The 69,765-nt window shown below is 44.1% G+C and overlaps 2 protein-coding genes across 4 annotated transcripts; both read right to left on the reverse strand.

Moving 5' to 3' along the window:
* Positions 1 to 23,625: 23,625 nt before the first annotated feature.
* LOC107384666 (major facilitator superfamily domain-containing protein 6-A) lies at positions 23,626 to 54,480 on the reverse strand. Of its 3 annotated transcripts, XM_015958030.3 has the most exons (8): positions 54,251 to 54,480; positions 51,707 to 53,207; positions 48,325 to 48,422; positions 46,132 to 46,293; positions 34,751 to 34,849; positions 33,493 to 33,779; positions 31,627 to 31,712; positions 24,430 to 24,542 (listed from the first exon to the last, which is right to left on the reverse strand). In XM_015958030.3, the coding sequence occupies exons 2-7, from the start codon at positions 53,203 to 53,205 to the stop codon at positions 31,674 to 31,676; spliced, it is 2,184 nt and encodes a 727-aa protein (XP_015813516.3). In that variant the 5' UTR covers positions 53,206 to 53,207; positions 54,251 to 54,480; the 3' UTR covers positions 24,430 to 24,542; positions 31,627 to 31,673. The 3 variants fall into 3 exon arrangements, with proteins under 3 accessions (XP_015813513.3, XP_015813516.3, XP_070405755.1); XM_015958027.3 differs by lacking the exon at positions 31,627 to 31,712 and having other exon boundaries at positions 23,626 to 24,542; XM_070549654.1 differs by lacking the exons at positions 24,430 to 24,542; positions 31,627 to 31,712; positions 33,493 to 33,779; positions 34,751 to 34,849 and adding an exon at positions 42,510 to 42,885.
* Positions 54,481 to 55,944: 1,464 nt separating this feature from the next.
* Positions 55,945 to 59,910, reverse strand: LOC107384667 (leucine-rich repeat-containing protein 4C). The gene is made up of 2 exons (XM_054734592.2): positions 59,806 to 59,910; positions 55,945 to 57,656 (listed from the first exon to the last, which is right to left on the reverse strand). The coding sequence occupies exon 2, from the start codon at positions 57,640 to 57,642 to the stop codon at positions 56,578 to 56,580; it is 1,065 nt and encodes a 354-aa protein (XP_054590567.2). The 5' UTR covers positions 57,643 to 57,656; positions 59,806 to 59,910; the 3' UTR covers positions 55,945 to 56,577.
* Between the last annotated feature and the right edge of the window lie 9,855 nt (positions 59,911 to 69,765).

Below are 69,765 nucleotides of genomic sequence, written 5' to 3' on the forward strand. Positions count from 1 at the left end.
ATGCTGTTGGAGTGACACAAATGAGCTCTACTGATCTAATCATGAAAGAAATAAATGATGTTTGTCGAGCAGAAGCTTGTGTTGATGCAGGGTCCTCTCCCCTCTGCCTGGATCACACACGGCTCACACCGCTTTGTTCCTGCAGGGGAAACAAATCTCTAGAAGGAATAAAAAATCTCAAACTCTCCATGCAGTCAGTATAAAGTTCAGCTTACATCTAGAGAAGTTAGTTTAAGCTAACAACCATTTGTCAAGTACAAGTTTAAAAAAACAACAACAGACCTAATGAAAGTAAAAAGCTATTATACAAAACATAGAAGGGGACCTAATATGCAAGTCTGACTGCATCCTTTTGTGCTGCCATGTGGGTCTCTTCCGCTTCTATAATCGTTCTAGATATAAATAAAAAAATGTCTGTTTTTGAGTGTTTGGTTTTGAGAAATGAGTGCCAAAATGAGCCTTTTTAAAACTTTCCTTATTGTGACATCACAATAAGGGAAGTTAGCATAGAGCCCCTTTCCTCTGTCGACTCTCCAGCCGCCAAAATTGTTGAGGATCTGAAATGTTTGTTTACTGAGATGCGGAGTGAGGATACGCTGGATGGGAACGCCGGGTTCCCTCCAGTGAAGTTGTCCAAAGTGGCTGGGAAGAGGGAAGTTTAAGGTTCTCTGGTTACACTGCTGCCCCTGCGGCTAAGATTACTGATTCGTGTTTGATGGCCATGTTCCTGCAACAATCAGCAGCCGTCCTTTGGAGCGCGTTCTGCATCAACCATAGATCTATTACAACATAAACATCCCCCTTTTAAAGAAAATACTTTTTAAATTGTTTTCACTATTAAAGCCTTGATTTATTGCGTAAAGGCAGACTAGAAGGCACGACCAGAACCAGAGTACCTTTCCATGTGTAAGAGAAGAAGACTTGGCTCTGACCAGGTCCAGCAGAACCAGTAGCAGAATTAAAAACCAGTTCCAGAGTGAAACACCATTTCATCCTGGGGCTGGTTCTAACTGGTGCTGTTATTAGTGTTTCCTCTGCCCAAGTCACAGGAGTCAAAACAGACCTGAGGGTAGCTCACTTTAGTTGTTTTGACTTATTAAACAGAGTTTTCTGGGTTTTTCAGCTTTACAATTGTTAGGATGAATGAATAAGAGCTTGGGCTGCGCAGTGGCGCAGTGGTTAGAGCTGTTGCAGCAAGAAGGTCCTGGGTTCGCTTCCCGGCCTGGGACCTTTCTGCATGGAGTTTGCATGTTCTCCCTGTGCATGCGTGGGTTCTCTCCGGGTTCTCCGGCTTCCTCCCACAGTCCAAAGACATGACTGTTAGGTTGGTTGGCCTGTCCAAATTGTCCTTAGGTGTGTGTGTGTGTGCATGATTGTTTGTCCTGTGTGTCTCTGTGTGCCCTGCGATGGACTGGCTCTCTGTCCAGGGTGTTCTCCGCCTGACTGACCATTGACCCCTGGAGATAGACACCAGCCCCCCGCGACCCTACGTGGACTAAGCGGGTTCAGAAGATGGATGGATGGAATAAGAGCTCATTTATTTATGTCTAAGCTATAGTGAACTTCTCAATTACCCAGTTAGTCTAACTATTCTCGACTACTTGCAGTAATAACACATTTAATTCACTTTTAGGTCAGCAGACATGTTTCTCTCCTGTAATTCCAGCGGCATCACACCCTACACACCGCCGAGCTGAACGTTGACACATTTAACTTTAAATAACAGTTTTAAATCTAAATATTTAGAATATGTAAAACAAAGCTGCATAATTAAACCTACATGTTCAAATCTTAGGTTATCAGGTAAGTTCAGACTTCAAGAAAAGAAAATAGTCTACCAAAATAAAAGCCATGGATTTTTCCTGCATGCCAATATATTTCATGGTAAATGACCAATATTTATATAGGGTCCTACAGCCCCTCTTGGTGCTTTAAAACTAACCAGTAAGTCACACACCGGTGGTGGTGAGCTACAGTGTGGTCACAGCTAACCAACGACTGCGATAAATGGGATGCAAACCTGCAACCTTCCAGTTAGGGCAGGCACTTAACTCCTCTGAGACCTTAGATAGGCGATCGCTGAACGCTGCTTTTATTTTGTGTAATGGATTAGAATTACATTTAATTAAGGACCATAAGACATTAAAGATTCATATCTAGTATGAATCCCATCTCATGGACACCGGGTTATTTAAATCAGAAGATTGGGTCTTTTTATTACAGGGACTTTCTAAGATAACACTTTGTATTAACTGAGAGACAAGAGAAGAGAGAGAGACTTTCAAACGTTTAAGGAAATTTATTTACTAAATAATTTTAAACAATTTAACAAGACTAACTCTCTAATGATGGATGCTCTGTTGGAATGAAGTGTGAGGTGGATGGTGTGTGTGAATGAGTGTCATTCAGAACCCTCGTATCCGGAGAAACAAAGTCTGAGTGGGAGATGATGTTTTGCTCCTAACTGATCAGAGTTTGAGACCCGTAATCATAAACACGAGACGCCATTCATGTCGCATCCACATACCCTCAGTGAGACCTCCGTACAGATCTGGATGCCAGGTCCACGGACCCTCCTTTCGGTACTGGAGCCAATGGTACAGCGTCGACAGCATGACAAACCAGTGTTTGGATTGTCTCCAGGTAAACAGCGACAGGTGTTTCACAGCATCAAAAAGAGGACCCTCCTTGGGTCAGCGAGTTCAGCTTTTATTCTGAAGGAACCGTTGCTGGTTGGTAACAACAGAATTTTCCCAGCTTGATGGTTCTCAGCTTAAAAAGAGAAGTATAGATGGCCTGTCCGTACTTCACTTAACATGTGGTGAACTCCATGAGATCTTGAGAAGAGATCTTGAATACTGAACTTAAAGATGCCGTTGGAACTGTTTTATTAATCTGGATGTTTTTGATTCTGGACGAATCAAAGCTGACAGATTTAATAAACACCACAGAGACTCTGCCACGCTTCAGACGGGGAAGGTTCTGACTGGATCAGCAACAGCAACGTGTCATGTGATTATTTTGTGTCTAGTGAACTAGAATAAGTCATTTACTTATTAAAACATATTAATCATAATATTGTGATTTCACAGATCGGTCACATTGTATTATTGACTAACAGTTGTTTTGATTAGCTTTATTAAAAATAGAGTTCTTTGATCTAATGAAAGAAAAGAAAAGAGTCTTCATCTTCTGTCTTCATTGCTGGAAAGTAAACAGTTTAGAAGCGAATGCATGACCTTGAGGCTGTTTCATGCACTCGGTCGCTGTGTCTAAGGCTACTGTGGATAGAGGATAAATAACCTCGAGGAATGGCTCCTTCATCACGTTACATTTGGTAGGATACTTCCAGAAGAATGGAAGTTAAACACTAATTAAAAAACTCTTAATATTAAGATCTGAACTTTTGGATTGCATTTTATTTTTAGATTTGATTATAAATATTTATTTTAAACATCAATATTAATAAAAATATTAATGAACGTGAATTAATATGACCAAATGTAGCTTTTATCTTCCGCTTCTTTCCAGTTGGCGCCGTAGCTGTAATACATCAAATGGTTAAAAAAGACGTGTTTAACTAAGCTGCACAAGTCAAAGCGGTTGTCTCATCTTAGCTGTGATGTTTTTAATTAAAGAGTCACTTTCCTCAGACATTAGCTGCTGTCGGCTCCTTTGATCGGGTTTTAAATCGTTTCCACAACTCGATTCATCCTGCAGTTTGGTCCTAAAACCGTTAAAATCTCTGGGAGCAGGAGTTACAAGGTTCCTATATGACAGCAGCAATCTGCTTTCATGTCGTCCTGTCAATCTTTCCTGAAGAGTAGGCGTCAGGTTTTTATTTTTTCTGTCCTCCCCCTCCAACAGTGGATGTATCTCATTTGGCAGGGAGCCTCTTCATATTTCACTTTTCACGAGACGCCTGTTCGTTTCATTTCTGTAGCCTTCTTTTTCTCTTTCCCTGTAACTTTTTTTCCCTTTCCGTTCCTTCTTCTTCTCCTTCTTCCTCTTCTCCCCCCCGGAGTAGAAACACATTTCAATGACACGCCCACGCCGGGCCTGTCAGCCCCTCACCCTGTCAGAGCGCCCACGCCGCTCTGCTCCCCTTCTCCCTCCCCTCGGTCTAACTCCCCTCTCCAACAACTCACATCCTCAACACTTTGCGCTCTGAAAAAGCAGCTCTTTTCATCCAAGTTCCTCTTTAGGAGGACAGATTTTTTAAAAAAAAAAGAGCGAGAGGAGTAACAACAGAGCGGTGTGATTCAGTCTCCAGGCAGCGGAGGAGCCTGTCATGGACTGTCCCTTTCATTTCAAAGGAATCAGGGTTACTGTGATGACAAAAGCAGCGAATAATTAAACCGGCGAGCGATTCTCTAGTCTGGAGTTTGTTGTGTCCTGTTGTCGTCTCCACCCTGAGTTGTGTTGTTGTTTCTGGGCGGCAGACGCATCTTAGACGGGCGTGGATGTGACCTCATGGAGAAGAGAAGAAGTTGTGAAATCAGAAATGTTTGAGCAGTGGAGCAGGTTCTGTCTACTGTAATCAGAACGTGTGTGTGTGTGTGTGTGTGTGTGTGTGTGTGTTTGCACAGGCTTCCTGGTTAGCAGAGTCTTACTTTGTGTCTGTTGAGAAAGTGTGGGATGGTATGAGCAGCTTATGTCTGACTGAACACGTGTGTGCCTGCGTGGGCAGGGAGTGTGTATAGGGGCGATGTGTGTGTGTGTGTGTGTGTGTGTGTGTGTGTGTGTGTGTGTGTGTGTGTGTGTGTGTGTGTGTGTGTGTGTGTCTGCACACATTACGCTTGCGTGGGCGTTTTGGGCAAGGATGTGTGTGGGTGTAGTGAGCGTAGGCGGAGGTTATGTGACATACAGATAGAGACTGCAGTGTTCCTACAGTGTGTGTTTGTGTGTGTGTGAAACTTTGCTGCAGAGTGTGAAGAGCAGAAACGGCTATAAGGGCCCTCCTGCCTACAAATGTGCCAGCGTGGAAATCTGCTGCCTTCACTCGCTCCTCTTACTACTTAAAGTTGAAATCACCTCCGTGGAGAAACACTCTGAAAACGTGTCACGCCAAAGTGCTGAAAAGGACACAAAAACAACAACAACCGCTTGTTTTACACTTTAGGTAGAGAAACTTTTCTTTTACAGACAGAAGAACCAGTTTACTGATAAAACTTCTCTTTTCTGAGTACTACGGTGACTCTCAGACTTTAAAAGCATTCATTTTCTGCTCAAACAAGACCATTTCTGAGGGTCAGTGCACACGTTTCCTGAACTTTAGTCCCGTTCACAACCACAAACAACTACGAGTCTGGAACAGTACTTATTATGGGAAGTTGTAGATTTGTGTCACAAGTTAATCACTGTAACTTAAATATCATTTGATCTGTTTGCACTCAGAGTGTTGGATGGGAGTAACACTCTCAGCTCCCAACACATCAACATTTGATCATTTCAGCTGTAGCTGAGTTTGTCACGCCCTGCTGTGAGACCTGTTCGTCCGTCCCACTTCCTGTTTTATTTTGATGTCACCTCTCTTGTTTCTGTTCTGCTTCCTGTTCCTCACCGCTCTGATTTCTCCCAGCTGTTCTTGTGTGTATTTAACCAGCTTCTGTTCTCTTTCAGTTGCCAGTTCGTTAGTTTTCATTCTCTTGCTCCAGCCGGGCATTCAGCCACTGATCTCTGGTTCCTTTGACTCAGTTCTGTTTTTGATCCTTAGTTAACTAAGTCTTTGCCTGAATGAAATCCTTGTTTTTGCCATACTCTGCCCTTGGGTCCAGTCCTCGTGCAAGCCCTGACAGAGTTAATAAAACATATTTTACGTGGAGGTTTTTGAACATGTCCTCCCTGCAGAACATCAAAATTGAAATTAAAGTTGGTAACACGTTACAATAAGGGCCCCGTTATCAACGTTACTTAGTGCATTATTAAGCATTAATAAACAAAGGGTCCCTATTTAAATTTTCCATTTTTATTAACTATTACACACTAAAAAATATTGGGTTGGGAAAACAACCCAATGTTTTTTAGAGAGTAGGGTGTCTTTAAAGATAAGTCAAAGGGCAAAGGGGGTGTGTGCTTACCGGGATGCATTACAAATATGGTTAAGCAGTTGTTAATACTTATTACTACATAATTTATTATTGCTTAATAATGCACTAAGCAACGTTAGTAAAAGGACACTTATTGTAAAAGTGTTTTTCCCTGCAGATTAATTTGTGATTAAAGGCACTCTTGGCAGTTTTGCTTACTTTTAGCACCCCCTAGTGTCTGTTATAAATGATCCGTGATTAAGAAAAGGAAACATATCTCCTTGCTCTGCGATTGTCTGTTTAACACCTTAATCTAACAGCTGAAATGTCTCCCAGCCTTCATTAGTGTCTACAGGAGGGATTCATCACTAAATCAAACGAATCAGCTGCGTTCATGATCTAAAACATGCAGGAAACGTGCTGGAAGCAGACTGCAGCACCAGGTATGACAGCTCTACTTTTTCTAAGTCCAGCAGAAACCTTGACTGCCACTCTGAAGTTGCAAGTGCAATATTCTGGCCACAGGGGGAGAAAGAGGCTTTCATTAACCCTGTCTCCGTGTCTGGTCAGAATTATAAAGCATCCAAAAAACAATAGCAATAAAGTTTTAAGTATCGGGCACGACATTAAAGCAGAAGCTTTGATGCTCCACCTGAGAGTAAATCTTTAAGGCTTGTCACCAGCATTCAGACATCAAATTTGCTTCAGAGCCAGACAGGACACCTGTAAAGGCTCATTTTAGCGCATACTGGCTCAATAAAATAATTTAAAAAAATGTAAAAATTGCAAAGTATAACTTTAAGTAGTCAAACTCAGTTCCTTCATAACAAAAAGAGACTTTTGGGCAGCAGTGAGAGCTTCAGTGAATCAAACTACACTCTAAGAAATAAAATGTTGAATTAAATTAACCAAATTGTGTCAACTGGTTTCACTAACGCCAGTCCTCGAAGGCTACCATCCTGTTAGCTTTCTGTGTTTCCTGCTCCACCACACCTGAATGAAGCAGAGATGGAGACTCGTGGCATCAACAAGTCATCTCCATGCCGTGTTTTTCTTCAGCTCAAAGCTAAAGCATGCATGGTGATTTCAACCATCACAGTGAATGAACCAGGTTCAGCTGCTGAACTGCAGAAAAAACGGCATGGAGATGACTTGTTGATGCCACAAGTCTCATCTCTGGAATGAAGTAATTGAATTCTCTCCTTACCACATTCAACTCTGCACAACCAGGTGTGTAGGAGCCAAGAAACTGCTAAAGCTTGGTTTATGCTTGACGCATTCACTTTCCGCTTGGTGATGCGGCTCGCGGATGGAACGCGCTTCACAACTTGCAGCGTTTATGGTTCATGCTGCTTGTCTCTGCGGTGAGCCAATATTCTCCCAAACTGTAGGGGGCAGCATGGAGCTCTACGGCATGCATCCAACACTACACCATAGTAGAAGTAAAAATGACTGTTTACAACATGGTGTGATGGACAGAAGATGGAAGCTGCCGGGCTCTGAGGGTGTGGTGATTGGACACCGGCTGGTCCTCGTTACGGATAACGAGGCCGGGGAGGATAAAAGGTCTACCAAGATGTGTGCGTGGTCGACCTGTCATTGTGGCATCGGACTTTGGGGGGTGGGGTCGTTCGCAGTCGGTTAGGGCTGCCGGCGACAGGCGTACAGCGTTCCAGCGCTAGGAGGGAAGGCTTGTCGCCTTCTTTAGGTAGCGAGGGCTGGGCATAGTGGATGCCAAGACCACGCCGATATCTGCCGCTACTGACTCTGGCAGTGGACTTACGTTGTGGATTTACCCGCCGTCCTCGCAAGCTGCACCCCGCGGCGTTGGACGGCGTTGGAAGCTCAGACCCTGGGGACGGGGGTCACAACATCTGGGACAGCTAAGTACCGCTGCTTGTTTTATTCATGCTGGACAGCTGTTTTTATCATGGGGGACTTTGGCCATAGTTTTTATTGTTGTGTTTTATGATTGAGTGTGTAATAAAGTATATCGTTTTATAAGTCGTTGTCTACTGGTGGTGTTTTTGGGTTCTGACTGGAGGGCAAGATATTCTGCCTGTGCGCCCACTGAAACTTACATTACAATGGCATTTCAGCAGTTTTAACAGCGTCCTCGTCTTTTCCGACAGTGCGAGCTATTTCTCCAAGAATTATTAACAACATGTTGATCATGGTGATCTTTGAGAGCTGAATCATACAAATGTCTGTATTTACGAACCTCTGCCATACTAGTTCTTGCCAGTCCGCCATGTTTTTCCGAGTCCGACCGTCCGCGTGGTTAGAAAATTTCGTAGGTGCGCGATGCGGAAATTTTGGGCCGTGCGGAGGTGCGGTGGAGGGGCGTGGCTGTTAACATGATGCAATTTCACCGCGCGGAGCCGCGCAAACCTCGCGGACGCGTCAAGCATAAACCAACCTTTACACGTGCAGAATGGTAGCCCTCAAGGACCGGAGCTGGGGACCCCTGCACTAAACGTATTTGCTTAAAAGTAAAGAGTAGTACACATTTACTTTTAACATAACAACAGTGTATACACTTTATATTTAAGCTAGGTTTAGTGGAGCCATGGCTTGTTAAATTTATTCAACCTTTTATTTCTTAGAGTGTAATTCAGAACCCTCCCTGCGGGGTCATGAGCGTGTTTGACTCCTTGTGGGATGATATGAAGGAATAATCTCACTCAGACCAAAGCTTTAGATGTTTAATTGTCCCGCTGACTCGTTATAAACGAGTCACGTCGCCCTGAAGCAGGACCCGTTTGTGTGTTTGTTGTGACTCCTCAGCTGAAAGGTTAAACCACCGCAGAATCCAACCTGTGAAATGAGACACGTGCTTCTGGCGACGTGCCTCTGAGCAAGCGACAGGTATTAAAATCTGTGCTCCTTTGTGGGTTTTTTCTAATTAAATGAAAGGTAGCAGCCAACCTGAATACACAAGCTTTCGGGTTTTCTGATATTGTTTGAAAAATAATTTCATCCTATTGAAGCAATAAAACTTTCAGTCATGTTTTTTCCACGTTAAACCACATAAACGTTTTCTTTTCACACACAGCTTTGACCTCAGCGTGACTCACAGCCAAAATGAAAATCTGTAAACACGATTCAACTTTAGTTTTGTTGTTGTGGATTAAAACTTCAACCACAAAGAGACTTTCTGGTGAATTTTAGTTTCAGCTGTGTTTTTAGAGGCTCGAGCAGCAGATTGAATTCTTGTTTTTGTGCAAAAAAGCAAAAGGAGCCAATGTTTAAGAGCAGTGTTTGAGCGGAAAAAAATCTTAGTGTTTCTGGAGTTAATTAGAAAAATCAAGTGCAAAATAATCTTGATTACTATTGTCTTTATGAACAAAGTGTGAATCGTAGATGATGCTCAGAGCTCAGAGTTGCGTCTGTGAGGCTCCTGCGGAAAATCCCTGCTGCTGCGTCCTGACACAGAGGGGACTTGCCCGTTCAGGCCACGCTGCGACCCTCACCGCCCACAGCGCCTCCACCCTGAGAGCTGCTGACTTGCCGAGCGTCGGAGGCGGAGGCTGACGCTCCCTCCACCATGACCGCACTCTGCAGTCAGAGAAACCAGCGGCCCTCTGCGGTGTGTGGAAACACCTCAGCTCTGAGCTTATCTCAAGGTGCGATTAATCTGTTGCGTGCATTAATTTGCGCGGCCGCGTAAAGGTTACGACTCCATATCAGATTGCCTTCAAAAGATGAAAAGCCAAGGGGGGAAAGATCCATTGCAGAAGAGAAGGAGAACTAGTAGAAATGATGAAACAATGCGTGCTACAAGGGTGTGAACAAAGTTGAGGCAGGCTTTGAAGTGCAGCCACACATTTTTGCATGATTATTGCTGTTAAGTTTTTGATCTCGAGCCAGCAGGCACGAAAAACAACAGCAGTTTGGGATTAGTCTCCCCCCCACTCACACGCCTACCTTGCCAGCATAAGTCCCTGACTCAATTAGAAAAAAAAAAACCTCTGCAACTTAGGGCTCCTCACGCACAAGTACCCACACCATCCTGCCCACGTCCCTGCAGCACATCAGAACCGGCATCTGCACAAAGGACGCTCAGGAATTTTTAGTGACATAAATGCATAGATGAGCTGACAGCGAGTGTGTACATGTGCGCGCACACACACATACATATCGACGAGACGGTTTTGAGACAACAGGGCAGAGTGTGCTGAGGAAGTTAATCTTCATCCACCTTTTGTTCGGTATCAGATCTCCTCCAGAGGGACGAAACAGAATCATTCAGTGTTTACCTGGTCAGAAGCTTCACTCTGATGTCAGAGTTTGATACACGAGAGTAAACGGAAACATGCAGATGATCAAACCTGACTGGAACATAAACTGACAACCAGATCGCTGGTGGATAAAACATCGTTTTCCTTCTGATCTTTTCAAACTGCGGTTGAGGAAGATGTGCGTTAAAAACAAAAGCCTTTGACAAGTTGACCTCTCACTGGAAAGGAACCTTCTCGGATCAGTCGGTGAAGGTTCTAACCATCAAAGGAGTTGAATTTGCAGTGGTCTCTAGTAGGAATGAATGCTTTGTAAGTTGTACTCTGGGGAACAAAATTTACCGGTGCACCCTTTTCTGGAACTAGAAATGACCCAGGGGTGTTTCTCAACGTCAAGGCGCCTGGCCTTGCGAGGTGGTGTCTTGCGAGCCCAGGCGCCTTGCTTACGAGGACACTTACGGGCCAGAAGTCTCTACTCCAGAGATGTTCCAAAAATCCCGAAGAAGGTGTGAGCACAAAAATCCACAAAGATCAATAAGCCAAAAACACAAGAGGCACAAAATCACTGCAACACTAGAAGGCTGGAAACTACCGAGCTGTAGTAATCATCCCGCGTCGAAGGTGTGTTCTCCAACTCCTTAAGTAGCCGGTCCCGCTGATTGCTAACCTGACGCAGCTGGAAGCCTCCCTCTCCTGAAACACAACTCAAAGGTGGAATGTGTGAGATGAGGACTCACCCCGACTCATAACAAAACAAACCGTTTTTGGAGAAAATATTTTTATATTGCCATAGAAAACTGATTCTGATGAAATAGGGCAAAAAAATAAACAAATAAACGTTGTTGAACAAATAGCAAGCAACACTTTTAATGATTCTCTGGAGGTTTCTTCCTGTTAAAAGGGAGTTTTCCTCTCCACTGTCGCTTTATGCTTGCTTGGTATGAGGATTGCAATTTGATGCAATTTGCTGGGTTCCTTATATAGGAAACATTATTTCTGATTGGCTTAATGAACTGACCTGAATTGGAATTTTTATTATGTTAAGTGCCTTGAGATGACTCTTGTCGTGATTTGGCGCTATATAAATAAACTTGAATTGAATTGAATTGAATTTATTTACACAAGAACTTATGAAATATACAGAGGAATCCCAAATGTATGCAAACCGATATGGCTGCTAATTATGCAAATTCATTAAAAAAATGTCATGTTTAAGACCTGTTGTGCTTTTTGACAGTCTGATGTTGGTTTTATGTAGTTTAACATTCTTTTGTAATGGGGCGAGGTTCCAGCGTGCATGCGCCAGTTAGCGTAGGTCTATGGCAAAGATTGCTGTGCTTAAAATAACAGGAAATACATCGCAAGACGATCCAGTAGCGTTAAAAGTGTAAACAACATTTTAAAACTACATTTAAATGCGGATTAAACGCAGCACTTATAGTCTGTATGATGTATAGATAATTTTGTTTAATTTTGATGTTGTTTTAGAAAATATTTTGTGATTCCTATGTTGTCCTTTTTCTTGTGAGGCTGGTGGGGTGGCGCTCTAGCGCCCCCTATGGACGAGCCACCACTGCTCATAAGGCATTGATTTCCACTAGAGATAACTGCAAATGTATTGTGTATATGAGTAAACTACGCCTTTAATACCTAATTGTAGTTTCTTTGGCACTGGGTATTCTATTATCAGATCTGATTTTATTTAGGAAATTTTGGCTTTTACCTGCCAGAGATCAACATTTTCTTTGTGAACCAGCAATTAGTTTGAAATTTGAAACAGTCCAATCAAACTGAGTTTCTTCTACTAGCTGATATCCCATTGGCTGTAAAAGATCCACCCTTGTACAGGAAGTGGATTCTGCCTTCTCTCCTCATTGGTGTTTCAGTTCTTCGGAGAGTCAGCCGGAAGCTTCAGGATGCCGTTCACAGTTCTCCTGATGGTTCTAGGGGCTGCGGGGGCCAGAGGAGGGCCGGGGTGGGGCTGGATCAGGCTGGCCTGCTGGGTCACCAGCCACCCACGGAGAGGCTTGGTCGAGTGGGCGTCTTCTATGGAGTGATTGATCCAGACTGACACAAAGTCCCACTGTTGTTCAGCTCCAGTAGATAAATTCTGATTCGGAAGACTTTATTAAAAAGACATGTAAATAATAAATGACGGTTTAAACACAGTTCTCAGTTATATTAGCGTTATAGCAGCTGTGAACCATGTTTTAGACCTGAGACTAGGACTCAAGGACTTTCAAAGACTTGAGAGCTGACATGGACATAGTAACATGACTTGTGAACATCCAGGTTGAGTAACAGAAGTTTTGATTTTCAGTATTTTCAAAGAAAAAAAAAGTCACCAGTTTTGTTTGATGTACAACTAAATCTGCTCATAACTGCCTGTTTTCCCTTTTTGTTCCGAAGCAATTTGTGACTAAAACATCGTAGAACTGTTGGTGCTACATCCTGAAGTTACAAATGTACATATGCAGGTTTGCAGCTTTCATATGACCTGAAAACATGAGTAGTTTCCATTAATTACAGCTGTTGGGTGAGAGAGAGAGTGGAAAAAGTGAAGAGAAGAAAGAAGAGGTGCTAAACTTTATGCTTTGGTGTCTTGGCAGCATTTTGTTTGAGGTCCAGACAGCGGTGCCGGTGGCAGTGGCTGATCTGGGTTCAGTGTGGAGGTGTTCACATGGAGAAAAGAGAAGGTCACGACTACGGAGGCACATCCTTTACTCTTTATGAACCAGAGCTAGTTCTCAGATGCTCAAGAGGAAAGTAAAACACCTGTAGAGGGTTTTTTTTTGTTCACCGTGTGGGTTTGATGTTGATGTTAACTCACTGAAGGAGTTTTGGAATCTTTAAACAAAGACAGTTTCCTCAGAAGGTTCCAGTTTTCATCTCTCAGCAGAGCTGAATAATTTAATTTCTCAGTTAAAATTCTGTTACACGACAATACATGTTTCCACTCCCAAAGACCCCAACAGCCTGTGTGTTGGGGTTTACCCCGGGGGACAAGAGGGTAGCTTCCTTGCGCCTTCGGGTCGGGGAACGGGTCCTGACTGTTGTTTGTGCTTATGGGCCAAATATCAGTTCAGAGTACCCACCCTTTTTGGAGTCCCTGGGACGAGTGCTAGATAGTGCTCCATCAGGGGACTCCATTGTCCTGCTGGGGGACTTCAATGCTCACGTGGGCAATGACAGCTTGACCTGGAGGGGTGTGATTGGGAGGAACGGCCCACCTAATCTGAACTCGAGCGGTGTTTTGTTATTGGACTTCTGTGCAAGCCGCAGTTTGGCCATAACGAACACCATGTTCGAACATAAGGATGCCCACCGGTACACTTGGTACCAGGGCAGCCTAGGTCACAGGTCGATGATAGATTTTGTAGTCGTATCATCTGACCTGCGGCCGTATGTTTTGGACACCCGAGTGAAGAGAGGGGCGGAGCTGTCAACTGATCACCACCTGGTGGTGAGTTGGATCAGATGGCAAGGGAACATGCCGCGTAGACCTGGCAGACCCAAACGCATAGTGAGGGTCTGCTGGGAACGCCTGGCAGAAGAACCTGTCAAGACGGTCTTCAACTCCCACCTCCGGCAGAGCTTTGACCACGTCCCGAGAGCAGTGGGGGACATTGAGTCCGAGTGGGCCTTGTTCCACTCTGCGATTGCCGAGGCGGCTGTTGCTAGCTGTGGTCGTAAGGTGGCCGGTGCCAGTCGTGGTGGCAACCCCCGTACCCGCTGGTGGACACCAGAGGTTCGGGGAGCCGTCAGGCTGAAGAAGGAGGCCTACAGGGCGTGGCTGGTCTGTGGGTCTCCGGAGGCAGCAGACAGGTACCGGATAGCCAAGCGGGGTGCAGCAGTGGCAGTTGCCGAGGCAAAATCTCGGGCGTGGGAGGAGTTTGGTGAGGCCATGGAGAAAGACTATCGATCGGCTCCAAAGAGGTTCTGGCAAACTGTCCGGCGCCTCAGGAGAGGAAGGCAGCAACTCGCTCACACTGTTTACAGTGGGGATGGGGAGCTGCTGACGTCAACTGGGGCTATAGTCGGACGGTGGAAGGAATACTTTGAGGAGCTCCTCAATCCCACCAATGCACATTCCGAGGAGGAACCAGAGCTGGGAGGCCTGGGGATGGACTGTCCGATCTCGGGGGCAGAAGTTGCTGAGGTAGTCAAACAACTACACAGCGGCGGAGCCCCGGGGGCGGATGAGGTTCGTCCTGGGTATCTCAAGGCTATGGATGTTGTAGGGCTGTCATGGTTGACACGTCTCTACAACATTGCGTGGTCATCGGGGGCAGTTCCTAGGGAGTGGCAGACCGGGGTGGTGGTCCCCATCTTTAAGAAGGGTGACCTGAGGGTGTGTTCCAACTATAGGGGGATCACACTCCTCAGCCTCCCTGGAAAGGTCTACTCCAAGGTACTGGAGAGGAGGGTCCGATCGATAGTTGAATCTCAGATAGAGGAGGAGCAATGTGGTTTTCGTCCTGGCCGTGGAACTGTGGACCAGCTCTATACCCTTGCAAGGGTGATGGAGGGGGCATGGGAGTTTGCCCAACCAATCCACATGTGCTTTGTGGATTTGGAGAAGGCTTATGACCGTGTCCCCAGGGGCACCCTGTGGGGGACGCTCCAGGAGTATGGGGTGGGTGGCTTTCTGTTAAGGGCCATTCAGTCCCTTTACCAGAGGAGCGTGAGTTTGGTCCGCATAGCCGGTAGTAAGTCGGACCTGTTCCCAGTGAGGGTTGGACTCCGCCAGGGCTGCCCTTTGTCACCGGTTCTGTTCATCACTTTTATGGACAGAATTTCTAGGCGCAGCCGTGGTGTGGAATCTCGTCTCTGCTTTTTGCGGATGATGTGGCCCTCCTAGCTTCATCCAGCTCTGACCTTCAGCTCTTGCTGGGTAGGTTCGCGGCCGAATGTGAAGCGGCTGGGATGAGGATCAGCACCTCCAAATCTGAGACCATGGTTCTCGACCGGAAAAGGGTGGCTTGCCACCTCCGGGTCGGGGGAGAGGTCCTACCTCAAGTGGAGGAGTTTAAGTATCTCGGGGTCTTGTTCACGAGTGAGGGTAGGAGGGATCGGGAGATCGACAGGCGGATTGGTTCGGCGTCTGCAGTGATGCGGACGCTGAGCCGATCTGTCGTGGGGAAGAGGGAGCTGAGCCAGAAAGCCAGGCTCTCGATTTACCGGTCGATCTACGTCCCAATCCTCACCTATGGTCATGAGCTTTGGGTAATGACCGAAAGAACGAGATTGCGGATACAAGCGGCCGAAATGAGTTTCCTCCGTAGGGTGGCCGGGCTCAGCCTTAGAGATAGGGTGAGGAGCTCGGACATTCGGGAGGGACTCGGAGTAGAACCGCTGCTCCTCCGGATCGAAAGGAGCCAGTTGAGGTGGTTTGGGCATCTGGTCAGGATGCCTCCTGGACGCCTCCCCGGGGAGGTGTTTCGGGCATGTCCTGCCGGCAGAAGGCCCCCGGGTCGACCCAGGACACGTTGGAGAGGTTACATCTCCAATCTGGTCCGGGAACGCCTTGGGGTCCTGCCGGAGGAGCTGGTGGACAAGGCCGGGGAGAGGACGGCCTGGAGCTCCCTAGTTGGGATGCTGCCCCCGCGACCCGGACCCGGATAAGCGGAGGAAGACGAGACGAGACGAGACACTCCCAAAGACCTTCTAAAAATTCTTACCGCTGTGAGTTTCCAGTTTTTCATTATTGTGGAAAACTGAAAAAAAAAAATGTAACAGTCGCTTTTAGAAAATAATGCCGCCAATTTGCCACAACACTGGGCTGGCATCAGGGAGTCTTAGGTTAACTACAAGTGGTCAGACCGTGGCGTTAATGTGGCGCAATTGTGTCCTTTTTACAGTCGGGGGCGGTCTCTGTTCTGCTGCAGACTTCCGTTTATCTTGGATATAACTTGTTTTTATTGTAATCAAAGCCGTGCTTGTTAAGCTTTTTTAACAAGTTGTTCCTAAAGGTGTCTGTCCTCCACAGCCCCCGTGTAGTTTCTGGTTATCTGATCTCCAGCTCTAATGAAGAGAAGGTCATGGAGCTCTGCATCGCTCTAGTTTTTCATCTCAGCTGATGGGTTAGGTAACCCCAACCCTAACCCTAACGCTCTGTTTAAAAAGTGAAACTTACGGCCCATTTTACTTTCATTTACAATATAGTTGCCAGTCGGATCTCGGCAATGACTTCCCACATGATCATGACACCTCCCTCTGTTGCGCTAAGGTGTAAAATTAATTCATAAGTCCAGTGTTGCGGTAATGTTACTACCAAGCGTGGCGGCACAAATGCCACAAAATTCCTCTAACACCATGCTGCCACGGTGTGTCTAATGAACGCGCTGTGGCGACAGTCCCGGCTCTGGTAGTGTCCACGTGGCTCCTGATCGATACAGCGCCAGTAGCCGAGTCCACACTCCCATCTCTGACTGGGAGCACCGACAACAACCGCAGACCTGCAGATCTTTGACTGTGGTGGACCAGTGAAGCCTGATATCCTCGGGCAGCTTACCGAGTTATGATTTCGTTACTAAGCAAGTCGGAGGAGCCTTCACTTTGGAGTCACTCTACCTCTTTTTTCTAGCTAAAAACACCCAGAAAAACTCCATTAGCTTCGGGTTAGCATGTAGCTAAAATCCTGCTGATCTCTGACCGTGGAGCATGAGCTAATAAAATCCTCTGGCCATTATTTGTCCAGTATATGTCAATGGGACTCACCCATATTCACTCACACTGGTGAGGTCTGTTGTTGGTTTAGAGTCCAGGAAACAGCAAACAATGTCTGGGCTAGTAGCAGCTAACTGTTAGCGTTAGCAACTCCACCACTACAGCAGAACTTCTCCAGGCTTGTGTTATTTGTGGAACTAAAACATCCATGTTGCAAAGCAAACACAGTCAGTGGCAGAGTCATGTTTCTATTAGCCAATCTGAGGTGAGATGTCCAGTAATCAGGAAATGAGAGTCCAAATCCTGCCGTGTTCAGCTGATGTGGTATTCTGCTAGTTCCTGAAACAGGCATATCTGAACCCCCCAGAGTACGACTTGCAAGACATTCATTCCTACTAAAGACCATTGCAAATGTATTAAGAGTTTCCCACACCTTTAACTTTCAGGATCAGTTTATAAACCAACAGACACAGATAAAGGAGGAGAGTGAGAACTGTAATATTAAAAAATATCCAGCAGGAGAAACTTTATTTTGCCGATTACAAAGACTCTTAGTTTTAGTATTTATCTGCATGGATCTCTTCAGAGACAAGAATAAACTCATGAGGTGTTGGTGCTGACCCACAACACAAGTCTCGTTTGTCGTGACTCGTCTGGCACGGTGAGGTGTTCTGGAAGCCTGGTGTTGCTGAACATGTGGAATCTACCAGCTTAGAGGCTAAAGGAGCTCATCCTTTTCTCTTAAAACTTCATTTTCTGAAACCTTTGCAATCCGACATTTGCAGCATCTGGTTCCAGCTTTATTTTTCTGAAATTCCATTCACTAAATCCCCAAAACATCTAAACCACGTCTTGAGAAGGGACCATCAGCAGCTTTAAACTGTAATCCTAACTTGAAAGGACGAGTTTGCATTAAGGTGATGTCGGAGTACGCCTACCTCTCTCTAATGCAGATGTGCTTCCTCCAGCTGACAGCAACATCTGCTGGAGGCTGCAGATGTTGAAGCATCTGGGGGAATACGAGGTTTTGATGTAATTAGTCCAGTTAGTGACACTTCACTCTGCAGCTCCTCTCAAGGTAATTACTATCATAATCCATCATTAACTGCACTGCATAGTCAGCCAGCTCTTCTTCATTTATAATGATTAATAATTCATGTCTAGGATAAGCACTCAATCTGCTCTCTGATCCACATCATCAGGGCTCAGAGGCATTACAGGATGAATCAATGCTATATGATCCTCAGCTACATCTTCTTTTGGTAACCAATAAGCTACACAAGAAAGCAGCTCCAGCTCCAACTCCAAAGACAAATCCATAAAAGCTGAATGTGAAACGGCAAAATCTAAAAAGGCACCAACTATTGTGACCAGTAGATGAAAGTGTTAATCTGCTTCTTTGATAATGACGCGTGTCATTTCCAAATGTGAATACACAAACAGAATGGTGCGCTTTTAATGTGCTTAAGACGTTTTAAAAACCAAAACGGAGCCGGCACAGTTGGACATATAAAAACTCCCCCTTGCCAAAGGGAAAGCCGTGGGATTAAAACCGGAGGGCGGCCGACAGCAGCTCCCTGAGGAATGCCAAGAATAAACGTTCTTCAAACAGGAAGATATGCAGAGGTTTTTGAAGCACAGACATGATGTACAGAATTAACTTCACACCCACCATGAATGAATTCTCTATCCTAATTTCAGTTCTAAACAATTACAAAAAAAATTCTACCAAGAAAGAAAACATTATTACAGCATTTCATCACATTCTACTCCTGTATCATCATCTTACTTAATCTACCCTTTAAAGGTAAAATTCATGAGTACCTTTGTGGAATTTCAAAAACCAGAAAGGGAGCAAAACACACTGGCAACCTTTACAAAATGCAACACCATTGTTTTGAATTAACATTAATTACATTTGATCCATGCTGGCTGTTTAGTGAGGAAGCAACAATGACAACATTAGCAGAGTGTTATATCAGAAACAAAAAAAAAAAGACTCATAATGTTAACCTAACTCTCTGATAACATTGTTAGCGATGCTTCAACACTGTGCTAACTATGGCTGATGAAGAGCTATAGTGTATCATAATTTAGTATCCCAAAGCAGACACTTGTTAATTCACCTTCATAATGAATGTGGATGGACACATAGTATTTAAAACATTTGTCGTTGTTTGAATGTGGCATCTTAAATGTGGCAGGTCCTACAACCGTCACTTAAAAATCACAGCAGAGAGCACAAACGGTGCTGTGACCCAGAAGAGATTCAGCTGCCTAAACAACCAGGAAGCACCAAACCGTGGGTTTGTGGCATAAACCCCATTGGGTTTTCTTCCAAGCATCAAAAAACTACCACTGACTTCTTTTTGGACCGCCAGGCACTCGTAGCAGCTCTTCTCTGCTTTTATAGCAGCACTGCCTTTTTGTGTTAAAGGCACACTTGGTAGTTTTGGTTTGCTTTTGGCACCCTCTAGTGTCTATTTAGTGAAATCAAAAGGTAAACTCATCTCCTCCCTGTGCGTTTCTCTTTTTAACACCTTAATCTAACTGCTAAAAGGTCCCCCCAGCCTTCCTTAGTGTCTACAGGAGTGATTCATCCCTGATGAAACAAATCAGATGTGTTCACGACTTAAAACACATAGGAAACAAACTGGAAGCAGACTGCAGCTCCAGTCATGTCAGTCCAACAGGTGTCGGCCTGCCATTCGGAAGTTGCAAGTGCGGTATTCTGGCTACAGAGAATGATAGGGGTCTGAGTGACATTTCATTGCCCTATAGTGTCATTTTAGCACATAGTGGCTCAAAATGAAAATGACTACAAAAGGTACATTGTATGCCTTTAAATAGATTATCTGGTGTTTAAACTTGACATTAAGTTTAGTTCTGGGACTCTTCATGACTCTAGAAGGTAATGAATGTAATTATGGGCTCATCATTTATCCACTCACATATTTGAATCACCTCTAAACAGCTCAAATCCCCCATCTGTTGACAAAACTTATTGTTTGAAGTCTCCTTAAAATGCGACCTCTGGATATTTTAGGCTGTGCAGAATCTAAAAACAAATCAGTACAGGGTTTTTCCAACTCAGTAAAATAATAACTATGAATTTCTCTATAATCGCGCAGCACTACACCCAACTGAATTTCGTTATACTATGAAAATTGAAAACCTTTGAGAACAGGTGTGATTGCAGAGTTTGGATCGTCCAGCATAAACACAAACAAGGTCTACAAACGCTGCAGGTCTGGTGATGGCAGAGTGGCCATGGCAGCTGTCTGCTCCAATACATGTTACATGTTAGATGCACACACACGCGCACACACACACACACACACACACACACACACACACACACACACACACACACACACACACACACACACACACAGGATCACTCCACAGAAACAATTGTGTAAATAAACACAGAAGCGAGCTGCATTCCATTCAGGAAAACCAGTTCCCAGTGCCACAGAAAACCCAACATGCACAGCTGCAGAAATGGAATGCGGCCCTCATCAATACAACTGTGCTTTCCCTCCTTCTCCTAAAGATTTAATTTATTGTGAAAAGGTGATGAGCACATAAACCAATCCCCGAAAGCCTTGGTTTTTCTAATCCCTGATGAGGAGAATCACAGAAACACAAACATAGAGAGGTTGTCTTTCCTGGTTAAGAGCTGTGATAGAAACACTGAACCACATGGGAAATGCACGGATTCTAAAACCGGAACGTCCGCTCTAAAAAAAGCACATATTTCACAATCTGAGTTGAGAACGAGAAGCGTGCAGCCATGTGAGTTTCAGTCTGAAGCTTCCTGCCAACAACATGACTCGCCGTGGTCTTCAGGCTGACTCAGACCTGACTCTGCAGGGGGTCTGAACTGGGTCGTCTGGGAACAGGGGCCTTGAGGGAGAGCAGAGGCTAATGCTTAACCCACAACCTGATCAGATAGTTTTTTATGTCTCATCCTCAGAAAGAATTTAGTCAGTCAAATGAATCAACTTGATTCGGAAAAGGGTAGAATGCCTTCTCCGGGTCAGGGATGAGGTCCTGCCCCAAGTGGAGGAGTTTAAGTATCTCGGGGTCTTGTTCACGAGTGAGGGAAAACTGGAGCATGAGATCGATAGGCGGATTGGTGCTGCATCTGCAGTGATGTGGGCGTTGTACCGATCTGTCGTGGTGAAGAGAGAGCTGAGTCAGAATGAAAGCTCTTGATTTACCGGTCGATCTACGTTCCTACCCTCACCTATGGTCATGAGCTTTGGGTAGTGACCGAAAGAACGAGATCGAGGACACAAGCGGCCGAAATGAGTTTTCTCCGAAGAGTGGTTGGGCTGTCCCTTAGAGATAGGGTGAGAAGCTCATTCATCCGGGAGGGGCTCAGAGTAGACCCGCTGCTCCTCCACATCGAGAGGAGCCAGTTGAGGTGGCTCGGGCATCTCATCAGGATGCCTCCTGGACGCCTCCCTGGTGAGGTTTTCCGGGCACGTCCAACCGGGAGGAGACCTAAAAGGGAGACGCAGGACACGTTGGAGGGACTATGTCTCTCACCTGGCCAGGGAACGCCTTGGGGTTCCCCTGGAAGAGCTGGTCCAAGTGGCTGGGGGGAGGGAAGTCTGGGCCTCTCGCCTTAGGCTACTGCCCCTGTGACCCAACTACAGATGAGCGGATGAAAATGGATGGATGATGGAAGACGTAACAATCAACAGAAAGGATCTAAGTTAGTATATTCTTCTAAGCGATGATTCTTTTTCAGATTTTGAGTAAACAATGACTGGTTCAAACCCCTGAAAATGTTCCAATTACACCAAAATTTGGCGATAATTAGTAGTTCCAATAAATATTTCATTAATTCAGCCACACAAAGGCTGAAACGGTCACACACGCCAACATTAGATTGTAAAATCTGAATTCCACACATAAATAAAGGAAACCCTGCAGATTCAAATAAAGGTTTAAGGTTGTAGAGCACCAAGTCTTCGTGTTTTATTCTCATCCAGCAGTGAGTAGCGGAGCTCGTGACAGCTCTATTTTAAAGTGAGTCTTTAATTTTTTAGCACCTTTTCTGGAGCGTGAACCACATTCAGCATCAGAAACAGGAATATGAACCAGGTTTTGGTCCGGGAGCCTTTTAGAGAGGGCACCAGGAGCTGTCATCACCTCGGCTGAGCACTTGCTCCTTGGGGTGTCTGAACCCTCTCCCTCCCTCGTGGTGAGGAGACGACTCTAAAAATAACCTCAGGTTGTTTCTGGGCAGCAGCGGCTGATAAAGCATCATATTCCTCCTTTATGGCTAAATGGGTCCAGTTACATGAATTAGGTCTTGTTTAACAAAGAGACAAAACCAGTTGTGAGATCTTCACCAACGAAAAGGAGACTCATGCAGACGGAAATGTTTCTTTTCAACTGGATTCTGCTTAAAGAAGAATTAGGTTGTTGTTTTTTTTGAGTCTGAAATGAAACTAAAGAACGAAAGCCACTGTTGACCTCTGACGGTCAAGGAGGAAAAGGTCACACAGACACAGCCAAGTCCTCCCAAGCGCTGCTGTGACACCCTGGGACCCGCGAGGGACCTGTTGGAGACTAGGAGCCCGTCTCGGAAGAACAGCAGCACCCTAATCCTGTTGGTTATTAACAAAGCACACCGGCAGGCAGCAGAGGGACTGAGGACATCTCCACAGATATCAGACAGCCTGAGCGTGCCAAGGTTTGATTTCATTATTTTATATTTTCTTTTTTATGACAGCACCGTCTGGTTTTTGAGGAAGCCTATTACTGTCCTCCCACACACCCCCATCAGTAAGTAGCAGGCGCACCACGACCTCAGTAACCCCCCCACACACTCACACACACTTCGCATCCATTTCATTTGATGCTGCTGGAGCGCTACTGCCCCCATGTGGCTCCTACATCTACAGGAGCCACCAGTATCTTGCACCTGCTCCATCCCAGAAGGCCTAGTGGTTCCCACTGACCCAGTTCCTGGGAGGATTTCACATCGCTGCAGCACTAAAGTGTAGGTGAGATGTTTGATGTTGCTCCTCCTTGTTTTTCTGCTCTCAGCTACTTTTGGCTTAATTCTCATTTCTACTGAAAACCTTCAAAAAATTTATTAAACCTTAAATTTCCTCTAAATGTTTTTTTCCCAAGTTTGTGTGAAAATTTGCCGTTTCAACTAGTTAAGAATAAAATGTATGAGGTTAACAATAGTGTGTGCGTGCGTGAGTAAAAAAAAAGATGAGAGAAGTACAATTTCAAAATGTCCTTTATTCATCGGAACACCATCAAAGAAAAGTTTTATTTTAAGGCTTTTCTCCACAGAAAAACACGGAATACTGGGAATTATTTGGCATGAAAATCACAAAGAAGCAGCGGCTGCCGCACGTTTCTGCTGTTGGCAGTTTGAGTATGAAAATATTGGAATGCAGCCGCGTTAAAGAAGGCGGGTGTCTCCGCGGGGGTGCAGCAGCACAGTGAAAAGGGTCTTTAAGACGCGTAGAAAAGAGGCACTTCTTCATCACGAGTCGCGGCCAAATAAAACTAAATTATCAGATTATTACAGAGCTGCCAGCCTCACACACAGATTAATCCTTAATTAGGAAATTTAGCTAAATAATTTAAAGTTTACAGTTTTTTTTCTTGGAAAGAGAGAATTATAAATGTTGTTTAAAAACTGAACTAAAGAAATGAGTCTTAGATGCTAATTTTGTTTAAATGATCCTTTATCGCCGTGAAAAAAAACACATTTGTTAGCGAGTTCGTTTGTGATGGTTCCTCTTTGTTTTTGGGCTAAATTAAATACAGTAAAGAACGTATTACCAATTGGTTCAGTTAATTCAATCCCTGATATTAGGATTTACCGTTGCTGTCATTTAACAGAAACATGATTAATTTAAATGAGAAACGGGTTTAATGAAGAGTTGGAGGACTGATAATGAGCTGCGTCTCTTTAACAGATAAATAAAAGTCAGATGCAGAAGAGATGTTGGTTTAAAACACAGAAAAGGCCAGATAAAGTTTGGTTTTGAACAAAACAAAACAAAACCTGTTGAGAAAAAAACTTTTCTGTCGTCTGAGAATCTGTACGTGAAACATTAGTGCTGCTAACTTAAATAAAAAGCTGTTTTTATAGATTTCACTGACATTTCTACACTTTTCAGGTTAATTAAATAACTTAGAAAGATGTACATTTACATAGGAAATAACGTCCTGCAGCGCCCGACAGCAATTAGTGCACACAGGTAAAGGTGCGTTAGATTTCTTCACCCTGAGGAGTGATCCATCATCTTGGATGATTTTTTTTCTCAGTTCTGTGTATTTTCTGGACATTTTGTCCATCTTATAAATAAACAGGTGGAAGGAGATCTGAATACTTCCTTCAGGACTTTTGGAGAAATAAAACACACCAAGTTTGAAGCCAAGTGCATCAGTTTTCTTTAGACTCTCCTCCGTCTGAGTCAGGTCGCGTTTGGTCCCTGTTAGCGTCTGGGTGGGTGGTGTCAGGTGGGGTTTCAGAGGCGGATGCCTGCTTGTCATTATTCTGGTTTCCGTGCAACGCCACGACTGCCTCATACGAAGCTGGCGCCTGATCATTAGGAGCCTAGCAACACACAGAACAAAGAAAAACGAGGTTATCCTGAAGGCGGATTAAAGGTTAGAACATAATCCGGCATTAAAAAAAATAAACTAACTTCCAACTAGCAGGACGGTTCTAGTAACTATCATCCTCTCTACCTACAGAGATTTTAAAAACAGATCAACTTCCCTGCTCTGGACTTCAGACCTCAGCACTGCTTCCTCTTTCGACTGTCCTGGTAAACTGTCCAGTTCAGAGACAAACGGCCATGTTCTGCTCCCTAAATGTGGCCAGATGGAGATGAGAAGCTACTTCTAACACAATCCTGGCTTTAAAAGGGATGTCACCTCCTTCTAAACAAGTTCTATGATACTAAACATGTTCATGAATTTCTTTGTACAGAGTCCTTCTCACATAAAGCTATTTCTGCAGTTTGATTCGTGACATTTTTTGTACCGTTTCCGGGCTCTGCCACTTTATGAAAACAAGCTGGAGCTGGCCACAACCACCCGTCTCCTGAGAGGCTGTTATTGACCCTTTGCACGTGACGTCACGCCACTCATGGGACCGCCCCGTTCGCCATGATGGACGGCAAAAAGACCGTTTACACACGTTGAAACTCCGGTGAAGCTAGTCAAAACAAGCCAGTTTGTAGCCTTTTATTTAGTTGGTTTCACAGTAAAATGGTAACAACTTGCTACGTGGCTGGCTGCACTAACAGACAAGGATGTAAAGTCACCTCGTTGTTGTTTTTTTTTTTTTTTCAAATAACGTTGATCGAGACTGAGGACGGAGATGAACAGCAGCGACCAATCAAACGGACTAGCAGCCGTCAGGTTTACAGCGAACGTGTTTTTACTGGGTAAGATTAACGTTTATTTCATGACGAAGACCGGGACAAATGTGATGCGTTCTTCTGATGGATGGATATTCCACCATAGAGGACGCACGGTACCGTCCACTGTAGGGAAATGCGAGATAATTAGTTACAATATTGCTCCAATGTATGATTACGTGCGTTAAAATCACGTTATTTAGTATGAGCGTCGCCGTTAAGAGAATCTTGTCTCATCCCAGTGTGAGAGCAGCAGCTGAACACGCGGTGACACCACCAGCAACAAAAACTAGTAGGGATCCGGGCATTTTTTAAATCAGCTTTGGTGTAAAGTGAAACGCTGTTTATAACATAATGTTGTAAATCCTGTCGGGTGAATTTAGGCAAAGTAGGCAGCATGTTTACATTGGTGAACAGCTGCAGAGAGAACTTAAGCTGACGTTCGTAAGCTAGATAATAACACTTAACTTTTGTAAATAGCGCTCTCTATGAGCCCTATCTAGGTGCGCTACTTCATCTGATAACTGAACATGGGCTTGAACTAGTAGAGGGAATGCTAAAGATCGCAAAAACAATTTCAGGCTCTACTTTTCCCTTTGTTTAGTACTTGTGTCGTTCAATGTTTACATGCTTTTGCTGTCCAGTATGGCGGACCCACGTGATTAGGTGACGTAGGTGCAAAGGGTCAATAGGAAGCCAAAGTCACACCCATCTACTTCTGGACCATGGGTCCCTGGAAGAACGAAAAAATGAACGCAAGTCAATGAGGCTAAAAGCGCTATTTTCTAATCATGCCATGGATTTCACATGTGATGTCCGTGAATTTCAACGATGCAGTTTGCTACCAAGAATGTGCTTATTTTCGAACGGGGAGAACGATATTTTAAGTTTTGTGTGAAAATAAGGCCAAGACTACAAATGCGCTTCACGAAAGTGACGTCATCGAACCAGACGCAGAGAAAACTACCAAGAAAGTACTCATTTTCAAACGGGGAGAGGAGATTATGTGGTGACGATATGCAAGTTGCCGACTTCCGATTTGTAGTCATGCTAATTACAAACTTTTACAAGCTGATAAATCTCAAAGTACGTGACTGGTATGGTCGAAACACCCATCAATAGTTTTCATTCAAACTGAAGTACAGCATATGTGCGATCCAGGGTCTAAGGCAAAAATAACTCTTAACCCCGCTGACTTGCATTCATTATTTCGTTCTTCGAGGGACCCATGAGCCGACCGGAAAGGGAGATTTAGGCTCTCTATAAGCTGAGAAGCCTCGATGTCCAGGGGGGAATTAGAGCCACTGTTCCTTCAGCGTTGACAGGTGGGGGGTGTTCTATGTAGAGATGTTTCCATCCAATCATGTTATTTTCTTTTTTTTTGTGTGTGTCCTGTCTGGCTGTGAAGCAAACAGAATTAATGTCTGAATGCTGGTGACAAGCCTTACAGATTTACTCTCAGGTGGAGCATCAAAGCTTCTGCTTTTAATGTCACGCCTGATACTTAAAACTTTATTGTTATTGTTTTTGAATGCTTTATAATTCTGACCAGACACGGAGACAGAGGTGAAAGAGAAAGGAAAAGACAAAAGGTGGGGAGAAGGGGGGGGGGGGGGGGGGGGGGGTCCACAAAAGTAAACAATACTGAACAAGAATCTGCTTCTAGACCTGCAGAAAGAGAAGAAAAAAAAGCGAACAAAAAAATAAATAAAAAATAAAAGGACACAACAACAATGCAACAAGATCAAGCTATCACTGTGTCAACTTGATGAAGAACTATATAATCAACATTGTTTCACTGAAGAATCACGATAATAAATCACAGTGCATTAAGTGCCAACCACAGCCTTAAGACCCGTGTTTAACCTGCCCAAGCCCATACTTATGAGAGCACCATGTGAGCACCTGTGTGTGTACATGCGCTTGTATATGTAAGGTTTCTCTATAGGTGCGTCCAATAGAGAGTGTGAGGGGCCACAGATCCACCCCCTAAATATGTGTAGGAGACGGAGGGAGCTCCAAGTCCCAGAGATCCAGGAGTTGCCCCAGAGCACAGGAACTCCAGGGAGACTGCGACCAGAAAGGCCCCCGCCCCCCTCGAGAGGCGCAGAGGACGTCCCCCGGGGGCTACAACCAGCAGCCGGCAGAGTCCCGGGAGATATCGGCGGCAAGCCCACAGGCCCGCCCGCAGCCTCCCACCCCCTAGCCGGCCGAGCCCGGGACCCGATGACCTGGGACCCAGGGGCGACCACCCCCGCCTGGGACCCAGCAGAGCCCAATCATGTTGTTTTCAAAAGATCTGAATCAGGTGAAAATGTCTGAATTTAACATTATAAAACAACAAGCAGGACACTGCATATTCATCCTGAGATAAAAATGTTCTAATTGAATAACAATGACTTAGTTTTAATTTGATCAAGTTCCTCTATATGAATTTTTTTTATGGACGACACTTTAACCTATGGCAAGCAGGGAATTCAGACAGCATAACCTGTACCGGTAGGTGATGGCTAGCAGGCTAATGCAGAGCTAACTCGCCTCATGGAACAAAAAATGATTGGCATATTTAAAGCCAGACTGTGAATGGCCTGTATTTGATATAGCGCCTTCTAGAGTCCTAGAACCCCTCAAGGTGCTTTACAACACAATCAGTCATTCACCCATTCACACACACACATTCACACACTGGTGGGGATGAGCTACACTGTAGCCACAGCTGCCCTGGGGCGCACTGACAAAGGCGAGGCTGCCGAGCACTGGCGCCACCGGTCCCTCCGACCACCACCAGCAGGCAACGTGGGTCAAGTGTCTTGCCCAAGGACACAACGACAGCGACAGACTGAGCGGGGCTCAAACCTGCAACCTTCAGATTACGGGGCGAGCACTTGACTCCTGTGCCACCGTCGCCCCTGAATGCAGTGCAAGAGTCACTTGTAATGTGTGCATACTTGGCATTTCATTTGGTGGAAACGACAGAGCTGCACTGACCACTAACCTGACGCGTCACCTTAAAAACAAACGTCTTTGTCTTTTGGCGTCTCACGTAAGAGGCTGCCACTGCAAATCACCTGTCTGCATTTAGTTCTAGTCTGCTAGCTTAAAAACAAACACCCTGCTTATTACTCACAGTTCAGAGCAGCAACTTGGACAAAAACACAGCGCCAGCCAACACAAAGGTATGCTAAAAACAAAGGAATCGTCATAGGACAGCAGAGAAAGCAGTATTCATCACACTAAATGACCATCTGCGGTTGTGTTTCATTTGGAACAAATACCACTCTAGACCATACAATTGAAAAAAAGTCTAATTCAACTCCTTTTTAGTGTTTAGTTCATTTCACACCAAATAGTTGCAATGCCATTTTCCACTCTTTCCACCGAGCTGAACTAAAAATACGAATTTATTTTGAACTAAATATCCAATTCAACTGGATTTTTTTCATTTACACAAAGAGTCATCTGAGTGTGTTATACAAGAAAAGCTAATAGGCCAATTCAAATTAATTCTAGTAAAACTACAATTACCTTGGGTTGCTATGGAGAAAATCACATGCACCTAATTCATGTGAAATTTTCATTGATTCAATTCTATTGAAATATATTCTATTTATGACTACAGTTCTAAGTGTGTCATAAAGAAACAGATCTGATTCAAATTGTCTACCGGTGCTCCCGTGCAATTCAATTCAGTTCCAACCTATTCAATTAAATGTACAAATGAGTTCTTTATGGAAAAGCAAACTGGGAAAATTCAAACCCAATTTGATGCAATGCAATTCATTACAGTTTATTCCATTACAGTAAAATACATTCCATCCAATCAAATGCATACCAGTACATTCTCATTACAACTTCATTCATTACAGTCCTTCACATGCAAATACAGTCCAATTCAATCCAATTGTGATACAATTTGGCACAGTCAGTTTCTGTTTAACATACTTATGTAACTGTTGTTCTTAAAGTGCAAGACACCCCCAAATTAACTATTTTTTTTTTTTGCTGATAAAATATATAAATGAGTGTCTAATCGTGCTGTGGACACGTGTAGTCAATAATTTGGCACTTTAGTGCATCTTAGTTAAAATTTAAATATTCCGCCTAAAACTGTCAGTGCTGCGCCCTCTTCAGGTAAAAACTCCACACTACATTTTAATTTTAATCTGTCACTGCTATTGGCTAATGGGCTCGACACACGGGAGGCCACATCGCCTGTCCTCCATTCATTTTCAATGAGACATGCGCGATAATCGCGGGTCTCCCTCCTACCAAGCGAAACGCGAAAAACGTGCGTGTGAAATTTTGCGCTCGTGCACGTGTCGTGCACAGGCGACCTAGCGACGCGATCCCAGAAAGTTGAAACATTTTCAACTTTTCATCGCTGTCGCTCGGACGAGGACCAATCAACGGAGGTTTAATTCACTGACCAATGAGCGGACAGGATGCTCCGTACATCTCCAAGCAAACATGGAGGAGAAGTTGATTATTATTGTTTTATTTAGTAAAATCAGAAGTAAGATTTCACATAACTCTAACAGCACCTTGTGAAATATCATATCTACCGCTTTTTTAAACTCTGAACCGCTTAAATAACCTTAATTCCCTCCAACCTGACACAGCCAAACAAAACAACAGAAGTTTTGATTTCGCCATGAAACAGAACGCGTAGACGGCTTTGCCGCTGGCCGCGGATCGCCTCCCGTGTGTCAGGTAATAAAAGCGACGGCGACAAATTTCGCGGATCGCGGTCGTTTGTCGCCTCCCGAGTGTCGAGCCCATAAGAGGTATCCTATGACATTAGCTGGTACCATATGCTGTTGTGAGCCTGTTTGTGTGTATTTGTTAGAAGCTCCTCCCTCTCGATCTGCCAGGCAACACCATTTGTTGCATTTTTCAAACAGGAAGTGGGAACGCAGCAATACTCTGGTAGGGGGTGACTTGCTCTTTAAGGCTCATCGGCAAGGGGGAAGTACAGAGATAGTTTATTTTTAAATATCTGAGTTCCAAAGTTGACCTGTTTCTATTTAGATTTCAACAAACATAAAAAAGAATTTTCTGTTTCCATGTGGTTTTACTTTAGTGTTATTAAAAATGTATATGTAAAACATTTAGCATGAAACCTAGCTTTTAAATCATAGTACATAAATATAGGTTTAGTTCAGTGGGAAGAGCAGTGGTTTATGGTTTACACATCTATAAGCTGTGTTAGAATAGATAAAATAAAATAAAGCATCTATAAATATTCATACTGGTCCTGAGATCCAAAATACAACAAAATAAGAAAACAGCAACATGAAGACAAACAAAATGACAAAAGTAGCCATTTAAGAAAAAATATTTTACAAAAGCAGAAAAAAAGTTGGCACAAAAACATAAAAACTCAACAACATACAACAAAAAGATTATCTTATCTTCTGTTATCACATTATCTATTATATTTTGGTAAATAAATAAGTATTTTGTTGCTTATTTATTGTTTTGTGAGATATATTTTCCCAAAAGTCTGGCTTAACGTAAACCTTGTTTTATTTTGTTAAATGTTTAGGATGAATTTACTTTGACTGTCAAACCCAATGCTTTTCTTAGTGTAGGGTTTCAGTTTTTTTTTCCTGTTTATGTTTTGTTTGTACTTTTGAAAATGTTGGTCTTCAGATTTTTTTAAAACAGCTGTTAGGTGCTTCATTTATTTTCTTTCTCAGTTTTATTTTGACGTAATTTTTTACTTTTGTGTGTATAAAATGAGTTTTCGGTCATTAGTACTGTTTGTGCTCTATTTGGTTGTATTTTGGACCACGGTGACATCAGAAACCAGCTGACTGCTGCAGAGTTTCCCTCTCACACAAGGAATTTACGACTTGAGGTTTAAAAATGTTTCACTGAACCAAAAGTAGTTGTCCATAGGGGCAAATACCTGTATACCTGAGGTGTGACGCAGTTTTTACTTAATCGGGTGGCAATCTAAAAATATGATCATCCGACTGATCAGCACGCACACAAAAAAGGCAGCCAAGGGGCGGCTCCAGCAGTGACATCACCAGGAAGCAGCTCATGCAGGCGTGCAGCTCGACAAGCCGTCAGCAGACGGGCGTGGGAAGCTTTCAGGCACACTAGCAGGTGTAAACATGCACGGACACACCCACAAGCCAAGCACACAGGTAGAGATTAGTCATCATCACACACACCGCCCACCACCACCCTGAACACACACACACACACACACACACACACAAACATGGTGGTTTTCCATTAACCTTCACACGCTACTTATCTCACCTTTCTTCAGTGTGAGCAGGCGGTTGATGAAAAGAGGAAGCATCTGATTAGTGAAAGTTAGACCATGAAGAACAAACATCAGACTCCTGGAGACAGATGAAAACCACGGAAACACTAAAACAAAATACCCAGGCACAAACGTCCCTCAACATTTTGAAGATTTATAATAAAATTTTCTCAAACACTTGGACGAAATTTCTAAAATAAACACATAAAAAATCTATAGTTTCAGACAAACAAAAAATGAGACATTTCATTCCAGAAAAAAAGGAACTAGCTTAGATATTATCATCGTTGTCTTCCTCCGCTTATCCGGGTCACGGGGGCAGCATCCCAACTAGGGAGCTCCAGACCGTCCTCTCCCCGGCCACCTCCACCAGCTCCTCCGGCAGGACCCCAAGGCGTTCCCGGACCAGATTGGAGATGTAACCTCTCCAACGTGTCCTGAGTCGACCCGGGGACCTCCTGCCGGCAGGACATGCCCGAAACACCTCCCCAGGGAGGCGTCCAGGAGGCATCCTGACCAGATGCCCAAACCACCTCAACTGACTCCTTTCAATCCGGAGGAGCAGCAGTTCTACTCCGAGTCCCTCCCGAGTGTCTGAGCTCCTCACCCTGTCTCTAAGGCTGAGCCCGGCCACCCTACGGAGGAAACTCATTTCGGCCGCTTGTATCCGCGATCTCGTTCTTTCAGTCATCACCCAAAGCTCAGGACCATAGGTGAGGATTGGGACGTAGATCGACCGGTAAATTGAGAGCCTGGCTTTCTGGCTCAGCTCCCTCTTCACCACGACAGATTGGCTCAGCGTCCGCATCGCTGCAGACGCCGAACCAATCCGCCTGTCGATCTCCCGATCCCTCCTACCCTCACTCGTGAACAAGATACCAAGATACTTAAACTCCTCCACTTGAGGTAGGACCTCTCCCCCGACCCGGAGTTGGCAAGCCACCCTTTCCCGGTCAAGAACATCTGAGACTTAGATATTATTATTATTATCTGTTTGATTGTTTTTCGGTGATGCTTTAAGATTTAACAGAAACAGCGAATGTGTAAAAAAAAAAAAAAGGAGAAAGCGAGGAACCAAGTAAATAATAACTTATGTCATCATGTATAGTGAGCTTCATCACTAGAGCCAGTAGTGCATTTAGGGTTCAGGAGCTCTAGAACAAGTCCCCGTTTCAGATCCTTTAAGGGACATTAATGAATGAAATTCCACAGTAAAGCTAAAGCCAGCCTGTTTACTTTTTACAGATTTAAACTGTGATTGTAAATTTATAATCTTATAGAGGGAAGTCAGGTGAGTTTCTTTAAACCACTTCTGGTTTCTCAGAACATCAGAGGAATAATTCCTGGGAGAAACGAGGTTTGAACTGTAAACACTGACACATCACGACTACATGTTGCTTTAACGGAGGGTGCTGTAGTGCTTTATTATGCTGGACGGATCCTTTATTACTTGTTTATTACCATTTTATCTCCTTTGTTCTCCTCTTGTTCTAAAACCTCCTGACTGACAGAAACTACACTCCCGCCCGAGAGAGAATGGCTGCCTCGGCTGAACAATTATCGACTGCAGCAGTCATTTATTCATTTATTTACAAATGGATGAATAAATCACCAGGTAAAGCTGTACATGTAAATCATCTGACTGCACAATGCGGCCCAGAGGAATACTATTACGACAGACGTGTTTAAACGCCACCCTGACTACCCGTTGCTACGGTCTGTTGTGTTTCTCTGCTTGAAGACCAACTGGTGTGTTTGTTGTTTTCTGGGGGAAGTTTGATAGAGAACACACTCTCTCTGTGAGCTGAGGAGGAACCCTGGTGTCTGACTGATGTGCTGAACACTGTGTTTGTGTTCACCTGCAGCTGCTGACTCTCTGCAGGAAGATCCTTCTTCATCTTCATCATCTCTCTGATCTGGACAACGGCGAAGGCGATGGAGACCCAGGGGGCGCCGGCCAGGACCCAGGCCGGCCTCGTCACATCCTCCTGGTCCTCTTGGTGCTTGGTCTTCCTGACCAGTAAGACAGCAGCCGGATGAGGCGGGGTTGGGCTATCGAGAGCGCCGTGGCTCTGGACAAGGTCGATGGTGGCGATGGGAACCGGGCTTGAAGGAACTGGGATGTTCTCCGCTAAGATCTGATCCTCTGTGAAACAGTAGGGAAAGGTTTTGATGTTGATAACTAATATGTATAATGTTTTACGATCTGTAGCTCTAGTTCCTATTTTTATGTTTCAAATATGATCACGCTAATTAATGGGGGCTTGTCCGGATCTTTCAAACTTTGTAGTAGGACTAGAACATCAGATTATATCAACATGTCTGTGCTGCATAACATAATGTGACACTAGCCATCTGCCAAAACATTATATATTATTATCATTATTAGAACTTTGTGGGCTAAGGATATCACATAGCATAAAAAGGTTGCTCAACTGTGGTGATGTAGATCTGAGCTGTTCTCAGTTTGAACATTTCAGCCTGTCATTAGATTTCTAATTTACACTTTAGGTCAAGGAAAACACAATTTCCATACATCTCAAGATCAGATTTTAATGTTGCCCAAAAAGGGGGGCTTGTCTGGGATCTTTAAAGTGAAAACTACGTTCATGGGCTGCAAGGACAAAATGGTGAAAAGGATTCTAGTAGTGTGATGAAATAAAAGGGTTGAAAAGGACTAATTATCTTAAAGATAAAAATGTCTCAAACCAGAAATATAACTTTTTTCTTGATCCCGTACAAGTGTACAAGCTCAATTACTGCTCTATGTAGAAGACCACATGGTAAGACGGTTACTGCCCGCCACCTCGTTATTCCATGTACAGGGAATGTTTTTCAGCAAACAAAAAACCTACAGCCTAGAATGATTGTCCTTCACAATGCACTGGATTTTTTTTTTTTAGCTGAAAACGAGGTGGGGTGGACCCATTTTATTTTTCTTAGGTGAGTGGGGAGGAGGAAAGCCTGGCTTAGTGTGTACATGGCCTTAAACTCAGACAATGTTTTAACAGATGAAATGTTTTAATTAACTTTAGTGTTACTGGCCTGTTATAAACAGGCAAAGAGGCCCTTAGTGGGTTTTAAAACAATTTTTTATAAAAAGATTGTTTTCCTCACCTTTTCCTTCAGTGTCTCCACTCAGACACTGGATCAAAGAGAAGATGAGGAGGATGACGAGGGAGGCCATGCCAATCCCTCTAAATGTCTCTGCAGCACCTAGAACAAGAACAGCGTTTTAAAATAGCTTCCAAACATGTTTACAAACCCAAAAATGACCCGCAAATCTCGACATCAGTGTTCTAAATGTCGGCCGAATAGCTGGTAGGATGTGTAATGTCCACAAATGGTCAGTTTTTCATGTACAGTTTGACCCCTTCAGTATCTGGTCATATGGAGACAGGAGTCTATATTTGTTGCCTTTAATCTACCGGATCCTGCCATTGCATCAGCTGGAGTCCGAGCCTCTCTGCAGCTCAGAACACATGATAACATACTGTCAACAAACTGTTCCCGTTTCAAGGCCTAAGCTCCCCTTATCACCTACAGGATTCCTCATGCCTCTGAATAAAGTGACTATTTTCAGCTCATATGAGTTAATCATTCGTGAAATGGAATAATAATAATGTCTTCATTAATCTGTGCTTAAATCAATAAGGTTGATTGATCTGTGTTTGAATTACTGAAGACATTATTATCACCGTACGTGACGGAGTGACGTCACTCCGTCACGCACTGTTTGCTTAGCGCTCTAACGCCATCTCGTGGCATCTCTTGTACATTACACTTAATCTGTTGAGTGAGGATGTCTGATGAGGAAGAGCTTGGTTTTCCCACTGTGAGGAAAAGAATCATCGACTCTGTTTGATGTGTGTAGGCTCTGCAGCTCTGGATGCCTGTGGCTACGATGAGTCAATCAAGGACCTTACGCTAGATGACCTATTGATGCTCTGTTTCTGGTCGGCAAGATGGCGCCTGTGTTTGGCTTCGCCGCAGTCACCGGCAAACTTTTCTCCACTAACCTCCTCTTTTCCACCTTGCTCCTGTCTGCGATCCTCTTCAGTAGTGTCCCTGCTACCATCTCCTATGATCGCCAGACTCTTTTGTCCTTCCGTTCGTTCACAATCGCCCAAGATGCACCGAGGATTTACCATCCTGTTTGTTTACCTGAGCGGCGCGCTGGCCCGGAAGCAATCGACGATCCAGAGCTGCGCACCTCTAGCGATGTTTGTCCGGTCCCGGGAAAACGTCGGAGGAAAAGAGGTAAACGAGCAGGAATCCAGGTGAGAATAAGACTTCTCTTAAAGCGTGGTTTATCTGGTAAACATCTGCGCGATGTTCCAGCTTCTTGTCCTTTGTTTGGTGACCTGAGTGCCACTTCCGCATTCCCGCTAGGCCGCGTTGGGACGCGGTTCATCCGTCCAAGTTTTTTAAGGTCGGTTTATCCTCATTGCTCAATGGTTTCTCCTCCTGTTCCCTCCATAAGTGGTTTTTATAAACACCGTGGATCTAACCATGCTAAATTACGTCCACTAATTCCAGCTGTTTATGTAGTTTCTGATTCCTCCACCACACTCAGTATGGCTCCGTTAAATTCCTGCTCTGTTAACAATAAGACCTTCCTGCTCAATGATCTAATTCTCTCTAAAAACCTGGATTTTCTGTTTCTGACTGAAGTTTGGCAGCAAACATCTGATTATTCTGCTCTGATTGAACTTTGCCCGAGTGGTTATTCTTTTCTTAGCCAGCCCCGGGGTTCTGGTCGTGGTGGAGGCCTAGCTGTTGTTTTCAGAGACTATCTTCCATGTAGCTCTACAACCTCTGGTCACTTTGCTTCCTTTGAACTGCAACTGATTAAAGTCGGGCGTAAAGACCCGTTCTACTGTGCTGTGGTCTATCGTCCACCTGGTCCAAACAGTTCTTTCCTTCAGGAGTTTAGTGACTTTCTATCCTCCACTGTGAAGCTGTCCAGACTGGTGATTGTTGGTGACTTTAACATCCACGTTGATGATGCCTCCGATCTCTTTGCCATGAATTTCTCCAGCCTCATGGACACCTTCGGCTTTACCCAGCATGTTTCTGGCCCCACACACACCAGGGGGCACACTCTAGACCTTGTTTTTACCCTGAGTCTAAATGCTGACAGTGTTTGTCCTGAGGATGTTTATATTTCAGATCACCATTGCATTTTCTTTAACTTGTCAGTTTCTGCGTCCCCACCTCCTGCTCGTCGTATGGTTAGTTCTCGTTTTCTTAATGAGAGTACAGCTAGCAATTTTTCTGCTGCTTTTGATCCACCCTGTTCTTCTGATAACAACCCAGATTCCTTAACTTCTCAGTTCAACGAGCACTGCCTCTCCATTCTGGACAACTTCTGTCCTGTCAGAACCAGATCAGTTCCTGCAGTGAACCCTACTCCCTGGTTTAATGACAGCCTTCGCAGCCTGATGCGCCAATGCAGAAAAATTGAGTGTTTGTGGAAGAAAACCCATCTCCACACCCATCTGCTGCACCTAAAGGATCTTCTGTCATCCTTTAACTCTGCAGTCAGAGACGCCAGGGTTTCCTATTTCTCCAACCTGGTGTCCCAGAGCAAAGGGAACCCCAAGGTGCTGTTTAACACCATCAGCAGCATCATGTCTCCTGCCTCTCCTACAGCCTCCATCCACTCTGTTGCAGACTGTGAGAACTTTCTGTCTTTCTTTGTGGACAAAGTCAATAAGGTTAGATCTAGCACAGTGGTTCTTAACCTTGTTGGAGGCACCAAACCCCACCAGTTTCATATGCTCATTCACTGAACCCTTCTTTAGTAAAAAATAAAATATGATTATTTTTACTGGTGCACGAAATGAATTGTGCATTAATATCACCTTGTTCAAATAACAAAACCAACACAGTGCATGAACTCAAAACAACTTACCTCAGTGTGACTTCTGCTGTTGCCTTTGAGAGACCAGTTCAGATATGCGTGGCTTCACCTTGGAAAGTGCCAGTCTCGTGTCATTTTCACAGCAAAGTCTGTTCCTTTTCTTAGTTTTTATGTCCAGCATCCTCGAAAACGATTGCTCACAAAGATATGTTGTAACAAATGGTACAAAAAAATCCAGGGCTTTCTTAGCAATAACTGGATACTTTTCCATTTGTTGACACCAAAATGTTGAGAGCGTTGTTGTTCTGAAGAGTTGCTGTTGAACCTGGCTCTGCTGAAGTTCAATGATTTCGTCGAGGTGTTCATCATTGGCATCTGCTGTCTCAATAGCAAACGTGAACGGCTGTCTCACCCATGCTGGATATGATGCTCTTGTTGGGAAGTATCCATCGAGAGACTTCATAAGCCCATCTAAGTGCGTGGCAATTGTTTGCTTCAGTTCCATGGGTACAGATATGTCTCCAAGTCCACACACATCTTCGATCTTACTTACAGTCGTCCAGAAGGGGGAAGTTTGCGAAGTTGTTGTTCTCTGCTCGTCGTTTCCATAACGGTAACTTTTTTTGAAAAGCCTTCAGGTTTTCTTCTGCTTCCATTATGTTAACTCCACCACCCTGCATCTGCTGATTTAGATGATTGAGAGCTGCGAATATATCAGCCATGTATGCTAAAATGAGAATGAACTCAGAATCTTTGAAGCAATCTGCATGACAATGTTGGTGCTCTTGCAACAACTGGGCTAATTCCACACACATGGCAAAATCACGATTCAGCACCTGTCCCCGGGATAACCACCGAACATTCGAATGGTCAAGAAGTACCTCGAATTCAGAGCCCATTTCTTTACACAGCTCACTGAAGATGCGGTGCCTCAGAGCACTATTGCGCACATAGTTCACACATTCCACTACAATTTTTAATACTTCTGCCATTTTGGGCGGCAAGGTTTTTGTTGCCAACGCATGCCTGTGCAGAATGCAATGCGTAACAATGATGTGCGGTGCGTCGGCTTTTACTAGCGCGCCAAAACCAGACTTTCTTCCCAGCATCACTGGAGCTCCATCCGTACAAACTGCAGAAACCATATCCCATGAAAGGTTGTGTTGTCTCTGAAGAAGTCATCCACAAGCTTCTTCACATCAGCTGCCTTAGTTGTTGTTGTAAGGGGCTTACAAAATAAAAACTCTTCTTTTATCATGTCGTCTTTCACATACCGTACAAGAACGGCAAGCTGGCTTAGATTGGAAACGTCGGTGGTCTTGTCGAGTTGAAGGCAGAATTTTGCCGGGCTTGAAATCAGATCCGCGACTACTTGAGCCAAGATGTCTTTACTCATGCACTCTAGTCTGTCGCTGATGGTGTCATTTGAAAGAGGAATTTGGGATAATTTACCTTCAGCCGCTGTTCCGAGTATCAGATTTGCCTTCTTTAACGCAGCTGGTTTTACGAGTGTTTCGCCAATGGTGTGCGGTTTGCCCTGCTTTGCAATCAGATAAGCAACTTCGTACGATGCTGTGAGGATCGGTTTGTTGATGGGTACAAATCCAAGAGCAGACAGAGTGGCCTTTTCGTCGAATCTGGCTCTCTTCACCTTGAATTCAGCAAGCGTTGTGTTCTTGTGTTCCCCATCTCCATGCAGCTTCAAGAAGTGTTCCTTCAGTTTTGCAGGTGCGAGACTAGAGTTGCTCAACTTGGCATTGCAAATCATGCAGATGGGACGCTGACTCCCGTCACGTTCCGTGATACATGTAAATCCATGTTTTACATATTTGTCCGACCACTTTCTTTTTTTGCCCGACATAGTTAGCATGGATTAAAATATTCCGTAAGAAATCACACGACAAACCGACAGTCACACGTTTTGGCGGTTGGAGGTGGACGTGGGGTCGGCGTCAATAACGCTAACCCAACGTCACTGACGCACACCGCTGGTCCCGACTGAGAAGGAGGTCTCACTCTGCTGCTTATCCAGCGCTCTCAAAGCGGACCTGTAGGGAGTCTCACTCAGACACATATACAGCCCATATACAGAGGTTGCACTCTGCTGCATAAACCAGCTACCTCAAAGCGGACCGGTAGGAAATCTCCGAGCAGGACGCATTCAATGACTGTGCCCACTAACTGCAGACTAGACTGAGGGGTGGACCTCTGCGGCAGAGGCTCCACCGAACCCCTGAGACCGACTCACCGAACCCCTAGGGTTCGATCGAACCCAAGTTAAGAACCACTGATCTAGCATCTCTCCTTCAGTCTTATCGCTGCCTCTCCCAACTCCAACCAGGCCCATCATCCTAGATAACTTTGCTCCTGTTTCTTTGCCTGAGTTAACCAAACTAGTTAACTCTATGAAGACCTCTGCATGCCCCCTCGACATCTTACCCTCATCTTTGTTTAAAAGTGCTTTTCAGTCCATCGGTCCCAGCGTGCTCTCTATAATAAATGCTTCTCTGGTCTCTGGTCAGGTCCCTGCTTACTTTAAGAATGCTGTAATCCACCCGCTTCTTAAAAAACCGAGTCTCGACCCCTCTCTCCACAGCAGCTTCAGACCCATCTCTAAACTTCCGTTCATCTCCAAGATCTTGGAAAAGGTTGTGGCTAAACAACTCACAGCTGCTCTTGATGAACATAACATCTACGATAGCTTCCAGTCAGGTTTTCGTAGAGCTCATTCTACTGAAACAGCTCTTCTTAGGGTCTCTAATGACCTTCTGACTCACAGTGATGCAGGGGACTGTTCTGTTCTGGTCCTGCTGGACCTGACTGCAGCCTTTGACACTGTTGACCATCACCTGCTACTGGAGAGGCTGAGAGACTGGGTCGGCCTATCAGGATCTGCTCTGGAGTGGTTCTCCTCTTATCTTTCTGATCGCTCCTTTTCTGTGGCCGTCTCCAAGTTTAGGTCCTCCACCACCTCTCTTACCCATGGTGTCCCGCAAGGTTCTGTGCTGGGGCCTCTGCTTTTCCTCCTCCATCTGCTTCCTCTTCAGCACATCCTGAGCTCCTTCAAGGGAATCTCCTACCATCTTTACACAGATGACATCCAACTGTACATCTCCTTTAAGCCCCATGAGAGGTCTAAGCTGCAGCTGTTACACACCTGCTTAGACTCTATCAAAGCCTGGATGGCTGGGAGCTTTCTTCAGCTGAATGAAGATAAGACTGAGATCCTCATCTGTGCTCAAGACAAGCTGGTTCCCAAAGTCAGAGACTCTCTTGGTCAGCTTGCTTCCCACACCAAACCTTCCGTCAGGAATCTTGGCGTGACCTTTGACCCAGCTCTCACCCTGGATTCTCATGTCAGTTCTCTTGTTCGCTCTTCCTTCTTCCATCTCAGGAACGTTGCTAAGCTGAGTCCCATTCTGTCCCGCTCTGAACTTGAGACAGTTCTCCACACCTTCATCCCCTCACGCTTAGACTACTGTAACTCTCTTTTCACGTGTCTGAGCAGAACCTCCCTGAACCGTCTACAGGTGGTTCAGAATGCCTGTGCTCGGCTTTTGACCAAGTCCTCCAAATACACCCACATCACCCCGCTTCTCCTCCAGCTTCACTGGCTGCCTGTCAACTCCAGGGTTCATTTCAAGATCCTGGTTCTGGTCTATAGGGCCCTACATGGACAAGCACCATCTTACATTGGTGATCTTCTTAGTCCCTACACCCCCAACAGGTCCCTGAGGTCCAGTGATCAAAGCCTACTGGTTGTGCAGCACCAGGCTAAAGACCAAAGGTGACAGGTCATTTGCTGCTGTGGCCCCGAGACTTTGGAACTCTCTCCCCCTGAGCCTGAGATCAGTGGACTCAGTGGTCTCCTTCAAAAAGCAGCTGAAGACTCACTTGTTCAAGCTGGCTTTTGGATGACCTTCTTCACCACTCTCTCTTTATTCTGCTCTCCCCACCTATTCCACCTTCCTCAGGATCCACTGATTTCCCTCTTTCCTATTCACTCTCTCTCTTTCTTAACATTTTTTCTTTTAAATCGCAATAGCTGATTCTTGCTCATTTTAAATATATTTTAAACATTTTCGAAATGCTTTTATATTTTTACAAATTTTTTTATTTTTTGTTTTTGTGAAGCGCCTCGTGATTTTTATCTTGAGAGGCGCTATAGAAATGATATTTTCTTCTTCTTCTTCTTCTATCTGCAGGACCACGCAGCAGCTTTGCCCAGCGAAGGTGAGAAAGTCAAAGCAGCAGCCCGCATGGAGAATCTGGGGCGGTTTGGTGTTCTTCTAGCTTATCTCTCGGACAAGGAAGCTGAGAGTCAAGTGGCTACACAAAGCGCTATGCGCACACTTTCTGAGCAAAATCAGAGAAGTGGGGCCAGCGTTCCCACTTCTGATGAGGAGTCTTGCTGGAAAGAGCTGAATAATTTTAATAATTTAATCAATTTCCCTCTGGGATTAATAAAGTATTTTTGAATTTAATTTAATTGAATAAAGCAAATGATGAGAATTCAGTGTTGTTGGATAAGAAAAACAGAGCAGAAAGCCAAGTTGCTGTTTTGGAGGATGGTAAATGGCCTGTATTTGATATAGCGCCTTCTAGAGTCCTGGAACCCCCCAAGGCGCTTTACAACACAACCAGTCATTCACCCATTCACACACAGGTGAGGATGAGCTACGATGTAGCCACAGCTGCCCTGGGGTGCACTGACAGAGGCGAGGCTGCCGAGCACTGGCGCCACCAGATCCTGAGGGTGTGTGGGAATTTGCCCAACACGTCTACATGTGTTTCGTGGATTTGGGGAAGGCGTGTGACCGTGCCCCTCGGGGGGCCCTGTGGGGGGTACTCCAGGAGTATGGGGTATCAGGCCCTCCGATACGGGCTGTTAAGTCCCTGTATGACCGGTGTCAGAGCTTGGTCCGCATTGCCGGCAGTAAGTCGGGCTCGTTCCCAGTGAGAGTTGGACTCCGCTAAGGCTGCCCTTTGTCACCGATTCTGTTCATAACCTTTATGGACAGGATTTCTAGGCACAGCCAAAGTGTGGAGGGCATCCGTTTTGGTGGCCTGGGGACCAGGTTTCTGCTTTTTGCAGATAATGTGGTCCTGTTGGCTTCTTCAGAACGTGATCTTCAGCTTTCGCTGGAGCAGTTTGCAGCCGAGTGTGAAGCAGCTGGGATGAGAATCAGCTCCTCTAAATCTGAGACCATGGTCTTGATTCGGAAAAGGGTAGAATGCCTTCTCCGGGTCAGGGATGAGGTCCTGCCCCAAGTGGAGGAGTTTAAGTATCTCGGGGTCTTGTTCACGAGTGAGGGAAAACTGGAGCATGAGATCGATAGGCGGTGCTGCATCTGCAGTGATGTCGTTGCAGTGGCGTTGTACTGATCTGTCGTGGTGAAGAGAGAGCTGAGTCAGATGGCGAAGTTCTCGATTTACCGGTCGATCTACGTTCCTACCCTCACCTATGGTCATGAGCTTTGGGTAGTGACCGAAAGAACGAGATTGCGGATACAAGCGGCCAAAATGAGTTTTCTCCGAAGAGTGGCTGGGCTTTCCCTTAGAGATAGGGTGAGAAGCTCGGTCATTCGGGAGGGGCTTGGAGTAGACCCGCTGCTCCTCCACATCGAGAGGAGCCAGTTTAGGTGGCTCGGGCATCTGGTCAGGATGCCTCCTGGACGCCTCCCTGGTGAGGTTTTCCGGGCACGTCCAACCGGGAGGAGACCTAAAGGTAGACCCAGGCCACGGTGGAGGGACTAAGTCTCTCACCTGGCCAGGGAACGCCTTGGGATTCCCCCGGAGGAGCTGGCCCAAGAGGCTGGGGAGAGGGAAGTCTGGGCCTCTCGCCTTAGGCTACTGCCCCCGCGACCCGACTCCAGATAAGCGGATGAAAATGGATGGATGGATGAGTTGATCATTCGTGAAATGGAAAAATAATAATGTCTTCATTAATCTGTGCTAAATCAATAAGGTTGATTGATCTGTGTTTGAATTACTGAAGTTTGAAATGAATTATTACATTGAATGATTTACAGTGGGGCAAAAAAGTATTTAGTCAGCCACCGATTGTGCAAGTTCTCCCACTTAAAATGATGACAGAGGTCAGTAATTTACATCATAGGTACACTTCAACTGTGAGAGACAGAATGTGAAAAAAAAATCCATGAATTCACATGGCAGGATTTTTAAAGAATTTATTTGTAAATCAGGGTGGAAAATATGTATATGGTCACTTCAAATAAGGAAAATCTCTGGCTCTCACAAACCTGTAACGTCTTCTTTAAGAAGCTTTTCTGTCCTCCACTCATTACCTGTATTAATGGCACCTGTTTGAACTCATTATCTGTATAAAAGACACCTGTCCACAGCCTCAAACAGTCATACTCCAAACTCCACTATGGCCAAGACCAAAGAGCTTTCGAAGGACACCAGGAAAATAATTGTAGACCTGCACCAGACTGGGAAGAGTGAATCTACAATAGGCAAGCAACTTGGTGTGAAAAAATCAACTGTGGGAGCAATTATCAGAAAATGGAAGACATACAAGACCACCGATAATCTCCCTCGATCTGGGGCTCCACGCAAGATCTCATCCCGTGGGGTCAAGATGATCATGAGAACGGTGAGCAAGAATCCCAGAACCACACGGGGGGACCTGGTGAATGACCTGCAGAGAGCTGGGACCACAGTAACAAAGGTCACCATCAGTAACACACTACAACGGCAGGGAATCAAATCCTGCAGTGCCAGATGTGTTCCGCTGCTGAAGCCAGTGCATGTCCAGGCCCGTCTAAAGTTTGCCAGAGAGCACATGGATGATACAGCAGAGGATTGGGAGAATGTCATGTGGTCAGATGAAACCAAAGTAGAACTTTTTGGTATAAACTCGACTCGTCGTGTTTGGAGGAAGAAGAATACGGAGTTGCATCCCAAGAACACCATACCTACTGTGAAGCATGGGGGTGGGAACATCATGCTTTGGGGCTGTCTTTCTGCTAAGGGGACAGGACGACTGATCCGTGTTAAGGACAGAATGAATGGGGCCATGTATCGTGAGATTCTGAGCCAAAACCTCCTTCCATCAGTGAGAGCTTTGAAGATGAAACGTGGCTGGGTCTTCCAACATGACAATGATCCCAAACACACCGCCTGGGCAAAAAAGGAGTAGCGCCGTAAGAAGCATTTGAAAGTCCTGGAGTGGCCTAGCCAGTCTCCAGACCTCAACTCCATAGAAAATCTGTGGAGGGAGTTGAAAGTCCGTGTTGCTCGGCGACAGCCCCAAAGCATCACTGCTCTCGAGAAGATCTGCATGAAGGAATGGGCCAAAATACCAGCTACTGTGTGTGCAAATCTGGTAAAGGCCTATAGTAATCGTTTGACCTCTGTTATTGCCAACAAAGGTTATGTTACAAGGTATTGAGTTGAATTTTTGTTCTTGACCAAATACTTATTTTCCACCATGATTTACAAATAAATTCTTTAAAAATCCTGCCATGTGAATTCATGGATTGTTTTTCACATTCTGTCTCTCACAGTTGATGAAAATTACTGACCTCTGTCATCATTTTAAGTGGGAGAACTTGCACAATCGGTGGCTGACTAAATACTTTTTTGCCCCACTGTATATATATGGTAATCAGTACTGTTTGATATGACAAGGCAATCATCATCTACACCCAGACACAAGGTGCATTAGAGATAAATTAAAGTTAAGTTAAACTCATGACAGATAGATATTTCCTTACCCCAAATGAGAGCATCCGGTATCTGAAAGAAGGCGTGATGTTCTGAGGTTCCAATTGGACACAAATTCATAATATGAGAATATTAAAACAGAGCTCACTTCTCGGTGAGTGAGTTCTAGAGAAAGCTACGGCCGTCCGGAGCGACACCTCTTTAACCCAGAGCATTTTGACAAGCTGTCAAAACCCTGCTAAAAGCTGCCTACCGCTGACTCAGCAAACGATTCCTGCAGAACACGCTGATACTGTTCCGACTCCCTAAGAGTCCTTCTAGACGCAAACAATTCCATCCATCTGTTGTGACCCGGAAACATCTCTGGACTGGAGTCAGTGCAGCGGTTATTCTACAAACCTCGGTGCCCCGAGGTCACCCCACCTTTCTGAACTCTGGATCCGCGAAGAGGGTCTTCCGAAAGGGTGAGGTAGACACAACATGAATTGCGTCTGATGAGGGTTTGATAAGAATAAACTTCCTAGTTAATGCAGACCAGGTTCTTTCCTTTTTACACCCAGAACTCAGTTCTTCTAGACACAAAGGTTCTGATAACCTCACATTCACACATAGTCACCATACATCATATTCCATCTACCTAGATCCATCCATCACAGTAATATTAGTTAACTTGTCATGTTTAATTGTTTGGAAAATAAATTCTTACTTTTAATAAACCTGACTCTCTTCTTGAATTAATACGAAGTGTCCTACAATCCCTGAATAAACAAAGAATTCTAAATCTTCTGGTTAAACATTAAAGACCAATCAGACTGGATTTCCATATTTATATGGAAATTCACATCACATTGGTCAAAGTGTAGGGTAGTATATTAAGCTTTAAAAGAACCCAAATACATACAATAATTACTACTTTACAGATGCATTGAGTCTTTCGTACCAAAATAACTGACGAACACTCCTCCCACCATGGCTCCACAACCCCGGCCAAGTCCAAGGTGCAGACCCTGCAAGATCCCCTGTGCAGACGTCCTCAGAGCCGGAGGGACAGCGGCGCTCAGGAAGGAGATACAGGCCGCCCAAACCGAGGCGTGGGTCACACCTGGACAAAACAAACAAACAAACAAACATATGCTCATGTTTTTATGATGGTGTTCAGCCCCTTGGGCTTCCGATAAGGTTGTGGAAGGTGCTTTATAAATAAAGTTGAATTGAAAACACACACACACACACACACACACACACACACACACACACACAGGTAATAAATGTTGTATTACCCCAGAACTAGAAGACTATTTACACAACAATCATCAGTGCTGTTACGGTGAACTTTAGTCAGGCTCACATTACCCCCCAGCATCACTTTCTGTTTGCGGATAAAGCACTCAACATTACCCGACCACAAAGAGACGGCGTGGGCTTGTAGAACAAGGAGAGTTCAAATCGCTGCACTGAAGACTTTTGCCTGAAGCTTCCTGGTAGCCTCCGGTGTGTGCTCTCACCACACTCGGTCTAGTTTCTTAGCTCAGATCAGAAAGGAAACTTAGAGCCTTTAGAAAAAGTTCATAAGTTTATTCTTCCCTCAGATGTCTCTAAATATCCACCGGCTCTTACTCTGCTTTTGTTTAGCTTATTTTAAATGCTACAAAAATCTTCTGCAACATTTTAATGAGTTCAGGGATGTTATTGTTGGTATGTAGAATACAAAAGTGAGCCCACGTCTCCTCCCTTTCTGGTCGGCTCACGGGTTCCCAGAAGAACAAAAACATTAATGCAACGGGGCTAAAAACGCCATTTTCTAATCCGCTTTGCCTTACGCCCTGGATCGCACATATGTTGAATTTCAATTTAAATGAGAAGTAATGATGGGTGTTTCGACCACGTCAGTAGCGTACTTTGAGATGTATCAGCTTGTAAAAATTCTTAATTAGCATGACTACAAATTAGACATCGGCATGTCGCATATGTGACGTCACCGGAGAATCTCCTCTCCCCTAGCTTAGCTGCTACTCACCACATGGCCAGATTTATGGTGGCTCTTTCTTCCTGAAGGAAGGATTTGAAGTTTGCTGAACTCACAGCCATTTTTCCTCGGTTTTTCTCCGTGTCTGGTTTGATGACGTCACTTTGGTGATGTGCATTTGTAGTCCTGGACTTCTTTTCACACAAAATCTAAAATAGCGTTTTCTCTCGTTCAAAAAGAAATTCTTTCTTGGTATCAAAACGCGTTTTTAAAGTTCACAGACATCATTTGTGAAATCCAGTGATTCCCCTACAGAGGCTCAGGCATGGCACTGCGCCACGGCTTAAATTCCAGCGCCAAGCCTCGAGGTAAGTTCGCAATGACACCCCCCCCCCCCTTACCCCCCCAATGGACAACACACGGTGGCGAAACAGTTCGACAATCAGTACCGGTACCGATTCTTAGGTACCAGGAATTGGTACCAAACCAATTCAAATGTGAAAGGTACCCATCCCTACAGCTAGTAGAAGCTAACCGTTAGCATTAGTAACTTCACCACACAGCAAAACTCCTCCAGGCTTGTGTTATTTGTGGGCATATAACATCTGTGTCACAACATAAACAGAGTCAGTAGTAGTCATGTAGCTGTTAGCCAATCAGAAGTGAGATTTCTAAATATCAGGAAATAAGACTCCAAATCCTGTCATCTGAAGCTACTTTCTCCTCCAGCTGACTCTACGTCCTCAACCAGGAGAACAAGTGCTTTCCCCTCCAGAAGACGACTTACAAGGCATTCATTCCTATAGACCACTGCACATGTACGGAAAATGTTAACATTTAAAAGCTTGATTTATGAGTGAAACCTCCATTTCAGTTTCTGAAATGAGTTTTTCTCCACTTGATGAAAACCCAAAGACTCAAAGCGATCGAATAATAAAATCCCAAATGGGATCCTGGAAGAGCTGGACTCCTTTTTGGAATGCTGCTGTAAAATAATTCAGCTGACTGAGCTCTTGTACTAAGAGGGAGTGTCTGTTTTCACAGCAGATCCTTCTGATCTGCAGGAGGAAACTCCAGACGCCTGATGGGCGACCTGTTGGACAAGCGTTCAGTTCCAGCTGCGTTCAAGAGTGCCGCCTCACCCTGCTAATAAATAAAGGCATTTACCTTGAAGGACCTCCATGGGCAGGACGATCCAGGCGTTCTTCAGGTAGGAGATGTACAGGTAACGAGCGGTGTTGCAGGCCAGGCCGATGTACAGCACTCTGGGGACGAGAGACAGGCTCAGTGTTACACTACACCAAAGAACTACAATTCCCATGTTGCCTTGCATGAATAAACCACGACAACTCAGTTACACAGGATTCTTATTTTGAAAGACTGAAGGAAGTTCTATGAGTAATTTACCTTCCTGCAGGGTATTTTGTGTATTTCCTTGAACAAGAACATTTTAACCCTTTCATACACATTTAGACTTTATTCTGGATGTATTTTACTATTTTCACAACTTTTTGACTTTAATCTGAAAACTAGGAAACAAAGTCTCTCTCTTCATTTTTGCATCATTTATGTTGCCCTACTCAAGACGCCTCAGAGACTTTATCCAAACAAAAAGTGAGAATAAAAGCAGAAAAGATGTCTGCACGATTCATCTTTGTAAGTGTAAACACAAAACGACCCGAGTGTGAAGCTGCAAGCAGGAGCGTTCCTGTTAGCAGCCGTCTCAAAACGAGGACACACCCACACTCCATCTTCTGCTCACCACCAGAAGAGATCGTTTTCTGTTTGCTCATGAACGTTTGATTAAACAAGGCCAGAAGATGGACGGCCGGACAACCTTCATCAGAACAGGAAGAGCATTCACACAGTTATATAAGAACAGTAAAAGCTGAAACCCCGAGAGGGTGAGCTGACGGGAAGAGGCCTGCTGCAGGAGAACGAGGAGGACAACATCTAAGATTGTGCAGAACAAGGACTCAGTAGGTTCTGTTGGTGTTTGACCAATCAGAGCAACGAGAACACACCGGATAAGTCTCACTGAACAGAGAGGAAGTGGTTGTGAGCTAACCTCCACTCAGCAGAAACATGAGTCAGACTCAGGCCAGCTGGGGAAAACAGAACGTCAACAAACACACAGGAGAGACTTGAGTCCCACACTTATAATATTAAACTATACTTTAACTCTACGTCTGATAAACATAAATAAATATAAATGTTGTGTGAAGCTGACCTTGTTTACATAAAGAACTGACCGTGTCCTCGTTATAAACACTTGGAATAACTCTGATTAAATGTTTTACATCCTGATTTAGTGTTGCGGCGATCCATAACTAAATTATTTAAGATGCTTTAGCTCCCAGGACTGTAGAGGTGAGACAGGTCGAGGGGCTGGTGGATTAAAGCCGACCTCTCCGCCCTTTGCCTGTTTGTTTTCGGACTTTTGTTCTGTAAACACAAACCCTTTTCAGGACCGGGGTGACCTTCGTGCTCCCACACAGCGAACATGGATGCTTCCACAGAAGCTCAGTAGAACCAGGGACTGTTTATGATCTCTGCTTTGGTTTTATCTGGTTAAAACAACACAGAACGCCGAGGGTAACTCCATAAAAACCCGTTATTTCGTTCTGTTAAAGTGGACTTTTACATGACAGCAACAGAGTCGCATGAATACGTTTATAATCTAGAGAAGAGGAAAGCTTTTATTGTTTTATTTGACGGGTGTTCAGATGTCTCTGGATTTTTTTAGTAATCCAGGTAGATTTTATTGTTATGTTACAACTACGGTTAGTTTAAGACAGGGGTGTCAAACTCATTTTAGCTCAGGGGCCACATTGAGGGAAATCTAGTCCCAAGTGGGCCGGACTGGTGAATTAAAAAAAAAACAACTTCAGATTGTTTTCTTTGTTTTAATACAATCAATATAAAACAAGGCTAGAGCCTGAGGACAGTGTAGTACAAGTACAACACCTGAAGTGTACTTGAAAATTTGAAAAAAAAAAAAAAAAAACTAAAATGAACAAATAAAAAAAACATTTCTTAGTGATTCAAAGAGCTTACAGATCACATGGCAAGATCAGTTTCATGCAGCACTTAAAGTATATTTGACTCATTCTACTTTACATCTTTTAGCTTTCACCAGCACATCAACATCAAGTCACATCCTGAGTGGCGGCCAACTTCAGGATGTGACTCAAGTTCTTGTGTGGGCCTTGAGCGCAGCTTTGTTTTATTTATACTCATTAGAGAAAACTTGCTCACAAAGATAAGTTTGTTTTCACTCTACATTGTAAAGTATGAAAATAAAGTTTACACAACCACCTCGTGGGCCGGATTAAACCCGCTTGCGGGCCAGATCCGGCCCGCGGGCCGCATATTTGACACCCCTGGTTTAAGATGTAAAATCTTATCTAGATTAATAATGTTGCCTTTGCTTCTGCTCGTTCTGTTTGCAGCTTCAGAAACACTAAATAAATAATTCGAGTCACAATGTAATTAAATATGCACCGGCTCTGTGGAAATACCAGCTAATCGTGGAGATGCACCGACGAGGATCAGACACGATTCAGCAGGAGTGGCTACAGCAGAGTGAACGGACGTCACTGAGGCCACAGCAGCACAGCCATTAGGGTTTAAGAGCTGCGGCCTGAAATTCAACACGTCTCTCTCAGATGTCCCTGCTGGCAGCTCGGCCCGGCCCAACATTCAGACACGCGAGGCCGGAGCATCAATGATGGCTTTGTGTCAGAGACGAGAGCTTGCTCGTCACTGTTCGGCTAACGCAGCTGGACGGACAAAGAGCAGAACGACCAGAACCATCGGCGAGTTTATCCAAGACAATAAACACTCAGGAGAACCGTGGCTCAGAATCAGAGAAAACGTTGTGATCGTAAAACCCAACCGACTGATTCAGACGAGTCGTTTTTCGTCAAACCAGTCTCTGAACGTGTTCTTCTGGCTGCCACATGAGAAGTAAACTAACAGGTGCAGCCAGAACTGGTGGACGTTCATCCTAACTTTGATCCCACAGCACTGAGACGATAAATGTAAATAAAACCAGAACCATCGAAAAATCTAATGCAGCATCGCTTGTAATGGCGATAAAATGAAACGGACAAATTTTGAAAGAAAAGCGTCTGGACTTCTTTGAGTTGCTTGAAGACGTTTCACCTCTCATCCGAGAGGCTTCTTCAGTTCTAAGGTCAAATGGTGGAGAGTCCCAGATTTAAACCCCGTGGGAGTTTCCCCCCCGAAGAGGGAACAAAAGACCCCCTGATGATCTTCTACATAAACACATGAGCCACCTCTTCGGGGGGAAACTCCCACTGGGTTTAAATCTGGGACTCTCCACCATTTGACCTTAGAACTGAAGAAGCCTCTCGGATGAGAGGTGAAACGTCTTCAAGCAACTCAAAGAAGTCCAGACGCTTTTCTTTCAAAGCTCGTTAGACTACAATGACCTGGATGACTGAGAACCTTCACAGACGAAACAGACAAATGTTTCCGTGGTTAGTGGTCAATAACGTGTTTGACTTATCGTCTGGTTCCTTACCTGACGTGTCCCACCAGCTCGATGAACTTGTGGCTGGTGAAGTAAGCCCCGAGCTCAGACACGTGGCTCAGGACGGAGCAGACCCCAAACAGCGTGGTCGTCCCCTTCAGGTCCTCCAGGTGCCAGTACAGGAAGCTGAAGACGAAGCCGTAGCCGAAGCCCATGAACCAGGCGACAAAGAGTATGGAGCTGTAGCGCACCGTGCAGAGCAGCCTCAGCAGGTCCCAGTACTGGAACTCCTGGGTGCCCTCGGGGCTGACGGGTGTCTGGTCTGGGGAGCTGGACTCAAGAGGGGGCTGAGGGTTCGCCGAGTTCTCGGGGACTTCTGGGATCTTCTGTCGGTACTCGCTGCCTTTCTCAAAATAAAACTGAGTGGCCACAATGAGGGCCACGCCCATCAGCACGCCGAAGACGATGAAGGCGAGCTGGTAGTTGTGGAGGCGGTATTCAGGCATGACGCAGCCGATGCCGTCGATCAGGACGCGTATGTGCGTGTGATCGATCCAGATGCCCACCAGCAGCATGGCCAGACCCCAGCCCAGAGAGCCCCACATCCTCTGCAGGCCATAGCGGTCCCGGGCTTTACCCAGGTACTGCAGGGTGACGGTGTCCACGATGGTGACGGCAGGAGCGCTGAAGAACTCGCCCACGATGATGACAAGCAGGATGATCAGGAAGATGTTCTGCACCTGGTCCTCATTGTAGACGATGCGGTACTCGCTCTTAGTAGTTGGAGCCGGGGAGGTGGGTGAGGAGGAAGAGGTGGTGGTGGTCTGGAGGGCGGAGTTTGGTGTGAGTGCGGTGGTGCTGGGAGCTGAAGTTGCATTGGCATCAATACTTCGTTGGTATCGATGGATCACGCTAAAGGAAGAGTCCAGGACTTCTGTGAGCCGTAGAAGGTCTATAGCACTCCTCCGACTCCTGGTGTGGTTGGTGGAGTTAGCTGGAAGAGTCACGTTAGCTGGAGGAGTGGTTGTTGGCACAGCTGGTGCAGTGGTCGCAGCGGAGGGGACCTTCTCACACTTCATCTCCGCTGGTTTGACAAAACCGATGCCACAGTTGAACACCAACCAGCAGAAAACAGAAAACAGCAGGACGACCTTCCCTTTCCTAAATCTGTCCGCCACAACGCCCCAGAAGGGGGCGCTGCAGAACTCAATAAAGTATCTTATACCAACGAGCAGACCGCTTCGGCTGGGCGACATACCCAGCTGTTTGTAGTAAACCGCCAGCAGGGGGTGCAGAGAGCCATAGGCGGCATAGAAGAAGAAGTAGAAGACTTTAGAGATGAGGAGGTGACTGTTAACCCGAAGGCACATCCTCTCACAGCAGTCCACGGGGTCTGGTTGGGGGGTCGGCAGCTGTTCGGGCGGCGCTGGCGTCGGCTCGCCCGCCTGCTGCACCATGGACAGGGTGTTAAATGGCTCAGAAAGAACATACTTCCTCTTCTGCTCCTCTTCATCGTCCGTTAGGATGGCAACCTTGTCATCAGCTGCCATATCTGGAGGATAAGGAAATGAGCGATGAAGCAGCAGAGCATTTAACAACCAAACGATGCTGAACTTCCCCTACAGCGGACTGTCCAGCTCACCTCTACCAAAGAAACTAACAATTATGTGTGAACAAGCTGTTGAATTAAAGTAAAAATTAAAAATAAATGCTCTGTTGATCCTGTTCTCTCGTTATTATATCACTTAATTCTCTTTAGACTTCCTGACGTCAACACTCGGGTCTGTGGGACGAATAACCAACAGCTAATATGAGTATAAATAGACGGATCTGCTGGGAAATGAGAAGTTTTAAATACTGAACACATGCCTTCTGAAGAATAGTTAATGCTTTGCCATTCATCTGGTTTAGAAATCACCAGTCTTTATATTACAGACCTTTGATCGCCTGCTACCAAACCCTGTTCTGTTATTTCATTTTTTAGGGGTTTCAAATGAATAAAATAGAGTAGTTTTAAACATTTTTAGAGCCTTTATTATCATTTTGTGCAGATTTATTGCATACATTTTTTTATGATATGGTTAAATGAGAATTGAATGAAAAAAAGACCATAAATGTAAATCTATACCTATTTAATCCACATTTCCCATGTCAAAACAACCATTTTTGGTCTCATGAGTAAAAAATATCTAATTTAAAAGACAGTTGACACATTTAATAGAACTAAAACAGACCCTCGTGTGTTCCTTTTTGTTTCAACCCGCTTTAATACAAGTAAGTAAAGTATTTTTGGTCTAAAATCACATTTTGTTAGAGAAAAAGCTTGGTCCACATGCTGAGACCCTATGGCCCGCCTGTCTGTCACTGACGGCCTGATGCGGAAGTCTCTGACATGTCTCTTTTTTAACTTTCAGTCGAACATTATTCAAAAAAGTGGCAGATTGCCACTGCTGGGGCCAGAAAACTCGTCTCTAGCAGGAAGTGGCACAAATAGGGACTTTTACCACCTGAAACCAGAACGAGACCGCTTAAATATTATAGCTCAACTTCAAATAAAATACAACATAAGAAAGAAAACTAAAACAAAGGTATTACCTGTTCAGGTTAAAGATCCCATTAAGCTATGACTGCGCAGTTTCAGTTGAATTCATCTCCGCTCGGAGAGGCATTTTCACTCATAAAAGGAGCTAAACTTGCGACTTTCTGTGGAAAAAACGACTAACGTCACCGCGATGTGTCCATGTTTTTGTTTCAGGGCCGAATCTTTTTGTTCTTCCGGCCCGGTTGCTTTGTTGTGAGGACAACAGCGGCTCGTCAGACCGGAGATCCCACCTGTCCCGACTGAGACGCTCAACCGTCAAGTCTGGCGCGAGCGAGCTAACTGCTTCCGGTGGAACTTGCCAAAATAAAACTGTCTTTAAAGGAACATTACGCTCATTTTAAAGTGTTTCTGTGTAAGCGTATTTAAATGTCGTTTTTTCCAACTCACCCATAAATTACTACGTAATAATGGTTTACTAAACAGGATTTTTTTAGATAAATTGAATTTTTACCAACAAGTAGATGAGATTAAAGCCAATCTAAAATTAGCCAAAAAAAACCTCAATGGTTATCTTCCCTCTTTAAAAAACCCCAGTCTCCTAAATCCATGTATCAATCATGAAGGATAACAGCTGTTATTCAGTGAGCGTAGGCTGTTCAAGAAGCTTTCTACAACAAATAGGAAAAATGTATAACCTTTTAAAATCAGAAATACACTTCAGCATGCTTCATAATGGCCCTGTAACTTTATATTCACTCAGTAAGATGCAACAGATTTTTCAAATTTAATGATTATGTTGTTTTTGTCATCTAAAAATGATCACATTTGATCTTAAATGGCTGCTTGCCACATAATTAACAGAACATTAAATTGGTTAATTGAAGAAAGTTCACATGATTTACTACTACTACTAATAATAATAATAATAATAACAACAATAATAATAATAATAATAATAATAATAATAATAAGAAGAAGAAGAAGAAGAAGAAGAAGAAGAAGAAGAAGAAGAAGAAGAAGAAGAAGAAGAAGACTGAAGAGAAACTAACTTAAAGTGATTCAAATTTAAAGAATATTCATTAATTTGACATTTTTTACATTTTTAGGGTCAACAAATTTTTTTTTTATTTTGTCGACATCCGGTTGGTGTGACTGGTGTCGGTGAAGCAGCAGAAGAGCGGCTCCGCCTGGGCGTCTCCGCTGCCTCACAAAAAGCTTCCGCTAATAACAGCAAATCATTAAAGAAACACTCTGCTAATATTTAAGTTTATGATTTAAAGACTCAACAAGGAACAATTTTTTAAAGTAAAATATAAAATCAGCAGCAATATGACAGAAGAATCAGTCGCACAACAAGATGTCAAAATTATTTTTATTTTTATAGGAACACTAAATAATAAGTTGTCCTCATCAAAGAAATAAATTCAAGAGAACGAAAAATAAACATTTCTGAATTTTTACAGGATACAAAAATTGTTTAATTTGGATTTTAGAACATGATGTAATTTGTACAGGTGAATCATGGACGTAATTTTCACTTTAGAAGTGTGTGTGTGTGTGGGGGGGGGGGGGTATCTTTACAGTATGCTGTAATGGGAAACAGGCTTCAACACAAACGGTTGTTTTCAGCTTGGTCCTAGAGCTCAACCAGTGTCAATTTAATGTAGCGTAATATTGTTTTTGGATGGTAAAATTGCAGGGGTCAAAACTTGACTTTGGAAAAAGTGCGGGGCACGTGCCCCCCCCCCCCCCCCCCCCCCCCAATAAATTACGGCCATGAGGTGAATTCACATATTTGCAAATCAGCGGATAAAAAGCGTTCTATAATCCAAAAGATGAAAGCCTGGAGAGTTTAATTTCCGAAATGCTCCTTGACTCATCTTTGTCACCTAGAAAACATTTCAACTTTATTCACAATTTGTGGGAATAAAACAATATTTCTGTTTAATAAAAACTCATCAAACATGCGACAGAAAAAGATGCAGATACAGACTTTAGACAGAACTGAGAGTGTTTCTAATATCAGAACAGGACGGCGTGGCATGGTGACACCAACGCCAACAAAGGTGTGGAAACAGGTGAGAAGGGATTCCGGACAAGTGTTCCTGGAAGGCCTCATAAAAGGTTCAAACCACACCCGTCTGCTCCAGGTCAAGGTTTTCCAGTGCAGCGAGTCGGTTTGACCTGCAAGGGGAGCCACAAACCCTTTAAACGTCACAATATCCTAGTTTGTGTCCAAATAAATCACATTGTTATTTTAGTAGAGGACACGGTAAATTCTAGCAGGAATCCAGCCAGACAGAATCAGGTAACTCGTTTCTCCGAGGTCGGTTGGAGAGAGGAGATGAAGACTTCTGAGAGGAGGATGAAGAAGGGTGTTTCAGAAGTCTGAATCGTCTGAAAAGTCCCCCTGCTGCGTCCAGTGAAGTCCCTTCCTCCTCTTCTTCTTCTTCCTCTCGCCCATAAGCATGGCTGCCAGCACGGTGATCACCACGGTGATGGTGATGATGAGCACGGTGACGGTCTCAGCGATGCACAGCTCGCTGTCCACGTCCATCAGCAGGTCATTCCTGAGGACGGGCGGCTCCATACAAGTCAGGTTGGAGTAGTCGTCCAGGAAGAGCCTCTGGATGCTCCGGAGCTTCCGGAATACTCTGTGCAGGTCACAGTCACAGTTCCAGGGGTTCCCCTGCAACTGGATGTGGGTGCTGTAGGCGTGGATGCTCAGGAACGTTTTGAAGGTGACTGTGGACAGCTGGTTGTGGGCCAGGTTCAGAACCGTCATGCTGGTGAGCGGACTGAAAACAGACAGGTCCATGTCACTGATCTGGTTCCCTGCCAGGTTGAGGACCTCCAGGGAGCGCAGCATGGAGAAGGTACCGCTCCTCAGAGACGTCAGCTGGTTGTCTTGCAGGTGGAGCTGCCGCAGGCTGCTCATGGACGAGAAGGACCTCATCTGGACGGCGTGGATGCTGTTGTTGGTCAGATTCAACTTCTGCAGGCCATCCAGATGGAAGAAGCAGCGGCTGTCCAGGTTGGCCAACTGATTGTGGGACAGCTGCAGCTCCTGCAGGAAGGTCAGCCCAATGGAGAAGCCCTCAGTCAGGGTAGAGATCCGGTTCCAGCTAAGGTCCAACTTCTGCAGAAACTCCATCTGTGAGAAGCCTCCATCCTCCACCACCCTGATGTTGTTGTTCTGCAGCAGCAGGATCCTCAGCTTGCGGTTCTTGCTGAAGACCTTTTTGGGGATGATGGAGATGAAGTTGTCTGACAGGTCCAGGAGCTCGGTGGAGGGGGGGACTCCACTGGGAGGGTGGGTGAGGTTAGCTCTGGAGCAGATGGTGAACCTCAGATCTCTACGACAGTCACAGCCCAGCCTACACCGGGTGTTATTGGACCTGGCGGACACCTCCGTCACCAGCAGGACAAGCAGCAGCTCCTTCATGGTTCAAACCGCTCCTGAAACAGCAGCAAAGTTGTCACCACTGAAAAATGAAAGGTGGGTGATAATGTTTTTGCCTCTTTGTGTTAACAAACAAATTATTTTTTGCAGTGTTAACAAACACTGCAAAAAATAACAAACACTGTAAAAAAATAATTTCTAAGAAAAAAAATTCAAGTTTTTAGACATTTTATCTTATTTTTAGTTAAAAAAATCAAATTTTAAGTTTGGTAGTGTTGATCCTTCTTTCTTCACACAGTCTGGGACATTAGGGATCGTCTTGTGCAACCAGGATCCGGCTGTCCTGATGTACCACCAGAACCTCCCTCATTAACCCATCTCTCTTAGTGAACTGGCAGATCTGATTGGAAATATGAAGCCAGCAGGTTCTCCTGAGGACCCTCTCCCCCCGAGGATGGTGGGTGATATCATCCCTATTTGGGCCCCGCCATCTTAGACATTTTCAACTCTAGCTTGGCCACTGGGGTGTTTCCTATTTCTTTTAAAAAGGCGGTTGTGAAGGGTCGCAGAATTTGGTGTAACACCGGAGCTAACACGGCTAGTGCTGCAGCAGTCATGCTAACGGGACTCACCAGCTGGAGCCCAGAAGTACCGGTGTGATTCTAAATGGATTTATAGATGTAGGTTATTTTTTTAGATTGAACCTATGTTAGCTAAAAATACGAGTAGGAGAATCAGAATCAGAAGTTTTTGTTGCCATATATGTGCCAAGTCACAACATTAGGAAATTGCTGCGATATTTTGGTGCAGAAGGTAAGATAGAAAAAAATTAAGAAATAAGAAAATATAAGAACTAATAAAACACTCATGATAAAATTATTAATGTAAAAAGTGGCAAGAATTAGAGAAGCAGCTATCTACTCTGTGTAGGTATTAATCTGAGTGTTTGCTGAATGGTTCAAGCACAGCAACGGGTCACGTGACTGGGACCAATCAACTTGAGTGGGCTGCCCTAGGATTTTCATTCAAAAGTCCAACTGCAGAGGGGAAGAAACTGTTTTTGTGGCGAGAGGTTCTGGTCCGAATGGATCTGAGCCTTCTGCCAGAGCGAGTCGAAGAGACTGTGTCCAGGGTGACACCAGTCAGCTATTATCCGACCTGCACGCCTCAATGTCCTAGAGGTGTACAGATCTTGAATGGAGGGGAGTTTGCAGCCAATGACCTTCTCTGCAGACCTTTAGCTGCAGCTGTAAACACAATTTTCTGTTTTAATTAGGATCATGATAGTAAACAAAATACAGGGTGTTTCTCAATGTCCAGGCGCCTTGCTTACAACAGTGATTTACCATGCTAGCAACAGCAGCTACCTAGTATGACGTGTGTGAGTATATGTAAAACACAGTTCTTCACTGCCAGGAGGAGAGAATTTTGATTTTCTGTAATGATTTATGACTAAATTTCTTAACAAAATGAAAAACTGGACCCAGTTCGTGTTTATATAGATGGTAAAGTCTAGTTATACTGTATTTATACAATTTTAATGCCGGGTCTGGCCACTACCTTTAAGATTTCTAGCCAAGCAACTTTTGCTTACCCCATTTTTTCCCCTCTTCATATTTAACAACATTTATCGTAATTTATGTAATTTTATTTTTCTAGAGAGGAATTTATTTTGTTTTTAGACTAAAAATAAAACAAAATGTCTAAAAATGAGAATGATTAAAAACATTCTTACAATAGCAGTGTAGGGAAATGATGTGTGTGTGTGTGTGTGTGTGTGTGTGTGTGTGTTTGGGGGGCATGGATTTCTTCAAGGAATTACACAACTTTCATTTAGAAATGCCTTCATGACATAATCAGCTAGAATCTAATCTGAGCCTTCATGACTCGGAGAATAAAGTAAACAACAAAAACATAAACTTTAATCAGCTTGATAAGAAACTTACAGATTTTATAAAACACAATCAAATATAACAACTCTCTAACTACGTTTCATGGTGAATTTCTTACAAAGAAATGCCGTTTTCCTAAAGCCAGAAATACAATGATTTTTTTTGTTCATGGTGAAGTCTCCTGAAACTTCCAGTAAATGTAATTTTTTTACACCAAACATATCTTTAATTCTCCAATTTTCAAAAAGTATTAATGTTTAAATAAAGTTAAAGCAGCTCCTGTTCCCTCCTGACGAAACAATAAGAGTCTTACCAGCAGCTGCTCGCCGTCCGTGTGTCTGTACCTGCTGACTCTCATCACTGACTGCCCAGCAGCAGGTGGGGGGGCCTTGTCACAGCCTGGAGGACCTGACGAGAGACACCACAAAGAACGAGTGATGGAAAAGAGGAGGGAGAACTCGTCAATTATTCACCAGAAGTGTGTGTGTGTGTGGGGGGGGGGGGGCTTATGAGAGGAGAGCTTTAGGAGATTGCAGCCAAACTGGGACACGAGCTGAGAATTAAAAGCTCCAGACAGATGTGATTGTTGCGTCTTTATCTCCTGGTTTTTGATTTTATTCAGGCTTTGATGCAAAAAGGCAGAAAGAGAAAAACATCTAATGTTTTAAAAATGTGGATTCTGACAAGAAAGGGGTTTAAATTTATACAAAAGCAGATTTGAAATGTATACAAATCTGAAACTTTTATTTTTGGGATAAAAAAAGTGGTAGTTTAAAGAGTTTAGAAAAAGATAATAACCAGTTAATTTAAATGGAGAATATGTGTAAACAATCGTTCGAAGTATCAAAAATACATGTTTAAATAGATGGAAGTGGTCTAAATGTAAAAGTTACCCAGAATAGGGTCTGACTGTATTAAATAGCTAATACAGTACTAATATTAAGTTTCAAGAATTAAAAGTGTAAAATAAAAAGGTTAAAATAATCTTTGCAAAGAAAAGACTACATGACTGTAAAGTTAATATAATTCGGAACAACTTTTATTTAGAAATGATTTTTGACATGGGTTGTGAATCCGTTTTACAGCACATGTGATTTTTTTTTCAAACTTTATTTCCAACTTGCAACATTACAAGGAGGATAAACAAGCAAAGGAAAACAGGAACATAATAAATAATGAATATAACTTTACAAAAAGTGCCAGGGGTTTGTTAGCGTACAGAACACAATATTAAATAACCTCATGGGATTAAATTGTGTTGCTACACTTAAAGTGACAGTGTGTATCTTCCCTGGCAATGGGGCCGGGGGGGGGGGGGGGGGGGGGGGGCAGTACATACCTGAATCATTGCAAGCAAGCAATATTTTTGTGTTCGAGTAAAATCTTACCAACGGCTAGCCATTATGGTCAAAAATCCCTGGGAGCAGAACCTCCAACAAAATGACAAACACATCAGACTCCCTTTCATCACTGACAATGAGTGAAGAGGTAAAAGTGTAAAACAACAACATTTATGAACGGTCAAAGTTTTGTAACTAGAGCCCTGCACGGGCCTAAAATCTGAGCCCGTCCGGCCCGGCCCGAGGGGGTGGAGCCCCAGCCCGACCCGGCCTGAAAAGGTTTTCAGGATTCTTTGGCCCGGCCCGAGCCCAAGCCCGACTTTTTTTAACCAACTAAATGAAAACAAAGTGCGTCAATCCTGACCAATGTGTTAAAAGATGTGCAGGATCCGAGCGTCGCAGAAGCGCATGCGGGAAGCTTCCCACTGAAGCGAGTGTTTTCCAAACCCTGTCTCTCAGAGAGACTTGTCACTTGGAAAATGTTCCCTGATTATGAAACTTTGGCTGAATAGCGCTTGTTCCTGTCTCCAATGTGCGACACATCCATGAGCCGTCTGAGGAGAAGCCCAGAATCTCACATCCTCTTCAGCTCATGAGCGCATATGATTACGCACAAGCGTGACCCAACACGGTCTCACAGTAAGACTGGGTTGGACCTGTTCAGGTTTACGCAGACAATCTTCACATAGAATTGACTTACAGATATAAAAGCACATCGGCAGATGGATGGAAGAGCCGCGGGTTGCCGATCCCTGCTCTAGTTCAAGATATCATTAAAATTCCAAAAGTGCTGAAAAGATTAAAAATGGGGCTTTCCGTGCATATACAATACATTACGGTAGCCACTGGGATTCCCTGTCTTGAGCGCAACGAATCACAACACAGATTCAGAGACGTGCGAGTTTGTCATCCAAAATGCTCCGTTTTATAACTTTTGAATGCTTGATCAGATTCAAATAATCCCAACGGTTCCTAAAAGTACATAAAAGCAGCTTTCCAACGATCTATAGCATGAAGCAATCAGAGTTAGAGAAAATATCGCTACGAGGGGAAATCCTGCAGTACAGCCTGATTGAAACGGAGCGCAGCGCTGCTGTGAAAGCGGATAACCTATAAAATGACATGTTGAGGACGCAAACTCAATACATCTCTTTTATTGTGAGGTAATAATTTCTCCGAGTTTTGCGGTTGCGGGCGGGAGTAGACATGCACGCTGCAGGTGCGGGCGGGAGTAGACATGCACGCTGCAGGTGCGGGCGGGAGTAGACATGCACGCTGCAGGTGCGGGCGGGAGTAGACATGCACGCTGCAGGTGCGGGCGGGAGTAGACATGCACGCTGCAGGTGCGGGCGGGAGTAGACATGCACGCTGCAGGTGCGGGCGGGAGTGTAACACACACGTTGCGGTTGCAGGCTGTAATGGTCAGAAATTCAGCGGGAGTGGAGCGGGATGAAGAAAACAGTCCCGCACAGGGCTCTACTGCTGCGTTTAAGTGTTTTAATTTTTTTAATGATTTCGAATAAAAATAAAGGCGCCCGGCCCGGCCCGTGTCCGAGGTAATTACACAGTCGTTGGCCCGAAGCCCGGCCCGAGGGCCGTCGGGCCGGGCCGACCCGAGGGCCTAGGGCTTCAGTGCAGGGCTCTATTTGTAACCATTTGCTACAAATCAGTAAATGCATTTTGTCCTCATGGGCTCCTGTAGAAGAAAACATGGTTTCTAATATGGAGTCGCCCTGAGATTTGGGCCCAATTTCAATACTCGCACTGCGCCCTAAAGACTCCAGCAAAGTGCACTTGGAGAAAGTGCGCTGCAAGGCTTCGAGTGCGTAGTACACAAGTGTGCAAATAATAGCAGAATTGTGACAGGGAGCATTGCGTCATCGTTTGCAAAGCATGCCTGGATGCTGGTTGCTGTGATACTTCTTTTCAAAAACCTTTATTAACAACTTTTAAACAAACAGCCAAACAGTTATTTGAAATAAATTTACATGTATTGCTGCTTTGCCTAAAAGTTTTGGAGCATCAACTACTCGTCCCAAAATTAACTAATTTCATTAGAAAATACATATTTTCAGAAAAGGAACTTGAGCCTTTTCTCCTGCAGCAATGACTTTTGGGTAATACCCTTGCCCGAGGTCGCATTACTGCGGACTTGGGTGAAGTGCAGATTAAACATGCAATGGGGGTGTGGCCAACTTCCGCTCTTCAAAATCAGGATATCATACACACTCGCACCCCTGGCCGGCAACGCGCAATTGAAGGGCGCGAGGGTGCAAGTGCAAGTATTGGGGATTGGGCCATAGACCCGCTCCCATGTATTTTAGACCAGATTTTCATGGTTATTTAATACTAAGCTGTCAATATTTTTCATGGGCATCATTTCATTCATGTTCAACAACATTTTGATGGACATTTCCAGAGATTAATGATAAAATCTGCACATTGTCTCTTTAAATTATTAAGTACACAGGACTAGGTAATTACAAGTTGGGCCACTAATGCATGAAAGTTAAATGAACTTAAATGCAAGTTACTATTACCGAGACTAACTAGTACAAAGTATTTTCATACAGCTTACAACTGTTTAAGTAGGTTAAATACTAGTAGTTTTTCTTAGTTACGTGTATTTAAGTTAACTTTACTTTGTAATTACTAGTAGCTCTAACACATTATTACCTAGTCCTGTGAACTTATAATTTTAACTGCAATCTTTTTGTGTTATTTTTTCAGGTAGGATTAACTAATTACATTTTACAGTGTATGGCTTTAGGTTTGTACTTTGACATAAATGTATACAGTACATAGTTTTTAAGTTGAACAAAGAAGCTAAAAAGGCTTATTTTTTGCTACGTAAAAAGTTATTTGTTATTTGTAATTGATGCTAAAAAACCTCAAAATGTAAAAAGTACTTTGATTTAATGTATTTTAATGTAAAACTACACATTTAAAGTCTGTGTTGGTGTAAAACAATCAATGTTTGTGTTTGATGATGAGACTAAAACTTTCCCTTCACAGTAAATTACATCACCAGTTGAGCCTCAAATGCTGCATTCAGGCCTTTAGCTGACACTTCAGGCTTAAGCGACGGACAGAGATTTAATCCTAGTTCCTTAATCCCACAACATTAGAAGAAGTGAAAGAGGTCAGGAGCGCCGCTGCAATGGATCTAAAGAGAAGAATGAAGGATTAAAATCCTCTGAGCGAAGGCAGCGAACTCAAACTACAACTTTTGATCACGTTATCAGGTGGTTTGTGTTTATCGGTGCAATGATCTGCAGCCCCAAATGTTTATTACCAGATGATATGTGGATAATGACCCCAGCTTGTTACAGTAACACACCTACATCTGATCCAGAGCTGCAGCCCAGCAGGAAGCCTCCACGTGTGACTGTAGACCAGTTAAACCTGCTGGTTTGAGTTAATAACAGGTCATGTCGGGTCTACATCTGCCTTCTAAACCTGAGCCTAATCCAGATTATTGGATCATTTAGCAGGAGGGAGGATCCAATTAGCATTGATGGATAGATTATATAGCTGAAGGGTTAAGAAGGTCCAGGATCAAGTCTAGGATCTAGGCGAAGGAGGACCATAAGTAATAGGATATCTTGTATGGAAGAAGTAGACCCTCCTAGGTCCAGACAGGAAGGAGATCTGATGGTGTAGCCTTGGCCCCTGGTGTTTAGGAGCCCAAAAAAGGGTCGAGAAAGCCACCTCCACGTGGACCTACCACCTGCATGGAGAAGATTAGGTTAAGATGCAGATTCTTTTCCATCAGATTTTCATCTGATATCTGAGGGTATTTAGTCTGAAGATCTTTCGAACCTCTAAAGTAGAACTTTTATGAAGTCAATGTAGAAAAAAAACAGTAATTCGGGGTTGGTTGTGGGCGGGGCTGATCATTTGATAGGGCTGAATATGGATGAAACATAGCCTGAATGTGTTTAAATCTGGCATACTTGCAAGATGTTCAATAAAGTGGGAGACGGTAGCACAGGAGTTAAATGATCGCCCCAGGTTTGAGCCCCATCTGTCACAGTCGTGTTACGGGGCAAGACACTAAACCCTCCTTTCCTGCTGGTGGGGGTTGAAGGGACCAGTGGCACCAGTGCTCGGGAGCCTCGTTTCTGTCAGTGAGCCTCAGGGCAGCTGTGGCTACATTGTAGCTCATCAATAGCAGTGTGTGAGTGACTGGTTGTGTTTTAAAGTGACTTGGGGGGTTGTATAACCCTAGAAGATGCAATGTCAAACACAGAGCATTTACCATTTTACCATATATCAGCGTGCACCATGCCTTTTAAAAGGTAAACAATAATTTAAATACATAAACAAATTTATTCCAACTGGATTTTGAACTTCCGGTTCTTCTGTCTCCAGGAGTCCATCAGGGATGTGTACGTGGTTCTTTGCCATACAAAGGTGCTATACAAATAAAAGTTGATTGATTGATTGATTGATTGATTGATGCTTTTTCCCCCTGCATCCATCCAGGTGAATTTATTTAGGTTTTTGGAGCCCTCCATCTTCAGTTTTTCCTTTGAGAGAAAACAGAAAGACTAGTCAGCTCCACGCTGGACTCCTGAAGGCATGGAGGTATCATACAGTTACCGCTCACAGCTATTAGGTGTCTGCAAGGATTCGGTTTCAGCTTTACATCTGACTGCACCTGAATTATTGTGCTGCACAAAGACTGCAGCAAGGAGCTACTTCAGTTACCTTCCACCTGGGAGAGGCCACGGCTTGTGTGTGTGTGTGTGTGTGTGTGTGTGTGTGTGTGTGTGTGTGTGTGTGTGTGTGTGGTGGTGGGGCAGTATTTTTGAGAATTAAACACTGAAATGGCTGTTTTGTAATATGAAGTCCGATGAGACTTTCGATGGTCTCTCAGTCAAGTTGAATTACCACACAATATTCTAATTTTTCCATTTTCACCTAATGAGTTTTCTGCAAATTCACCTTGTTGGAGCAAAAAATCTTGTTTTCAATTTTTAACTTTGGTATGTTATAGGTTCAGTGAAAAAAAAAAGGAATAAACAGGTTTAAACCTGAATGTTAGCTTTTCTGTAAAGTGATGACACAATTCCAGATCATCTCTTGAGCTATGGATTAAATTGAGAGTTTTTCTGCCTGAAAAATAGCAGATTGGTTTCACTGAACCCTTTAACCAAAAAAACACACCCACTAAACTAAAAACATGTCTGAATGAAAACTTTTGAAAACAAAATATTTTGTTATTAAGACCATATTATCAATGTTAAGATTTGTCTATTGTAATTAGTGCACATTATGTTATTATAGTTATTGACCCCATTTAAACTGAAAAATGCAATAAATTAATAATAAATAAATAAATCCCCCACTTATCCTCTTATCTTGACAATAAACATAAAAAATTGTCTAGGCCTAGAAAACCGAGACAGACCATAATAGAAGCAAAATGATTTTCATTTGCCAGTCGGCACGCTCCACTGGAACCTCAGCAGGCCATGTGTCATGCCAATCACTGTGACTGAGTGAGATGGCGGCGGCTCATTTGAAACGACTTTGGCATCATCTTTGGACCATTTAGATGTGGGGGTTTCTTTCAGTCAGTCTTAAATTTGGAAAAAAGGATGTATTTTCATCTTCCTCAACAGTGTATGGTGGACCATGTGAATACATGACGCACCATTGAGCAATGGAGAGCGTAACAGCATTGTCGCCATATTGGATGGGTTTCTCACTCTCAAAACCCAACTGGAGTCAACACAGGGTGAGCATCTAGTCCCGTTTTTTGTACAGTCTGGTTGCAACAATTGAAAACAGATCACATAGGATTACTATTGAATTTTAAACCCAACCTGATGGTGTTTAATATTTTAATTTATTTGTTTTGATTATATTATATTTTATTTATCATGCCGTACTATATGTCTTACTTTGAAACTGCATATTTAAATGTGTATTTTTTTGTTGGGTAAGCACCTTCTTCAGTAGAAAAATTGCTCTGGGAGGTGAATGGGGACCCATCCAAGATGGCACCCCCCTGCTACACCAGCTCCAATAGGCAACGTCAGTCCATAGGGTGTGTACCTTTATGATATCCGTGTGGTGGACTGCTCCATTGACCAACATTTCTTGTGAGGAGTATGTCATTTTGTCCAATAGCATGGAGAGACAGCTTGAAGACAACCAAAGGTTCCACTCCATGCTGAGATCTATTTATGGGTCATGGCCATCCTATATATTCACATATTTATGATGGTTTGCAGGATAATTGTCTTTATTTTATCTAGTTTAACCTAAAATATAACATCATAAAAGCCTTTTCTGAAAGTTTTGACAATTATCTGGACTCTGACAGCTTTGTTTGTCTTGTTCAATCAATGCCACATGCTTCAGAATAAAAATATGCCTAATACATGAAAGTCACTTATTCCAATAAATTTGGGTTTGCAAGTCTGAAATGTACCTGCAGTTTCAGCTGTTCGCCACTAGGGGGAGGAGTTGGTCTGCTGGAGAAGCAGGATAAAAAGAAGAAAACAACATAAATTCAAACTGAGGTGTTATGTTTTCACATCTAAGCTGTTTTTGTTGATTCTTTTTAGAATAATCAGAGTTTTGTTCATCAGGTTTTATAGCTCTGAGTTGTTGCCAACATCTGAGATAATTCCACCTTAAAAACCACACGAACGTCACTCAACAGCTGCTGTACTGTCAGTCACAGTTGATTCTGTGTGTGTGTGTGTGTGTGTGTGTGTGTGTGTGTGTGTGTGTGTGTGTGTGTGTGTGTGTGTGTGTGTGTGTGTGTGTGTGTGTGTGTGTGTGAGGAGGTGATGCTGCTCATCCACACCTAATTTTGGATCCAATATGGCAGCTGGAGCATTAAGTCCAGTAAGACATAAAAATTACCCTCCAAAATAAAAGTATGAATGAAAAAAATTCTTTTCACCTGAGAAAATAAAGGTTCCCTCGACAAAACCCTAGAAAATGAAACCTCTGGGGAAAAACAGAACAGGCAACTGTAAAATCTAATGTGTGTATTTGAGGTATACATGTGAGTTGATGAGATCATACGTGTGCATCCTGATGTGATGATGAAGCCCCTTGGTGAGTGTGAACCCATTCATCCGGATAAGCATCATCACCGCTGTCATCATCTCCATCATCAGCACCACTCAGGTCACTCATCCTATTTTTAACTTGCTTCACCCCAGCTCGGGCCAGAACCAGTCTAGCTCCTACTGGAAGAGATTTACTCTGTTATTAATGTCAGATAAAATAAAATAACATCACATTTTAGAAGAAATCTGAACAAAACTCAATCATTTACTTAACTTATTACTATTAAACACAAGTATTTTAAAGAAAAAGTAAGAATAAACTGTAAAAATCAGACTAAAACTAGTTAATTCTGTTTTTAAGGTAACTTTGATGAGTAGATCTCCAGACTAAAGATCTGCCAGAGGTTCAATCAAATTTGGATCCTTTTCCACATGATTATAGTCCTTCAACATAAAAAGTCTCCATAATTCAAGGGGTGAGCCAGCGGGGTGACAACAAAACCTAGGATTGAGACAATATTACTTGTAAATTGTACAAAGTAAATTTCAATTTGTAGCAGTTAATTCACGTTTTGTAACGTGACCATTTTTGTAGCCTGTAGTTTTTGTTTTGTAACTTTTGGTATGTAACATGAAACTTTCATTTTGTAACTTGCAGGAAAAAAATCAGTGTACAAGTTTTAAATAACAACTCTCAAAACACACATCTCAGCCTACAGTTACAAAACTTAAAGAGTAACTAAACCCCAAATAACTTTATTTTGCTTATAAACTGTATTAATTGAGTCTTTTTCTGTTTCTGTGATTTTTTTTTACGTGTTTTTGTAAACTTGATTAAATCTAGAATCTAGGTCTGAAAACGTCTTAGTGCTGCCCCCTGTGGCAGAACAGCGGCTGCAGCATTTTAAACCTGTGACTGGGGCTAGTACAATTTCACGTCATCGGTACAGTCTCCTCCCACTCCCCGTCCCTCCCGGAACGGACATTCCCTCACACTTGGCCATGCCACTCAGTGCCTCCTGGCAACGCCCACTTTCATAGCATTTTTCAAGTTTCGACAAGGGGCGGAGTTACGTTTTATGAATGCGTGTAGTCCCTCTTTAGGTCTACATGAACTAAACATTTTGTCCCAATTCTAGCTTCCTTCCCAAAGAACCAATGACAGCCTTTGTCTTGTCAGCCAATCATGTGTCTCAGTTATCAAATCCTGCTCTAATTCAAAATATACATTGATTTAGTTTCTCTAAAGATTACCGCCACCTACTGGTAAAGATCGACAGGCGAATTGGCTCGGCGTCTGCAGCGATGCGGACGCTGAGCCGATCTGTCGTGGTGAAGAGGGAGCTGAGCCAGAAAGCCAGGCTCTTGATTTACCGGTCGGTCTACGTCCCAATCCTCACCTATGGTCATGAGCTTTGGGTAATGACCGAAAGAACGAGATCGCGGATACAAGTGGCCGAAATGAGTTTCCTCCGTAGGGTGGCCGGGCTCAGCCTTAGAGATAGGGTGAGGAGCTCGGACATTCGGGAAGGACTCGGAGTAGAACCGCTGCTCCTCCGGATCGAAAGGAGTCAGTTGAGGTGGTTTGGGCATCTGGTCAGGATGCCTCCTGGACGCCTCCCTGGGGAGGTGTTTCGGGCATGTCCTGCCGGCAGGAGGCCCCCGGGTCGACCCAGGACACGTTGGAGAGGTTACATCTCCAATCTGGTCCAGGAATGCCTTGGGGTCCTGCCAGAGGAGCTGGTGGAGGTGACCGGGGAGAGGACGGTCTGGAGCTCCGTAGTTGGGATGCTGCCCCCGCGACCCGGACCCGGATAAGCGGAGGAAGACGACGACGACTACTGGTAAAGAGCGAGAATGTAAGCAAGTTTGGTTGCGAACAGTCCAACAGACCTC

This window comes from Nothobranchius furzeri, chromosome 3 (assembly GCF_043380555.1).
Source record: "Nothobranchius furzeri strain GRZ-AD chromosome 3, NfurGRZ-RIMD1, whole genome shotgun sequence".
Classification (NCBI taxonomy): domain Eukaryota; kingdom Metazoa; phylum Chordata; class Actinopteri; order Cyprinodontiformes; family Nothobranchiidae; genus Nothobranchius; species Nothobranchius furzeri.

What these genes read in the sequence shown, in the direction of transcription:
- LOC107384666 (XM_015958027.3), bottom strand. Translation starts at nt 53,205, where the DNA reads ATGGCAGCTGATGACAAGGTTGCCATCCTAACGGACGATGAAGAGGAG. An exon ending in AGTGTTCGTCAGTTATTTTG is followed by an intron (nt 34,850 to 46,131) that starts GTACGAAAGACT and finishes TTCTTGTTCTAG; the next exon opens with GTGCTGCAGAGACATTTAGA. An exon ending in CAGAGAGTCAGCAGCTGCAG is followed by an intron (nt 24,543 to 33,492) that starts GTGAACACAAAC and finishes GTGTGTTGCTAG; the next exon opens with GCTCCTAATGATCAGGCGCC.
- LOC107384667 (XM_054734592.2), bottom strand. Translation starts at nt 57,642, where the DNA reads ATGAAGGAGCTGCTGCTTGTCCTGCTGGTGACGGAGGTGTCCGCCAGG.